Source organism: Gorilla gorilla, chromosome 4 (genome assembly GCF_029281585.2).
Source record: "Gorilla gorilla gorilla isolate KB3781 chromosome 4, NHGRI_mGorGor1-v2.1_pri, whole genome shotgun sequence".
Taxonomy (NCBI): Eukaryota; Metazoa; Chordata; class Mammalia; order Primates; family Hominidae; genus Gorilla; species Gorilla gorilla.
The window spans coordinates 170351596-170423684 of NC_073228.2; positions in this window are offsets into that span (position 1 = coordinate 170351596).

Consider the following 72089-nt stretch of genomic DNA (forward strand, 5'->3'; position numbering starts at 1 on the left):
GGGCAGAGGCGCCCCTCACCTCCTGGACGGGGTGGCTGGCCGGGCGGGGGGCTGACCCCCCCACCTCCCTCCCGGATTGGGTGGCTGGCCGGGCGGGGGGCTGACCCCCCCACTTCCCTCCTGGACGGGGCGACTGGCCGGGCAGAGGGGCTCCTCACTTCCCAGTAGGGGCGGCCGGGCAGAGGAGCCCCTCATCTCCCGGACGGGGCGGCTGGCCGGGCAGGGGGCTGGCCCCCCTCCCCCCTCCCGGACGGGGCGGCTGGCCGGACGGGGGGCTGACACCCCCACCTCCCTCCCGGACGGGGCAACTGGCCGGGCAGAGGGGCTCCTCACTTCCCAGTAGGGGCGGCCGGGCAGAGGAGCCCCTCACCTCCCGGACGGGGCGGCTGGCCGGGCGGGGGGCTGACCCCCCCACCCCCCTCCCGGACGGGGCGGCTCGCGGGGCGGGGGGCTGACCCCCCCACCTCCCTCCCGGACGGGGTGGCTGCTGAGCGGAGACGTTCCTCACTTCCCAGACGGGGTGGTTGCCGGAGGGAGGGGCTCCTCACTTCTCAGATGGGGCGGTTGCCAGGCACAGGGTCTCCTCACTTCTCAGACGGGGCGGCCGGGCAGAGACGCTCCTCACCTCCCAGACGGGGTTGCGGCCCAGCAGAGACACTCCTCACATCCCAGACAGGGCGGCAGGGCAGAGGTGCTCCCCACATCTCAGACGATGGGCGGCCGGGCAGAGATGCTCCTCACTTCCTAGATGGGATGGCGGCCGGGCAGAGGCTGTAATCTCGGCTCTTTGGGAGGCCAAGGCAGGCGGCTGGGAGGTGGTTGTAGCGAGCCGAGATCACGCCCCTGCACTCCAGCCTGGGCACCATTGAGCACTGAGTGAACGAGACTCCGTCTGCAATCCCGGCACCTCGGGAGGCGGAGGCTGGCGGATCACTCGCGGTTAGGAGCTGGAGACCAGCCCGGCCAACACAGCGAAACCCTGTCTCCACCAAAAAAATACGAAAACCAGTCAGGCGTGGCGGCGCGCGCCTGCAATGGCAGGCACTCGGCACTCGCAGGCTGAGGCAGGAGAATCAGGCAGGGAGGTTGCAGTGAGCCGAGATGGCAGCAGTACAGTCCAGCTTCGGCTCGGCATCAGAGGGAGACCGTGGAAGGGAGAGGGAGGGGGAGGGGGAGGGGGAGGGGGAGAGATGTGTTTCTTAATTGATCTAGGTTAATATTAATTATAGTTTGCTTCCTTGAATTCACCGAGTAACTCTGACTGGCAAGAAAGAAAACAAGCCTGGTACCCTGATCTGAGTGTATGGGAAGATAACATGTGATTGATTTTTGGCCAACTCTCCAGGTCTCAGCAAGTAAATAGATATAATTCTGAGAAAATCGCCAGGAAAAGATTCTCTGGTACATTCAGGGGAGTAGTCACCGTGTATTACACATGCTATATATCTTGCACTCACAAAGAACACTTAGCACATAGAAGACTTACAGTGAATGTAAAGCTTTGCATTATTAATACAATTTTACAGTGTTTTAATCTGAAGCAATCCTTTCTAATCCATTAGAATCTATCAGCACGTATCACATGATGTTAGAAGTATAAACACAAACATTACCATCAGGCACTAGAGAAAGGCACAGGCTCACACAGAGGCAGCCTGTTGCAACATAAGGATTTTAGAAATGCTGAGGAAAGACTTCTATTGTCAAAGTGTGCCCTGTGTCCCTTTGCCACAGTGCATGGATTGTCCACATCAAAGGTTCATTTATTTGCTTAAAGTCAGCTTTTCCAGAAGAGTGACCTATATTTAAATTACCTGCGACAGAATCACGTTTACTGTTTATAAATCTGCAGATTCTTAGAACTCATTCCAAACACATTATTTACACTAACGTTTGAGAAAATTGGGTAATGGTATTATTCGTAAATCTAGATTCTCAAATAGAATTTCAGCAGAATTTCAAAATATGGACTTAGTGACCTAACCTCACCACCCACACCCTCCTACCCCTGCACCTCACTAAATTTCTGGTCTGAGTAGGTTTTCATGTGTGACAGAGTATTTTTTCTCTTCAGTGGAAGAGTAAGCTGGAACAATTGAGATGAACCTGGAATACATTTTTAAAATTAGACAAGTGTATTGGTTGATCAGCATAATTACATGGGATTTTTATTCTGTCTTAAGCTTCTTATTGAAGCTTAACATACATACAGAGAAGCACACAAATCATATGTGTAGAGATAACCTTGGTAGATTTTGTGAAAATTCTTGGGTGCTGGGATAATCTGGTTCTGGAATGTATTAATCATTACACCTATTCCAGCATCCAAGAAGCCCCCATGTACCCCTTCCTGTATTATCCCCACCTTCTCCCAGAGTCACCACTACCCTGACTTCTAACATCATAGACTATTGTTGTATTATTTTTGAACTTCATATAGTTTTAATGAAACAGAATGAACTTTTTTGTGATTGATGTATTTCACTCAACATTATGTTTAATTCATCTACATTGTTGATGTAGTAGTAGCTGTTTTATTCTCATGGAAGCATTTTTTTTTTTTTTTTTTTTTGAGACGGAGTCTCGCTCTGTCACCCAGGCTGGAGTGCAGTGGTGCAATTCCAGCTCACTGCAACCTCAGCCCCCTGGGTTCAAGTGATTCTCGTGCCTCAGCCTCCCAAGTAGCTGGGATTACAGGTGCATGCCACCACACCAGGCTAATTTTTGCATTTTTAGTAGAGACGGAGTTTCGCCGTGTTGGCCCAGCTGGTCTTGAACTCCTGACCACAGGTGATCTGCCTGCCTCAGCCTCCTAAAGTGTTGGGATTACAGGAGTGAGCCACGGTGCCCAGCCCTGGAAACATGTTTTTTTTTTGTTTTGTTTTGCTACATATGCCACAGTTTATTTGTTCACAAAATATGGATGAATATTTTCATAGTTTCCTATTTTAGACTATTTCAGATAATGCCACTGTGAACATTCTAGTGCATGTGTTTTAGTAAACATATGCACACATTTTGGCTGAATATGTACTCAGCAGTAGAATGTATGCAGAAGTAGAATTCCTGGGTCATGGGATACGTGTAGGATCAGCTTTTGCAGACAGTGGAATAGTTTTCCAAAGCTGTTGTACCAAATTTCCCTCTAGCAGTGTATGTGTGTGTGTGTGTGTGTGTGTGTGTGTGTGTGTGTGTGTGTTTATGTGTGTTCTATTTGCTCCACCTCTTTGCAAACACTTGCCATTTTTCTTAATCTTTTAAATTTTTTTTAAATTTTTATGGGTACCTAGTAGGTGTTTATATTTGTGGTGTAGCTGAGACGTTTTGATACAGGCATATAATGTGAAATTGCTTGGGGTATCCATTGCCACAAGCATTTATCCTTTGTGCTACAAATAATCCAATTATACTCTTATTTATTTTAAAATGTACAATTAAGTTATTATTAACTATAGTCACCCTATTTTGTGATCAAATTGTATGTCTCGTTCATTCTCTCTAATTTATCTTTTTCATTTTAGCCATCTTGGTGGGTATGTAAGTAATATATAACAGTTTTAATTTGTATTTCTCATGGGAAGTTGCTGCAGTTGTTGTTTGTTTGTTCATCTTAAATAGCTATTTCCTGTACTTTACCCTCAGAGATGCTGATTTAATATCAGAAAGGGTCTTGGAATTTAATATATTTTAAAGCTGTCTAAAGTGATACTGATACTCATTTGGGTATTTGAACCACTGGCCTAAGATACTGAATTTCAAGGACAGAGAAAGGAATGGGTTATTTAATTGATTCACTCAAAACCTTCCCATTGGGATATGAAGATAAGAAACTGACCTTAATGAGGAAAGATTGTTTTTAAACTTGTGTCTAGTATTTTAATGGTCAGATATCTTAAGATATTCTACTAACTTATCCATCAAAGCAGGTTTGTGCCCAAAATACAAATTTTAGTATTTCCAAAATAATTTAAAATGTAGCTTATGGGATGTGAGTATAATACCAAATTTCACAATTATAAATCTGAGGACATAATCATATAAATTATTATAGGTACCTTACATCTACAAGTTCCTGTCATATTTTATTGGATCCACCAAGATTAAGTTGACAAAGGAAGAGAAATAACCACACCTACAAGCTTTTTATAGTCAGCCTAATATTTGTATATTAATAACAAATAAATTGGTTAATGTTAAGTTATCAAACTCTAAGCTTAGCTGTCAGAAACTGCTGCTAAAACTCTGAACGGACAACAGATAATTTTATCTTTTTGGTTGTAGAGCTGAAGAGAGCAATACTAGTGATATCAAATTATGTATGTCATCAGATCACAGTGCTTTATCTGACAAAGAATCAATTTTAAATCTCATCCAGAGAGTGAATGAGAGAGGATTGAAGTTACTTTAAGTTTTCCCTTTGTATCAGTCTTTGATACACACTGAGTGACATCACTGAGCTTTATTGGGGATATTTACTTTAGCCTTGGTTTAAGGCGTTAAACGTGTATACTTCTTCTATTAAAGCACACCATTCTTGCATGGGTGTAATAAAACAGCAGTTTGGCGCCTTCCATCTTTTGTTATGGATTGCTGAAATCATGCTGGAGACTGTATTTATAAGTAGTGCATACTAGGACTGCCAAATATTGACTTTGCTTGCTAACTCTATCACATAAAACTTCTGACAATAACCTAAGTAAAGTTCAGTTGAAGATAAAATATTGCAAAATAAATGCCAAAAATGGAAACCATTTTTCAAAACACTAAATTAGGAAGTCAAGGAATTGGGGCAATTAATCAATATTTCAAAATGATGAATATATTTTACAAAACACCAGTTAAAAGGAAAAGCTCAAAAGGGAGGTCTCTCTGTATGCATAAAACACAATGTTTATTTTAGGCTTCTGTGGCAGATTTCAGATGAGGCTTTTGAAACACACTACTTAAAATTTTTGCTACAAAGTATAGTCTTCATCAAAATGATCTAAAAAATCATATAAATCAACTAGTATTTGATGCTATTTGTTACAAGTATAGTGTTCATCAGAATGATCTAAAACATCACATAAATCAGCAGTGTTTGATGTTTGTCATTTATTGAAAACCTATATTCCAGGTGCTTTACCTACATTTATTCAATTATCTTCCCAAGCCTATATTTTCAGTATCCTGATTTTAAAAAATACACAAATGTTAAAGAACATTCATTCAGTCATTCCACAAGCTTTTGTTTTGTGCTGGGTACTTCCAGAATTTAACAGACAAGTCAGAGTCCCCCAAGCTCATGGGTTTATATTCCTGCAGAGTTGGTGAGGTGGAGAGAAGGCAATAAACAAATAAGGAAATAAATAAAGAAGAAAATGTGTTATGATGAAGAAAGAGGTGGGAGACAAAAAAGGAAGGAGGTAAGGGAAGGTACTATTGTTTGTGTGCAGAGATTCACATTGAGGCAAACTTGTCATATCTAAAATACTAAAGGAAAACAAATAAGGCAATGTGGTCAGAGCTGAATAGAAAATTAAGGAGGTAGATTAATTCAAAATATTTCAAACTAGGCAAGAGGTCAATAGTGGTTTTAATAACCAACTCAGTGCTGATGTGTCCTGTGTTCCTCTCCTTAGCCTAGTCTGATTGATAGATTTGTACATGTAAGTGCCTATTGTTTCAACATAGTTGCCACCTAGCATTCTAAACCCTTAACATAGCTACTTGTACATTTGTGTCATGTAATGTTAGTTAATATGAATAGTTTTTCCATGATTCTTTTTGTTGTTGTTGTTGAGATGGAGTCTTGTTCTGTCGCTCAGGCTGGAGTGCAGTGGCGCAATCTCAGCTCTCTGCAACCTCCACCTCCTGGGTTCAAGCAATTCTTCTGCCTCAGCCTCCAGAGTAGCTGAGATTTACAGGCACCCACCACCATGCCTGATTAATTTTTTGTTGTCGAGACGGAGTCTTGCTCTGTTGCCCAGGCTGGAGTGCATCTGGCGTGATCTTGGCTCACTGCAACCTTCACCTCCCAGGTTCAAGCAATTCTCCTGCCTCAGCCTCCCAAGTAGCTGGGATTACAGGTGTGCGCCACCGTGCCCAGCTAATTTTTTGTATTTTTAGTAGAGATGGGGTTTCACCATGTTGGCCAGACTGGTCTTGAACTCCTGACCTCAAGTGATCCACACACTTCTGCCTCCCAAAATGCTAGGATTACAGGTATGAGCCACCACACCCAGCCAATTTTTCCTTGATTCCGATTGATTATGGCCCCATTGAGAAGATCAAATTTATGGATTTGCCAAAGAACAAGGACTGATCTTATAATGGCAATAAAAATAGCTACTAGTAACTGGGAAATTTTTAGGAAATGCCTTGACTTCCTCACTTAAGTCATTAAGCACCATCTAGGACCACACTGTAGTTGGGGAAAGAAACCAAATTCCTGTCTTCAATGAGCTTAATTTCTATTGTGGAGGATAGTGGAGCAAAGACAATGAACGAAAAACCACACAAGCATTTCTAACATGATGCCAGGTAGTGGCGAGTGCTATAAAGAATAAAAAAAGAGCAAGATACATAAAGCATGTACTTATTCCAGCACAGAGAAAGGTCACTGGGAGTTGTGATAGTCAGGAATGACTTCATGAAGAAGGATGCTTGAAGCAAATAAGAAAAGAAAAAATAATAACTTTATTGATCCGATAGGGAGCTAAATTACATTTTTTTGAAAAAAAACATCAAAACATCACAAAGTTTACCATGAGCCACTGGTGCAGACAGGGGACAGGGAAATACTAGGTAGAAGAGGACAGTTCCCCGGTAAAGGCCCCATCCTCAAGCCTGGAGACCCACAGCCCTAAATAGGGACAGGCATTCCTGTTTTCATGCCCCAAAAATTGCTGTTTGGGTCGCCACGCGTCCTATCCTGTACCCATATAAACTCTAAACCCCAGGCTCCAGAAGCAGATGAGCAGATGAGCAAATGAAGGGACAATGAGACAAGGAGATGAATGGCAGAACGACATGGCAGAGAAAGAGAGAAGGGAAGGAACGTCTGAACACCGAGGGGAGTTCAGCAGGGGACGGTCAGAGGGGACCTCAGCCGCTGGTTGGCCAACCTCCAGGGGAAGATCATCTGCCCACTCCATCCCCCTTCCAATTCCCCATCCATCCCACTGAGAGCCATCTCAACCACTCAATAAAACCCCGCATTCATCCTTCAAGCCCGTGTGTGACCCGATGCTTCCGGGAGTCTGAGCAAGAGCTTGGGATACAGAAAGCTGTTACGCTGGCCCTCTGCCCTTGTAAAAAGGTAGATGGTCCATTGAGCTGGTTAGCTCTTCAGCTGTCTGCAGGCGGGAAGGCTAAAAGAGCGTTGTAACACTGGGGCTGCAGGCACCAACCCCTAGACACTACTGTGGGGCCAGAGCCCAAAGCACTCGCCCCAGATCCCTGTGCCTTCCTATCTGCATGCTCCCCATCCTGTCAGGGGTTTGAGCAGTGGCAGCAACCACACCTCTGTTGCACATCCTGCGATGGGGATCAGGGAACTCTCCCATTTAATAGTTACAAATTGCTATCTTTCATGCTTGGTGCGGTAGCAATCTATTTTTGCCTCTTCCACCCCTGCCACATGGAATTTTGTGTTGCAGACTAAGGTATAGCAAAGTACCAACACATTTGCTTTAAAATTTCATTTATTGCCTTAATTGGCCAGCAATAAAAGTAGATAAGATGACCACTAATTTAGATATTAAACCCATCGGTGTCATCTCATTCTTTCCTTCCCAGCAATCATCCATGCACTTTTTAATCATAATTAGCCAACTTTTACTATTTAGTATGATGTAACTACAAAATACCTTGTATCGCTATTTAGTTATTTCAAACAGCATTCCATTAAATTATTATAAATTACGCCTTACATGCTATCTGAGAAAATATTAAATTTCTTCCATTCTATTTTTTCATTTTCAACTGTAATTTCTTTAACTTCAATTGCTTTATACCAAATATCTCCCTCTTTAACTGTGCAGATTTTCTTGCTGCAAAAATAGCAGTCTGTAACTTAATCTCTGATTAGAGAAATATAATTTTTTTATATTAAAAGATTTTATTTTGGTGGCATTCAACATTTAAATACTAGTATAATTATACATGCTTATTTTATGACATAAGATTTTGGATAAATATATAGAAGTTTCCTATTGCTTAATTTTTGTTTTCATTTTTAGTTATACCATTTCCTAATACATGATTTATCATGATTTAATCGAAATCAAGAAACTGGGCTATGAAGTGAAATCAACTGATGTACTTCAAGTTCAGGGGAAATAATTCTAATTAAAAATTGGACTAAGAATAATTTTAAAATTAATGGAATTGTTAGACTTATTTCGTGTTACCTTGGAAACGTGTGATTAAGTTCTTGTGATTTGGAATCAGCTTGTTTGAATCTCACATTTACCAGGTTCCAGCTGACTCTGTGGCTCTGGCCTCTCTAAGCCTCAGTGCTGTGATCTGCACAGTGGGATTAAATAGAATAGTTAATGCTAAGGATCGCCGTGGCTGTTCCTGCCTGCTCAATGATGTACCTTCTATTCATTCAGGAGTAAAATTCTCCAGGAACAAGGGAGACCTTTTCCGTAAGAGTAGATTACATATGCACCATCTATTTTAGTAATATATACTCATGATGAGCCTGTTACTGAGAGAAATAAGCAGATAATACATGGACAATATGAGATTAGCAGCCTGAGAAAGCCGCTGTTGCACACTTAAACAAGTCACAAAATTTCCAATTCAGTAACCTTAAAGGCCAACACACACTTCTGTGTGACTATTACTGCAGAAGAAGAAGATTTTATAGCAGAATCCACTAGTTCATTGGATCAGTTAAGTCTTTATTGTATCCTTAGATCCTTAAAGCTTTCTTTCTAATCAGCCACTTCTATCATTTAACAACCTTGTTTTGTGTTTTGGCAGCCGATCCCAAATGAATGGGCCTATCTGGGGATGGGAAGAAAAGAAGCCACCCAAAGGCCCTTTTTTGCCTTTGCAAACTGATGGTTTCCAAGCAGTTTTCTGGTGTTTGGAAACACTGTGTAGTAACTGGGGGAAGAGGCAGCTGTGCTTTGGCCCACATGAGGTAATTTGCAGACACATTTTAATTGCCTTTTAGGGAGCATGAAGGAGTTCCAAATAGTCTAATGAGTTCCAGCAAACACCTGTGAAATGCTTTTAGACGGCCATGTAATACCGAAATTAAGAATGTAATGCAGCAATTGGAGGCATCGTTGTTTTTGTGGGGTTTTTTTTCCCTCCACTGAAAAGAATAGACAGAGATGTTCTAAAGACCCCTTGACTGTAGTAGGTTTTCCACTCACCAAATGAGACTTTATCTTTGACCTCTTGGACTAATATAATGAATTTGAAAATGTTTGATAGAATCTTCATGTCAAACTTGATATTTTTAAAAAATGGGGACTCTTAATCAGACAGTAATACTAAAATGAGAGGGTATCAGACAGGTAGTTATAAGTTTAAAGCTGTACCCTTGTTAGCCAATAAGCAGAATTAAATGAATAGCTCTGAAACACAAACATAATCATAATAATATCGTAATAAATGGAGATTGTGGAAGGTATATTATACTTTCTCTCCCTCCTACCTATTCCTACTTTGTTTCCTTCTTTCCCTCCCTACTTCCTCCTTCCTTTCCTCCTTCCCTCCCTCCATCTCTCCCTTCCTTCCTCTTTCCTTCCTTCCTTTTATGATGGTTCCTTGTCAATTTAAATGAAGATATGTTTGAGAATATCCTAATGAATGACGTTTAAGTCTTCCTGGTATGCCCTTGGGAACAAATGACCTGAAATATAGAGAGAATTACTATAATTTGGAGATTAAAAACACAAGAATAAAACACAAAGATAAAAATCAGGAATTATATCCTCATTCCAAATTCAGACCCATATTATTATTTTGTATGTATATTTGTGTGTTTACCATTATCCAAGATCATTCCTCTCTCTTCTCCTGTGAATTAGCAACTACCCTTGAAATGCATGTTCATCATTCCAAAAAATCTCTTTATATTTTAGTACATACAATATATAATATTACATATACATATACACACATTCCTCAACAAAATTAAATGTTCTAAAATGAAGTACGGGATATTTCTTTGCCAGGCTCTTTTTTTCTTAGCATAGACTACTGACTAATAATATATGGATCTATAATTAATTTCTTTTTATGGCTTTATAGTGTGCCACTGAAAGAAGAGTCCCACTTTATTCTTCTATTGTAGACTTTCAGGCTGTTTTCACTTTTTTCACTATTAGAAGCAATGCTTATTCATCTATAACTGCAGACATGTATCTTAAAACTACTTAGGAATGGAATTGTTAGGTGACAAATTATATGGACTCTCACCTTGACTAGATTTTGCTGTATTCTTCTCCAAAGTGGTTATATCAACTTTTGTTGCTACCAGTAGTGCTTAAGAATTTCTATTGATCTATATCCCTACCAATTCCTGGGATTGTCAGTCATTACCAAGTTCACCCATTTGATGGGTAGGAAATCTCAACTTGGTTTATTTTGTGTTACCTGAAAACTAGTGAGATTCTGCACCTTTTTATATGCATATTAACATTTTATGTAGACTTTTCTGTGAATCACCTGTCAATATCCTTTTTCTATTTTGTTGTTTCTTTAATTTTTTTAAACAGATTTTTAGGAGTCTTTACTTGGGACACAAATCTTTCATCATTAGCTGCATGACAAATACCATCACCCTGTCCATATTATATATTTTTCATTTTTCTCATGGTTACTTTTGACACACAAGATTTAAAATTTAGTTTTTCATGGTTTGTCATTTTATGTCTTATTTTGGAAAATCTTTCCTAACCTGGAGAAATAATAAAGTTAGTCTCAAAATTTCTTCTAAATACAATAAAGCTCTATTTTTCCCTTTTTTTTTTTTAAGTGTAATCCATGTTGAGTTTGGGGTGTGTATTTTGTGAGGTAGGGATTCATATCTTTCCCACATGGCTAACCAATACTGTTACCATCTATCCTGTTCATCTGCAGTTACCTCTATTATATATGTTTCCATATACACATGCTTCTAGGGCTGAACTTGCCAGATGTGAGAGTCCAATAGTCACAATAACTATCTATATTTATATTTAACTAGAATTAAGCAAAATAAAACATTTAGTTTCTCAGTCACACTAGTGACATTTCAACTATTCAACTAGCCGTATGTCACTACTCCTTTATTGGATAGTACACGTAGAGAACATTTGTGTAATCACAAAAAGATCTGTGGGACAGTCCTTTTGGAGAATTAGGCTCTCTCTTACCCCCATTAATTCACCTCTTTATTCACTTTCATCCCGGTTGCTGCTCCAGTGCCACAGTGTCTGAATTAGTATGGTGTTTCTATAATGTTAATATCTCATAGGACAAGTCATTCTTCCTTATTCTTATTTTTTAGAAGTCGCTTCTCTTTTCTTGACTTTTTGCTCCTTTTATTATTCAATATGACTTGTAGGGAATGTGATTGGGATTTCATTGAGTTTATACAGCAATTTGGGAATAATTTATATCTTTAAATTACTGCATTTGCAATCCTTGGACAGTGTACCCCCTTTCCATTAATTTAGAGTTTATTTTTTTAAACCTAGTTTTCTCCATAAATATCATGTATATCTGAATAGCATTAATCACAAGCAACTTGAAGTTTTTTTTACTGTTATAAATTATATTTTGTATCACCTGTTTATTGCTAGTTTATAGTAATGAGTTTTTTATATTCATCTTATCCAGCAACCTCATGGAATTCTTATAAAATTTCATTTTTTTTCTGTAAAATCTCTTAGGTTTTTAAGGTAGACAATCTTAGTATTTGTGAATAAGGTCAGTTTTGTATCTTAAAGTTGCAATTTTTATAAACTTTTTTCTTTTTTGTTTACTTTAGCAGGGATTTCTGGTATCAAGTGGACTAGATGGTATGGAAAATTATGATTCTAAATTTTGATTTTTTTGTAGTATGTAACATTTTATCAGGTTCAGAATTTTTTTTCTATTCCCAGTTTTCCTGAGTTTTTATTTAAATTATAAATTGTAGCTGGGCATGGTGCCTCATGCCTGTAATTCCAGAACATTGGCAGGAGGATTGCTTGAGGCTAGGAGTTCAAGACTAGCCTGGGCAGTGTAGAAAAAACATTAAAAAAAAAATAGCCAGTTTTGGTGGCATGTGTCTGTAGTTCTAGTTACTCAGAAAACTGAGGCTGGAGGATTGTTGCTCAAGCCCAGCAGTTTGAGATTACAGTGAGCTACGATTGCACCACTGTACTCCAACCTGGGCAACAGAGTGGGACTCAGTAAAAAAAATAAAAAATTATGAATTGCAATCAAATTTTATCAAATTACTTTTATTAACATTTATACTAGAATAATATTTTTCTCATTTTATCAATTAATATGGTAAATTAAACTATTAATAAACATTCTGATAGTTTTTTTGTTTGTTTGCTTGAGACAGAGTTTCGCTCTTGTTGCCCAGGCTTAGAGTGCAGTGGCACCATCTCGGCTCACTGCAACCTTCACCTCCCGGGTTCAAGTGATTCTCCTGCCTCAGCCTCCTGAGTAGCTGGGATTACAGGTGCACAGCACCGGGCCTGGCTAATTTTTTGTATTCTTTGAAATAGTGACAGGGTTTCACCATGTCGGCCAGGCTGGTCTCGAACTCCTGACCTCAGGTGATCCACCCACATTAGCCTCCCAAAGTGTCAAGATTACAGGCGTGAGCCACTGTGCCCAGCCTGATATTAGTTTTTCTATACATGGAAAATACACACTCTGATCACAAATTATGGTTATTATGATTATTATTATATTGATGGATTTAGTTTTCCATCATTTTTTTGGAATTTTTTTCTAAATCTGAAAATATGATTGGCCTGTATTTATATTTTAACAAACTACCTTTCTTTATCTTGCCTTTAAAACTGATGCTAAGTTATATACACTTACTTGATATACGGCAGGCCTTGAAAACATCGTGCCTTTGCTGTTCCTTGGAAGTATTTGTGCTCCAGTTATTAGCTGTTCCTTAAGTATTTGTTAAGAAGTATTATCTGGGTCTTGAGTGTTTTTTCTGGGTGTATTTTTAATTTACTAATTAAGTCTCTTAAGTAGTTAAAGGTCTTATGATACTTTCTATTTCTACTTAGTCACTTTTGGTAAGTTAAATTTTTATAGGAAAATTTTCCTATTTGTTTCCTAAAATATTATTTTCTTCTATTATTTTTTAACTTCTGCTGTGCTGTCATTCCTAATATTATTTATTTTGCCTTTTTTTTCCTTGTTGATTTAACCAGCCCTTTCGGAAAGGTGTCTATGTTATTAGTCTTTACAAAAAATAATTTTTGGTTTGGTCAATTATTTCTAGTCTTTTATCTTTTATTACTATTTTATTCACAATTGCCTTTATTTTTCTTTGGATTCATTCTGTCATTTCTTTTCTAATTGCTAGAGCTGCATAAATATGTAGACCATCATTTTTCAGCCTTTTTACTTTCTTAATGTAAGCATTAAGGCAATTTTTTTTTCTGATTGATACTTGCCCTCATCCCACAGTAATTTACATTGTTGTTCATTTCTAAATATTTTATAATTCTCAGTTTTGATTTCCCACTTTACTCATGGTATACTTAGAATAATACGTTGAAATTTTCCATTGTTTTTGAAGACTTCATCCTTTTTTTTCTACCTTGATTTAATCTGGCTATAGGAGGTTGTCAGTGTGAATCTGAGGCTTCTAAATGAACTGTGTTTTATGGCTTAGAATTTATTTTCTAAATACAGTATTATGTGTATGTTTGAGCAGAATATCTGTTGTTCAATTGTTGAGGATGATATTCTATCACATATGTCCACTTGATTCAGCTGGGTAAATAGGCTGTTGAAATCTTACTAGTCTTTATTAGATATCATTGTTTTTTTTATTTTTTTGTCCTGTTTGATAATGAATTAATTATAGAAATGTATTAAAACCTCCCAGTATGATTGTGGATTCATCAAATTCTACATATTTTGTTTATATTTTGAGGCTAATTTATAAGATTTATAAAATTTGGAATTCTTTTACTTTCCTGGCAAATTGAATCTTTTGTCATTAGATAGTGACACTCTTTATTTCTAAAAATATTTTTAACCTATAGTTGATTGGTCTGATGTTAAAATAGTTACAAGGCTTCTTTTGGCTAGTATTTATATATTAAATCTTTACTCATTTTTCCATAATCAATCCTTTTATTTACCTTATATACTACATTGGATACTACAGAGAGGAAGAGAGAGAGAGGGGAAGAGAATATGTATTTATTTTAGTTCATTTTGAAAATCTCAGTATTAGCTGTTGATTTAAATTTCATTTAATAGTGATGATTTATAAAGGTTATTTTTTGCCTTCACATTTTATGTCAATTTTCTCCTTTTTAATTATTTTTCTATTTATAATTAAATTCATTCATTTATTCAAAACTACTTAAGTGCTAAGTGCATGGTAAACACTATTTTAGTTGTTGGGAAAATAACAGCAAACAAACAAAAAAGCTCCTGCTTCAGAGGTCTTACAGGGTAGTGGTGATGAGAGACAATAATTACAAGATTTTGTTTGTCAAAGGTTACAAGCCTAAAGGAGAAAAATAAATAAAACGATTGTTGATCGCCTAATTCAAGACTTAAGAGCAAAAAGGCAACGGTTCATTTCAGTGAATGGCAAAGTTTTAGGCTAGTACAGATATAGACTTGACAATTTGCTCTAGTATGATAAAAAGACCTTTTGTTCTTATCCACATTTTCCCTAATCTTCTTCATATAAATAACAACATGAAGTCCATCCATTCAATCCTTCTATTGTTTTGAGCATTTCCTATGGGTTGATGATGGCTGCAACCTCTGTCTGTCTTCTTTAAGAATTACCCTGAATGCAGCCTGGGTATCATTATCCATCCTTTATGCATCCTTTATAACCTCAGAAATTACAAATTCTATTTCATAAAATATGCCCTCGATCTATAGAATAAGAATACTATGAGTGTTAATGAGATTATACTGATAATTGTGATAAATTCTTTGAAATGCTGGTATTCAGTCATTATGACTTTAAAACATAAACATTTCATATGGCTCAACCTTATTCAAGGTCTTATAATATACTTTTTTTTCTTGATTTTTCCATCAGCACAGAGTATTTTTATTCATAGGAATCAGAAAGTCTCTTCATTTTAAAAACAAATATTGGAAAGGCCTAAACTTTACATTTGGAATAGAATTATAAATAACAGCAATGGAAATTTGGAAGGAAGTTTAAAACAGTAATCAATTTGTCCTCGACTACCCCAAGTTGAGGAAACAGGTGAAAAGAATTGGAAGGACCTCTAGTGAAGTTTTTAAAACCTTTCCCAGTACTACATTCTTTGGTGAAGAGAATTTAATTTTTTTTTTTTTTTTTTTTTTTTTTTTTTTTTTTTTACATTTTGAGATGCCTTTATTTTCAGTGGTTTAACATTATTTTCTAGTAAAATATCTTCTTTTTTTATTTATTATTATACTTTAAGTTTTAGGGTACATGTGCACAATGTGCAGGTTAGTTACATATGTATACATGTGCCATGCTGGTGTGCTGCACCCGTTAACTCGTCATTTAGCATTAGGTATATATCCTAAAGCTATCCCTCCCCCCTCCCCCCACCCCACAACAGTCCCCAGAGTGTGATGTTCCCCTTCCTGTGTCCATGTGATCTCATTGTTCAATTCCCACCTATGAGTGAGAAGATGTGGTGTTTGATTTTTTGTTCTTGTGATAGTTTACTGAGAATGATGATTTCCAATTTCATTCATGTCCCTACAAAGGACATGAACTCATCATTTTTTATGGCTGCATAGTATTCCATGGTGTATATGTGCCACATTTTCTTAATCCAGTCTATCATTGTTGGACATTTGGGTTGGTTCCAAGTCTTTGCTATTGTGAATAGTGCTGCAATAAACATACATGTGCATGTGTCTTTATAGCAGCATGATTTATAGTCCTTTGGGTATATACCCAGTAATGGGATGGTTGGGTCAAGTGGTATTTCTAGTTCTAGATCTCTGAGGAATCGCCACACTGACTTCCACAAGGGTTGAACTAGTTTACAGTCCCACCAACAGTGTAAAAGTGTTCCTATTTCTCCACATCCTCTCCAGCACCTGTTGTTTCCATTGTTTCCTGACTTTTTAATGATCGCCATTCTAACTGGTGTGAGGTGGTATCTCATTGTGGTTTTGATTTGCATTTCTCTGATGGCCAGTGATGGTGAGCATTTTTTCATGTGTTTTTTGGCTGCATAAATATCTTCTTTTGAGAAGTGTCTGTTCATGTCCTTTGCCCACTTTTTGATGGGGTTGTTTGTTTTTTTCTTGTAAATTTGTTTGAGTTCATTGTAGATTCTGGATATTAGCCCTTTGTCAGATAAGTAGGTTGTGAAAATTTTCTCCCATTCTGTAGGTTGCCTGTTCACTCTGATGGTAGTTTCTTTTGCTGTGCAGAAGCTCTTTAGTTTAATTAGATCCCATTTGTCGGTTTTGGCTTTTGTTGCCATTGCTTTTGGTGTTTCAGACATGAAGTCTTTGCCCATGCCTATGTCCTGAATGGTAATGCCTAGGTTTTCTTCTAGGGTTTTTATGGTTTTAGGTCTAACATTTAAGTCTTTAATCCATCTGGAATTAATTTTTGTATAAGGTGTAAGGAAGGGATCCAGTTTCAGCTTTCTACATATGGCTAGCCAGTTTTCCCAGCACCATTTATTAAATAGGGAATCCTTTCCCCATTGCTTGTTTTTCTCAGGTTTGTCAAAGATCAGACAGTTGTAGATATGCGGTGTTATTTCTGAGGGCTCTGTTCTGTTCCATTGATCTATATCTCTGTTTTGGTACCAGTACCATGCTGTTTCGGTTACTGTAGCCTTGTAGTATAGATTGAAGTCAGGTAGCATGATGCCTCCAGCTTTGTTCTTTTGGCTTAGGATTGACTTGGCGATGCGGACTCTTTTTCGGTTCCATATGAACTTTAAAGTAGTTTTTTCCAATTCTGTGAAGAAAGTCATTGGTAGCTTGATGGGGATGGCATTGAATCTGTAAATTACTTTGGGCAGTATGGCCATTTTCAAGATATTGATTCTTCTTACCCATGAGCATGGAATGTTCTTCCATTTGTTTGTATCCTGTTTTATTTCATTGAGCAGTGGTTTGTAGTTCTCCTTGAAGAGGTCCTTCACATCCCTTGTAAGCTGGATTCCTAGGTATTTTATTCTCTTTGAAGCAATTGTGAAATACTTTTAATATTTAGATCCATTTCTTACTGTGATTATTCTCTATGTTGGTATTGTTTAAAAAAACCTTTAGTTTGATTTTTTACACAAAGTGAAATATCATATGTTTAAATTTGTTTTCTGCTTTATTTATGCAATGTGACATTTTCCCCATCAAGGATCAGGCCGTGTTGCTTGTTGTCAGGGTAGAAAAAATAAATATGTGCATTAAATGTATAGTGAATACTATCATTTTAACAGAAATATAGGTTTGAGATTTCATATTTTGTCACTTGATCTTGCCAGATTGATTTATGACAGACAATAAAGTTGTCAAAGACCTTTTGTTGGTGGCAATGTTTTAGTTTTTAAATTATGAGAACATAGAGTTTCGTTGTACAGGGAGAAGAAAGTAATTCTTTGACATGAATGAAATGACAGTTCATTATGAGAATAATATTTGGTGCTATGAAACTGGGGTATCACTGCTTCCTTAGCAGTGAAAATCCCATTAAAAATCACCTCTATCACACGTTTGTACATAATATATAGTCAGCTTGGCTACCAGGGGTAAAGCTGTTTAGGAAATGGAAAAATGAGGAAAGGATTAGTTCAACACAGGTTCCACATACTATTTGCCCTTGTGAGGGGAAGATTTAAAACATCTTGTTTCTCTGGTCTTAATAATCTAGGAACCATGTTTTACTGTGTTTCAGGTGTTCTGACGTGCTCAGAAACTTAGTTATTTTATTTTCCACCCCTGAAATTTCTTTGTTTTTGAGAGAAGTAGACATTTTGTCTCTGCCACATTTGCTAATTATTTTTTAAAACTTCCCACAGATCCTTTTTTGCCAATGACCTTTCATTGGAACCAGAATATTCTAATACAAGAAGTAAAGATCTCAGTACAGATATCTAAGAAAATCAGGACATGTTTGTGCCCACAGAATGACTGCATTGTTACCAATTTATTAGATGCTGCCTGATGGCATAGGATAGGTAACATAAATGCTGAGGCATAAAAATAACATTTTGAGTATGATGAAATAGAGCCTTTGATTCTTTAGAGTGAAGAAGAGGAGGCTCAGAGGTCATCATGGTGGGGAATCTGGACACAATTCGATTTTTGTTATTATGAAAGCTAACAATACGCTAGACTTTTTCCTGTATCTTACTGTAATAAAATTATCTGCCTCCCTCCCAGGTCAGAATAATATTAGAAAATTCCTTCAACCCTATCCCCCCAAAAAGGACGAAAATTAGGGCGGTGAAGGGGGAAGGTTATTTTTGTTTTTGTATATAAGGATTACACAATGGGAGGTAGTAATGATGAAGAAAAGAAATTTTGTTATTTTACTAACTCCAGTGTAAATTGGATCTTGACAACCTTGGAACAATCCCCATGACACTCTCTGAAATAACCAAAGTTGAGAATATGAATTCTGACACACTGGCCAGTTCCTTTTCAATTACTATGTTCTGCCCTTGCAAATTTCTCCTTAGGATTTTTTTAACATATGGTGCTATTCTATCTTTAAATCGAGATTTCTCCAGTGTTTTTTTTTTTTAATCTAGAATAGACTGAATTTCAGTAAAGTCTCATATATCAATTACTTTTTTTTTCACAGTCACTATGCAAACTTACGAGTTAGGACACTGCATTAAAAGAGGTTTTAAACACAACCACTATGAGAATATTACAAAAAGTCCTATTGTCTTCCAGTAGCATAGAAATTTTCTCATTGCTGTAAGAAGTTAATATTATCCCAAACTCAGAACACAGTAGATGCAGTTGGTAAAACTTGCTCCTTACCTATTAAATGCCATGTATAACCATTGCCTACTAACAATGTAGGAAATGTAGACTTATGATGGAGGACCTGGGTCATTACCTTACTCATTCTACAAACATTTAATAGGCATATCATATACCCTAGAACAGTTAGTTACATTTTACTTTTGCTCCATTTGACACTTCAGTTTTTAACTGGTATATTTGGTTCATTTGTATTTACTATAATTATTGATATATTTAAGTTGAAATCTAATATTTTATTTCTTTATTGGTTCCAACTTTTCCTCATGTGTATTTCTCCCACCTTGCCTTCTCTTGGAATAATCAGTCATTTCAACTAATTCATTTTGTTTTAAAATCTTTTTGTGATGACGAAATAATCCCTGGAGGTGTAGAGGAGATTACAACATAAACATGCATTCTCGAATTGTTAGCATCCACTTTAAAATGGTACACTTATAACTCTCTATACTTTGAGAACCTTATGTTACTTTACTGTCTTCACATCCCCACTTCCTTTTGTGCTATTTTGTCATGAATTTTAGTTCTACACGTATTTTAAGTACACAGAAACTTATTATTGTTTTCAAATCTCAATAATAATTTATAGTTAACCATGTAATACCCTTTTCAATGCTCTTTATTTCTTGAATTGGCATGTTTCCATCTGCGATCATGTTCCTTATGGCAGTATAAATAACTTTAGTGTTTTTTTGAACATTCTTCTGTTGGTGACAAATTCTTATTTTTGTTTGTGTGAATATTTTTGCATTTTACCATAATATTGAAGAATATTTTTTGCTTGGTATAGGACACTAAGTTGGCAGATGGTTCCCCTTAACACTTGTAAGTAGTCATTCCATTGCCATCTAGCTTGATAGTTTCTCCTGAAAAGTAACCTATAAAGCTTATTTCTTCTTTGAAAACAATGGATGTTTTTTCTTATGGTTGTCCTAAATATTTTTTATTTGTGTTAGATTTCAGAATCTTTTTTAAAAAATTCTGCTTGGAAGTTTTTGAGTTTCTCCAAATGATGGCTTTATGGTTTTCAATGATATGAGTTGTCCTATGGAGAGGCCCATGTGGTTAAGAACTGAGCAAGGCCTTCAGCCAATAACCAGAAAACAACTGACTCTTTTAATACCGAAGACAATGAGGAATGGAATCCTGCCAACAACCTTGCAAGTAAATTTGGCAAGAGGTCTTTTCTCTATCAAGCTTTCTGGTAAGACTGCCGTTTTCAGTGTGACTGAAACTGAATTGGATACTTTGAAATAAAAGCATTCAGCTAATTCTTCTCCAGATTCCTGACTGGTAGGATTTGTGAGATGATTAATATTTGTTGTATTAGATACCAAGTATTGTAGTATTCTGTTACATACAATAGGTAACTAATACACTCTCTTCTCTTTTTGGGATTCCACTAATGCATAGATAGAATAGCCTTTCAAGCATGTCTCATGTGTCTCTTTTTCCATTTTTTTTTTAGTATCCTTCAACATTACTCGTGTGTTTTAATATGAATATTTTTTGCCGAGCTATCTTTCAGGTTACTGTCCTCGCTTCTGCTATATCTAATCCAATGGCAGATATTTCATTTTTTGGTTCTACAATTCCCAGTTTACTATTTTATATCTACTGACAAAGTAAAAATTGCTGTCTTTTCATCTAATTTATAGTTATATGAGTCTTAGCAACTTTAAAATCTAGTCTGATGACTCAAATATCTGGATCACTTGTGGTTCCGTTTCTCTCATCTGCTCCCCACCTCCACTTAATCAGTTGGGTCTATATATAATATGCTTGGTAATTTTTAATTGAATGCTGGTGTCTCATGAATGCTTTTTTAATACTGTCACACATGTTTAAATGTCACATAAGAATGAGCCCCTTTAACTCTGGCAATGCACACCATTTTGTAAAAGCTTATCTTCTTGTTTTAGATCACCAAAATCATAGCATGTCTAGATTGCCATATTAATCATTGCCTAGGGCAATTGAACCAAGGGCTATAGTCCTAATGCACAAGAGATGGAATGTAAATAGCATTCATGTAAACTGTAATGGGCAACATTTAGTTATTACTAGTGTTGGCAATAAAACGTAAAGCATTTTATACCCTCTTTTCCCCCACCAAATTGCCCAGTGTAGAAGCAAGAGTGCAGGGATCAAAAGATCTGCACCCTTGCCCTACCTCTAACACTGTTTGGTTTGTGTTATAAACATAACATACAACTTCTTTTTGTTTGTTGGTTTGTGTTTTTTGTTTGTTTGTTTTGAGACAGAGTTTTGCTCTTGTCACCCAGGCTGGAGTGCAGGGGTGCAATCTCAGCTCACTGCAACCTTCGCCTCCCGGGTTCAAGCGATTTTCCTGCCTCCGCCTCCCGAGTAGCTGGGATTAAAGGCACCCACCACCATGCCCTGCTAATTTTTGTATTTTTTAATAGTGACAGGGTTTCACCATGTTGGCCAGGCTGGTCTCGAACTCCTGACTTCAGGCGATCCACCAGCCCCGGCCTCCCAAAGTGCTGGGATTACAGAGGTAAGCCACCTCACCTGGCCACAACTTCTTTTTTTTTCCCCTTCTTTTTAAAATCTGTAAGATTGCATGATCTCCTGCATGTCTTTCATAAATGTCAGTGTGAGAAACTGACTTTAAAAAAGAAAATGAGATGAAACAAGGCACCAATGGACTTGAGTCAGGCTAAGAGGATAATTAAGCAGCATGATTTAAAGTATGGGTTTTGAGTTAAATAGTCATTTTGAGTGCTGATTCAGCCATTTAATACATTGTGGTCTTGGCAAGTTATTACATTAGTTCATGCTTTTGTTTTCAAATCTGTATAATGGGGATAATAATAATATTTATCTGTTCAGCCTGTTTTGAATAATTCATGTAAAGTAGAAAAAGCCTGATATTTCAAAGAACTCAATACTTTTAATAATAATACTGATATTATTGTCAACATTATCAGTTATTAATATTATGCACTTAAGTGTTTCTTGGACCTAAAAATATAGTTAATATACTTGGATACAGTTAATTATGTTCTTCATTATAGTTAATTATAAAAGAAACGGAGATTTTCTAAGTGGCCCATTGTGGAATGTGAGTATCTATATACTTCTGCATTGATTTCATTATTCATAAGAATAACAAAGGGCCTTGACCAGGTTACAATGAAAAGGTAATACAAGAGCTGTGCTACGTATGCTCATTATGACATGACCAGGCTCATGTCTACGTCTTTATCTTTCTATTCCGAGAAAGGTGCTCTGTAATGGTTAACAATAACTATAGGTTTGATCCAAGCAGAGTCTGGTCTTTCTAAACTATGTTGAATAAATGGTGCCTTGTCCATCATATACTCTTTCCATTTCCAAAACGAGATGCCCACCACAGCTCAGTACCCATCATTGATTACCTAATTACACAATCATTCCATCAGTAAATCAGTGCAACGTCTGTGACTCTATATGTCATCACTACAACCCCCTCTATCTACTCCCCTGGAGCTTCACCGAGGCGGTTCTACTGACATAATATATTCATTATCCATTAGATCTGGCACACGCTCCACAGTGCTCAATTATGATACAATCGAGCAAAGGGTCTGGTGTCGGCCAATGTAATGACTTTCTGATTATCTGTCTTTAAATGATGAATGAAATGAAAATGTACTGCTCAAACCAAATATAAGATTGTTAGGATGCCAAATGAAAATTGTACACAGCCTCCTTTATGGGAGAATGGCAGACGCCTGCTTTCATTCAGCAATAGCTCTCTAAATATACTTTTCCACACCATTCCCATCTTTCAGTTATAGGATTACAACAAATCCACTGAATTTAAGTCCTAAACTGATATTTTGGGGTCATTACATTACTCTTTGACTTAAGTTTTAATTCACAAGAACCTTCAGATACTTTTACATCTGCCTCGTCTTTTGACTCTACTTGTGTAATCTGACCTCCCAGTGATAAATTTACTGTTTCTACTTAGTCACCTGGATCAGATTATTTTTTGAGTTGCTTTGTCTCATGGAGAGCTGTAAGATAATTAAGCAGATTGATACATAGATGGAATTTGTTTAAAAAAATGCCAGGATTATAAATAAGTGGGAGGCTCAAAAACATTTTGTTGTTCAAATAATTATGAAGCAGGTGTTTGATAGTACAGTCATTTCTGTTTCTGTTTACATCTGTAGTTATTATTCTGTTCATTATAATTGAAAATCCAATAAAGCTTTGTATTGGAGCGCTCACAAATCTGAGTTAAATTACAGCTTTTCAGTTATTCCCTTAAATAGAACACATTGGACTTTTGATTGTAAAATAATCTTAAAAATCCAGTCCTTTCCCCAAATATTTTAACACTTTAGAATAATTGAGCTTTTTGAAAGGCACAGACAAAAACAATGCATGTGTTAATTTTTCATGTCACAACAAGGCTTACAGAATGATTTTGGGGTACCTGAGAAGTTCCCAAAGGGGCCTAATCCTAAAGATGGTAGCTATATAAGCTACGAACAAATCTCCCCACTCCAGTTGTGTAAAGAAGTTAGGAAAAATATGAGTTCTTCTAAATTAAAATTTCTTAAAAAAAAACTTATTTTCTTACTTCAGTTTCCCTATTTGAGAAGCTGATCTTAAATTTAATCTTGAAATAAAAATAGAGTTCCTTTGGATCTCACTTAATTGGAGTAAAGTCCTTGTGCTGCGGGAGACTGATAATCCCAGAGGTAAGGGATTGATAGCTCAACAACCATCGAGAAAAATAATTTGAGAGTTGATGTCCTTGTATTTGTTTTTTACTTGCAATTAAATTAGACGGACTCTAAGCTGAAGAAGTGTGCATGTATCTGTAATGTGTTCACATTCCTAGGATTGAAACTGCCTTCTTATCTTTTACTGTAAAGAATGACTACACCAAGTATTGGTTAAATGTCTTGAGACCTTTTAGGTAAAGTAAAAAATGAGGAAAAATTGTCTCTAAGGGAACTGTTTAAAGGAGCTCACTAATTAATTAAGTACATCTCAACATTCTTGATTTGGAAACTCTAACAAGAATCATATGAGCTTGTAGTTTGTAAAACTAGATAGGGTAGATGAGTACTTTTTTTTTTCTCTTTTGTTTCCAGCCAGAATGAAAAATATGTAAGTGGAGATATGTTGGAGTCTTTAGAGAAATGTGAATTAATTTGAAGGTCATTGACTGCTTTATTTTCACTTCATATTTGTTTATTTATTTAAAAATAAGTACTAATTTGAAGGGTGTACTGATTTTAATTTACATAACTTATGTAGTAGCAAGAAGGTTAAAATTTTCTTTTACTTCATAAAGACAAAATTTTCTTGGAATATTTTTTTAAAAAGTTCAAGTTTAAATACAGCGTCCACTTCACTGCATCTCATTAAATCTATTGTTGGCTAGGAAATCAACACAAAACATACCAAAATCAGAAACTTGAATGTTTATTTCTTTTAATCACAAGACTCAAATGCATTAAAATAAGATAATTTAATAATAGCAATGAAATACCCAAGGCCATGTGAACTCTAGCTTTCTGTATGCTAGACTAAACCCAAATTAGTCCAGAAAGTTACTTGCCTACTGTCAAGAAATGTCAATTTAGCCTTTATGTGTTCTGGTAGAAGTCGTAAGACTCCTGGATCCGAAAAAAATAATTTTCTTTCTTTTCTTTTTTTTTTTTTTTTTTGAGACGGAGTCTTGCTCTCTCACCAGGCTGGAGTGCAGTGGCGCGATCTCAGCTCACAGCAAACTCCACCTCCCAGGTTCAAGCGATTCTCCTGCCTCAGCCTCCTGAGTAGCTGGGGCCTGCCACCACGCCCGGCTAATTTTTGTATTTTTAGTAGAGACGGAGTTTCACCATGTTGACTAGGATGGTGTCTATCTCTTGACCTCGTGATCAGCCTGCCTCGGACCCCCAAAGTGCTGGGATTACAGGTGTGAGCCACCACTCCCGGCCTACTATTAGCATTTCTTATGCCCAGTTACTAGAGCTGCAGTCTCACTGAGGGTGGCCATCTCTATAATCAGGGTTTGTGTTTCAGGAGAGGAACCCCGGTCTTAGGGGGCCCAAATCTTTCATAATGAAAAGCAAGCATAGCTATTCTTTGCCCTAAATGGAGCTCCTATCTCTGTCTTCCAAAATGTTAAGGAATCCTGCGTTTTGCTCCAGAAGAAAACATTGTTTCTATATTTCAAGGCTGTTTTCTATACAAATTCCTTTGAAGGGAAAATAAAGAAAAAAGGCATGCTCCAATACATAATGAAATATAAGGAATTCATTCGTAATTATCTCTCAACATCTGTGGTTTATATTTTGTAAAAAATAATCATATTAATGCCTTATATGGGCTTAGAAACTTATGGTTTATAGATCATATTCACAAACATTTTGTATTTCTTTGACAGCACAGATCTTTGCTGGGCTTTACTAATCTCTTAATACAGATGAACATACTGTCTCTGAGAGACTAAATTTTTTTCCCAAATTCCATAGCATTAACTGGTGAAACAGGGACCTGTTTGCCCCCAAATGAGTTGTATTTTCCATAAGACCAGAGTAGCTGTGGTGGACCATAGTCCACCATACTTATTGCTAATGGTATGTAAAAGAAAGAGTTAAATACGTGATATGATTTCAGAAATGTTTTGGCAGGGCCATCACAAAAGAAACAAACAAAAAAATCTCTCTTTGTCCTGTTGCATGTGCCTGCAAATCACCTTTTGAAGATTTTTTTCATGTGGAATACTAGCCTAAGGTTCTTCAAGCTTTGAAGAGCCTTGAGATATTCTTTTTTGTTTTTGTTTTTGTTTTTTTGAGATGGAGTTGTGTTCTCATTGCCCAGGCTGGAGTGCAATGGCGCCATCTCAACTCACTGCAACCTCTGCCTCCTGGTTCAAGCAATTCTCCTGCCTCAGCCTCTCAAGTAGGTAGGATTATAGGTGCCCAGCACCACGCCCAGCTAATTTTTTTTATTTTTAGTAGAGACAGGGTTTCAACATGTTGCCCAGGCTGGTCTCAAACTCCTGACCTCAGTTGATCTGCCTTCGTCGGCCTCCTAAAGTGCTGGGATTACAGGCCTGAGTCACCATGCCTGGCCAAGAGCCTTGAATATTCTGAAGTTTGTCCATCCCTCTGAGTAAAACAAAAAACATGAGGGCAAAAGAGCTGAGAGTAAATTTTCCAACGACTCTACCCAAGAACTGATAGCAGAAAGTTTCATTCACATGAGACAAATGGGAACCCAGGGATTGAATGAAAAGCAAATCGGAGAGAGACATGAGAGTGTGCACGTACTTGGTGCAATTCATAAGTTTTCTCTGTTTAACCTGCATCAGTTTTGACCTAAGTAATCTCTGTCCGAGTTTCTCTCCTCTTATAGTCAGGAAAATCTCTCTGTAATCCTTTGTATATCGTTTCATGCTATTTAAACGTGTCCACTTGCCTCATCCTCAAAAGTTAGAGAAAAATTTGCTTTCTACTAAACTACCTCTACTGTGTAGACTTAAAGTAGTATTTCCCAGATCTTGAAATAATAATGAATAAAACATAAAAGGGATCCTTGATCAAGTAAATGTGGGGAAATGAGATTAAACAATGCTACTAATGTCTTTACATGAGGACTTCTCAGTGGGTTTAATATGATAATGTGAACTGTGAATCTCCACGGGAAGGATATAATATGCAGAATTTTCTTAATTTACCCCATACTGGAGCTTTGTTTTCATGAAGCACACTTGGGAAATGCTGCCTTAGAGAAAATCTACAGGAACAAAGCCATAAAATATAACCAAGGCATTTTTGGCACCTAAAAATACCAAAATATCAACTGTGTGCCAGCATAATAAAAAATAAAATGTTTCCCCTATCCCATATAAGAAGGGAGGAATATAATAATATCAGTAAAATATCCAGTATTCATAAGCTATACTATATATATGCTATGCTACATAAAGTAGACTTTTATGTACACCACTCAAGATTTTTTTTCCAATGTTCTTTTGAAAAAATCTAATGGTGGTGGGAGGTCCCCAAAAAGGTTTGTACTAGTCAGAAATTATAAATGTATGGCTACCTTATAATTTATTATGCCAGCTTGAAAGCAGACTTTAGAGACATTGGCACTCCATCCTTAGGTATAATTCCTGTTTCTACACTGACTTGATTTAATTATAATGCAAGCTATTCATTTAAATATTTTAATGGACTTTCCCCTCCAGTTATCATAGAGTAATAGTTATTGGAATAGCTCTCATGCCATAAGCAACTATAAAAATAGGCAAAGTGTACAGAGCAAGTGTTTCCAAATTTACACAAATGTAATACAGAACTGTAATCATTAGAGCAGGGAAATCTATGAGTTGAGTCCCACAACTATCCCAGCTTTCAGCTTGGAGTCCATTTCCATACTGCAGCATGAGCAGGCAAAGTCCATGGCAGACCTCCCTAAGCTGAGGAAGTAGAGATCTGACTTCAGGACTGTTCAGGTAACTGTAAATTATAGAACATAGTACCAGAGAGAAAAAAGCTGTGTAGAGAATGAGCCCCAAAATATCTGCATTTGCATCCCTTGGTATCTTTAGCTAACACTAAACTGTGCATGCTTGAGGAAAGATACCAAAAGTTCTGTCAGGCAAGAGCAACTGAAAAAGCTCTGAGCTGAACAACTATTCCAGAGACTGTGTAGAGTTTGAGACCTTGGAGTTCTGACCACCAGAATGGAGAGATTTTGCTGACCACTGTGATCATTCGGTTGATGTGCTCTAATGGACCTGTCTTAGTTGTAGTGCAACTCTATATCTAGAATAAAGATTATTTTAAAAGCTCCCTAACAAAACATAACATTTTTGAATATTATGTTTTGAATGAAACATGTTTGAAAAAAGTCATTTAGGTTGAAAGAAAGGATTTACATCTAAGAATGCTAGTCCTGGTTTATATACAAGCCTCAATAGAATCAAGCAGAATCATCAATAAACTAACTAACTGAATAAAACTCAAAACTATTTAAAGAAATAGCACACAAGTTAGACTCTCAACAATATTGCCTTCAGCTGTCTAGCATTTAATTAAAAAAAATACTAGATATGCAAATAGGCAGGACATTATGACCCACAAAAGAGAAAAGTAGGGGGAGCAGGGAAGAGAGCTGAGAAGCGTGGACTTGATGCAAGATTTTTTGCTCCTTATCTCATCCAGGTCTGTGTTCTTGTCTCACAACCAGGAAGAAGTAGGCATGCAGACACCCGAAAAGTGAGAATGGTGGGAAGTGTTTTATTGAGTGATGAAACAGTTTTTAGTGGGAAGGGGATGCCGGGGTGGTCCCCTACCCAAAGGCAGGAGAGTTATCAATATAGCTGAGCCCAGGGCTTTTTATGGACTCAGATTGGGAGTGTGTGCTGATTTGTTTGTGAATATGTGAAAAAGGTTAAAGCGAAGACACCACTCAAAGGTGGGCATGATGGTATAGAAAACCAATTAGGAAAGGCTAGGTATATGTAAAATAGGTAAAGGATGGGGATCAATAAGAGGAAAGCATGCCAACTGGGAAGGTGGGTTCTCAATCTGGTCCAAGGATTTACCCAGGACTGTTTCTGGCTTGAAGGTTGTATTTCACCAGGGACCCACCCCTATCTGCCTAGGCGTTTGTCTGCCTCGTGCCTCTATCAGAAAGATGAACAGAAATAGACCTGGTGATAACAGATGTTGGAAATACTAGACAAGAATTTTAAAATGATCTTACAAATAGGTTCAAGAATCTAAAGAACAAAAAATAAGTATAATGGGATATACCAAGTGGATGGATAAGGAAACTCAGTAGTAACAAAAAAATAAAAGAATGAAAAAGAGGAATAAAAATAAAATATCTGAAATTAAAAATGCACTGGGTGTGCTTTTCAGGAGTTTAAATACGGCAGAGGAGAACATTAATAACTTAAAAACAGGGCAACAGAATTCTACACAGTATGAAGGACAAAAAGGGAAAAGGCTGGGGGGAAAACAAAATGAACAAAACTTCAATGCATCTACGAGAAAACATAAAGTGATATAACACCTATATAATTGGAGACCCGAAAGGAGTGTGAAACTGATGCACCCCCCATAAAGAATGAAAGAGAAAAAGGAAAAAAGAACAAATAAATGTTGTCCCAAATGTGATGAAAAATAGCAACTCAAGATTCCAGAAATACAACAAATCTCAGGCAGGATAAATGGAAGGAAAACCTCCTATGTAAACCATAGCCAAATTGCTGAAAACCGGTGATAAAGAAAATATTAATAGTTTATCCAGATGGGGGAAATAAGCACAGGAAGAAGTACTAGCCAGAAGACAATAAATGACATGTTTAAAGTGCTGTTAACCATGATTTTTATGTCTAATAAAAATATCTTTCAAAAATGGAGGCAAAATAAATAAACTTTCAAATAAAAACTAAGATTATTTATTACCACTGGATTTATTCTATAATAAACATTTTTGAAAAATGTCATTTAGGCTCATGGAAAGGATTTACATCTGAGAATTGAGAATAAAGAGCTGAAATAATAGTAAATATGTGAGTAAATATAAGATTTTTATTCCTCATTTTGAAATGTATCTAAAAGATAACATTGTTTTTAGAGCAAAAATAATAGCAATGCATTTTGTGGTTTAAGATATATGTACATATTAAATGTAATACAATATTTAAAAGATGGGAGGGTATCAGTGGAATTATACAATTATAACGTTCTTAATCATACATGAAGTGGTATAATATTAATATATGGTAAACTGTGATAAGTTAGGAGTGCATATTATAATCCCTAGAGCAAACACTAAAAGTAAAACACAAGAGGATAGCTGAGAAAACAATAGAGGAGATAAAAATGGATTGCTAAATTTCCTCAATGAGGCTTCCCGTTTCTTCTCTAGGGGAATAATAAATAACAAACAAGAATAGCAATGTAGACATCTTAAAGTGCTAGTCCTGGTTTTTGTATAAATTTGCTATTGTGTCTTTTTCATTTTTGAGGCAGGAAGTGGTTGGAGTTTATGGGCATTATGTTTGTTTTTTTCATCTAAAATTATTCTCTGTTGCTTTTCAAATGCATTTTTATAGAACTAATGTAACCATAATCCTGGAAACTATACTTAGTGATGAATGAACCAATCAGGTTGGGTAAAAAGGGAAAGCTTTAGGACAAATCGGCAGAATTTACCATATAAATCTCTACTTCAAATCTTGATCATACATTCCAATATTCAATGGCCCATTATGCTAAATATGACTTAAATTTTATTTTAAATGTTTGTTCAGTCAAATAACTACCATATTTACATATTTCATTCCTTTGGATGATTAATGTGATCAGATATCTCAAACATTTTTTTGTCCAGTCAAAGGACTGGAACCATTGTTGTTTTGTTTTGGCATTTTTACTGTTGCATCACACACACAAAAATTGCATAAGCCACCCCTGGGTAATATTTACTTGGCTGTAATTCCCCAGAAGTGGAAATTGGCTACCTTTACCGATTTGTCTGCTGATTCATATTTTCATCACATGCTTTCTCTTTTTCTCTACCATTTTCTTCTTTGTAAATTAAGTTTATTTACCTTACTAGCACCAATGTACAGTGTCAGGTAATAGTCCTGAAATAATAAGAGCAGGAACAATGCGAAGACCATTCCGGGGAGAAGAAAGTGACCAAGAAACTTATCTCCAGGGAAAACTTGTATTGAACATGATTAAGCCCACCTCATATTGTAATAATGGTTTGTTAATATTCTCAGTCCAAAGAAACAGCATCCGAAAAAGATTTCAGAGGTGATGGACTGGAGAAAAGGATGTCCATGAGATGCTGTCCAGTTCTGAAAAGAGAGCTTTTTGCAGAGTTGTACAGCCAGGGCCATCCAAGAAAGATTAAGGAACAAGCAGCTAAAACCTTAGGGTTTTCCTAATTGCATAATCACCCGAATCCTGTAGAGGTTGAATTACATAATTGCACAGTGAGACTTGACATTTCAAGACAGAGCATGCCATTCAAAAAGGGAAGAAGAGAGGGGGTTGGAGATAGAGTTCACAGGGAAACATCACTGCCTGGCCAAACACTGTATATATACCAGGGAAAGCAGGAAATTAAGCTCTTGCTGCTGAATACTAGCAGAGCTTTAATCACAGCTCCTGACTTCCTTTTTGCCAAGTGAACAGATCACCACAGCAGGATGTTTCTCTACTTAGTGAACTTCAGAAAGTTAACTGAACTTTGGGTTTCTAGGGAGTTCTGGCAGTTACAGAAAGAAATATATAGATTACATAGATATAATCTATATAGGTCTCCTTGCCACTATTAAGCCTCCCAATTGTGTTGAATATAATTGATGAGGTACTTAACATTTTGTACACTTTAGAAAATAAACTCGTTTGTGTTCTCTCCTTCCTTTCCACATAATTTCTCTCTCTTTACCTTTTCTCTGTCTTGCAAATGGCCCTCTCTTCCGACCATATCACACTGCCAGTAAGTTGAAATAAGCCACAGTATGCAAATGTTTGAGATTTTAGGGTCAAATTTCTTCTTTTCAGGGTCTTTGATTTTTTTTTAATGTTTTATTTTCACCGGTTTATTCCATGGGAACTTTTTTTTTTTAAAAAAAGCACACATTGTATGAAATGTGTTTAAATTATTTGACTTTCTTCCAACAAATTACTGTGTATCTTAAGGGTATAGGTAAATTATTAGTTCCCAAAAGAGAATTCAATTAAAAAACCCCTACTTTTCCTTTTTAATTAATACTGAAATACAACTTCTCTCAATTTCTTCTCACTCCCAGTAGAAGAACCTTGAACAAAAATGAGCATCTGTTATTGTTGAATAATACCTGTAAACCATATTTTTCTCATTTGCTTCTTTTTTTATGAGATTTAGCTTTTTAGATTTTTTCATAACCATGTTTTATACCCAATAAATAATTAGTTGAGCAAAGACTATATTTTTTCTTAACAGGAGCTCATAATTATTGGTCTTTAAAGTAGGAATTATTGGAGTCAACTTTAAGTTGCTAATTTGAGAATCTCAACTGCTTTCAGCTAAATTTTCGGAGCCAGACACCCTCAAACACACGTACAGATACACCTAAAGCATCATAGGCATATCAGTTAAGATGCTTTTGCCTAACAGGCATATGAAAAGGTGCTCAACATTATTGATCATCGGAGGAATGCAAACCAAAACTACAATGAGATATCATCTCACTCCAGTTAAAATGGCTGTTATCCAAAAGACAGGCAATCACAAATGCTAGCAAGGATATGGAGTAAAGGGGACCCTCATACACTCTTGTCAGGAATGTAAATTAGTACAACCACTATGGAGAACAATTTGGAGGTGTCTCAAAAATAAAAATACAACTACCACATGATTCGGCAATCCCATGGCTAGGCATATACCCAAAAGAAAATAAATGAATATATCAAAGATATATCTTCATTCCCATGTTTACTACAGCACTATTCACAATAGCCAAGGCTTGGAAGCAACCCAGTGTCCATCAACAAACAAATGGATAAAGAAAACATGCTACATATACAAAATGGAATACTATTCAGCCATAGAAAGTGTGAGATCTTGTCATTGGCAACAACATGGATGGATCTGGAGTTATGTTAAGCGACATAATCCAGGCACAGAAAGACAGATTTCACATGTTCTCACTTATTTATGGGAACCAAAAATTAAAATAATTGAACTCACGGAGATAGAGAGTAGAATTTCAGTTACCAGAGGCTGGGAAGGGTAATGGGGTAGGGGTCGAGCGGGAGGGGAAATAGTTAATGAGTACAAAAAATAGTCAGAAAAAATGAATAAGATCTAGTATTTGGTAGCACAAAAGGGTGACTATAGTCAATCATAATTTAATTGTACATTACAATAACTAAAAGAGCATACTTGGATTGTTTGTAGCATAAAGGATAAATGCTTGAGGTGATGGATACCTTATTTACCCTAGTGAAGTTATTACATATTATATTCCTGTATCAAAAGATTCCATACATCCCATAAATATATACCCACAAAAAAAAATTAAAATAATGTTGTTGTTTTTTTTTTAAAAAAAGTTGCTTTTGCCTGGGAAAGAAAATCCCAACACAAACTGAGTTAAACAATAGAGGTGTTTATAGCAGAATATATGGAAGGAGCGAGTAAGTGCTGACTCTAGGCATAATTCCTCAGGCTTTAATCTCTGCTTCATTGTGATTTTCTTGACTTTGTTCCCCTCCTGGTAATGACATCATGCTGAAGTCATCAGTTAGATGACTTTCTCGGTACTATTATCATATTCAGGCCTGACAATGTCCAGAAGGGGGAAAAAGTGAGCATTTCTTATTGCTTCCCTTTCTTAGTAGCGTTAAGCCTATTTTCACTTGTACTTGATTAAGCTTCTTGTCTCATTGGCGAGAGATACTTCACATGCCATTCCCACTACCTTCAATACCAGAAGGGATGGACTTATAAAATTTGGCCTAACATGTCAGGATTTATTATTGGTCAGGACCAATAATAAGATCAATGTCTCCTGAATCATATAGAGAAAGGATGAATATTTTAAGAAATTCAGGGTTCACCTAGAGTTGGGCAGAGGAAGAGAGTAAATTTTGGGTAGATAACAAACAATGTTCTACAAATAAGACACGAAAAATCAATCTGTGAATGTTATTCCATTCCATTCCACACATCAGTAATGGTGATCCAAATGAGAGGCAATCTTAGGGGGGTTTTTTTGGAGGGAAATATTGGGTTATGGAAGTTCTTTGCCTAACCCCATTATGAATTAAGCAAAACAGAAAATGCAGAGAGATGAGAGAAAGAGGAGAGTCATGTTGATACCATTTGAGTTCTGAATGCAACCAGGCCAAAAGTTAGCTTTAAATCTAGATTTTCAGATGAGTTAAACAACAAATAATCTTTTTTATTTGACTCTGTTTGAATCAGATTTCTGCCATTTGTAACCCGCTCCGACCCAATTATTTCTAACGGACACAAGGTTTAAAAACAAATTATATTGTCCTTTAGAATGGGTCCCAGTACCTTGACTTTAGAGCCAGTCTTAATGGGAATCGTATTATGGCAAAGTTCCAGTTTTTGCTCTAATATTGAGAGCCTTGTCATAATTTTCTAGAACTAAAATAGAAATAAGGCCTCTGTATTATTTTTGTATGTTTTTTTGTGGGGGTAGGTAAAAGGGAAAATTTACCACAAGTTTAGAAACAGGAGTTGAATTTTCAGACTCAAATGGGGAAAACTGATCCAAGACAAATAACTAACTAAAGGTGAGGCTTAGCAAGACTAACGCTTATATTTTATTGCTACATGAGCAAAGGACACAATTGAGAATGAACCAAAAGAAGACATACCTGGAAGGATTCTAAGCTGGAATTCTGATGCTGAACTTGTTATGAATTTGGATGGTGACAGTTTCGAATGTGGACATGCTATTAATAAAACCATTTAAAGCATTCTAGACTAATGGAGCAATGGAGAATTACCAATATAATCCAGATTTGGTTTAAGAAAACTCATTCCATAAAATTGTTTAAGATTAATTACAGTAGGAAGAGCCTACAGGTAAGAAAGCCAGTTAGGAGATTTTCATTATGCCAGCAAGGCATGATAAAGGCTGACACACATATTTAATTGATATACCTATGATGCTTTAGGGCTTTGTGTGCGTGTGTTTGAAGGTGTATAGCTCAGAAAATTTAGCTGGAAGCAGTTGAGATTCTCAAGTTAGCAACTTGACTAAAAGTTGACTCCAATATTTTTTTAAAAAGGAGAAAATATCATAAGGGTAAAATTTATACAATTTATTGTAAGGAGAAAAACATTCAAATTATTGCCAGATGATCTGGATTTTACTTCTGTTTCTAGTGATAACTATTGTGATCAAATGCATATGGACAAGAAATAGTTTGTAAATATCCATCAAGCTACCAAATTTTAAAATTCTTAAATTTTATTTTTCCCTGCTTATTATGGGCTTCTAAATGGAGAGTAATTGTTATACTTCCTGCACAGAAAATATAACAAGGAACTCAAATATTATGGCCCAACTGATTTCCATCTAGAGTGGAACAGCAGAGCAATTAGAGCCACTTAATGTTACAGTGGCAACTACAACTATTCAAAAACTTTCAGTGTACTAAGAATAAATGCTGCTAAAATAAAAATACTTGAAAGAAAAGTATGTCATTAAATGAGTTCATTGCTACTACCGTATTAATTTACATCTGTCAAATCTACAATCAGATGTATTCCACAGAAGCCAAATGTAATGTGACTCCATGGAGACTGTTATTTTTAAAAATATTTATTGTTTTTCTTTTTGTTCACATGTGAAATGAATAAGCTAGCAAAAAGCAACCCTGCCAAAATTAATCGAATAAAAACATGAGGAATGTGCCTTTTCCTGGCTTCTCATAAATTAAAAGCTGCCATCTGATCTTTAGAAACTTAGATATAATCAAATATGTGATAGGAAGTAGAAAGAGTTCGCCAGCATAAACTGGAAAGCCTTAATGACAGTAAAGAAATAGAGCTTAATGAAAAGTTATGAAGAAAGCAGAAGCAAAAATATAAGCCAAGGGTCAAAGCACTCCATCAATATCTTGTGCATTAAATGGAGGATACTTGTGTAATCTGTTCCATTTAAATTAATTTATTAAAATATTACTATTGTCTTCATAATAGTCATGCTTATCCTAATGAAGTTTTTACTGCTCACACAAATAAAAATTATCTTTAAAACTGCTTCCAATGCCTTCACCACATCCTTTTGAATGTCTTCAGAAAAGGTCAATAATCTAAATATCTCATTCAAAGGGAAGGATGATCAGAATAGTCAAAAGGCAGAAGTCAAATATATACTATCTATAACACATACAATATAAATATAAAGACATAGAGTGAAAGTAAAATGATGGAAAAATTATACTATGCAGCCATAGCATAATAAAGCTGGTACAGTTAAATTAGTACACAGCAAAATAAATTTCCAGACAAAGAATATTACAGAAGACAAATGGGAACTTCACATAATGATAAAAGTAACATTTCACAAGAAAGACATGGCAATTCTCAATATATAAGCATCTAATAAATAGGTGTTAAAGCTCAAGAAGCAAAACTGATATAGCCAACAGGGAAAATAGACACATTTGTAGAATCAGAGATTAAACATCCATTTCTTGGTATTGATAAAACAAGCAGAAAAAAAGTGGTGAGGATGTTGTAGATGTAACATCACTATCGATCAACTGGACCTAATTGGCATTTATAGAGCATTAAACCTTCAACTATTGAATACACTTGATTTTCAAAAGAAAGACTTTATATAGCTACTTCACCAAGACAGACCACATGCCAGGTCATAAAAAAGTCTCAATAAATTTCAAAAATAAATAACATTTTACAAAGTACATTTTCTGACCACAACACAATTAAATCAATACCAATAAGATACTAATCCAAAAATCCCTATATATTTAAAAATTAACTCATTTATTTTAAAATAACCTGTGGATCTAGAAAACTATATCAAATTAGAAAACATGTTAAGTGAATGACAACAAAAAGCAAACAAATCAAAATATGGTGGGTAAAGTAAAGCAATACTTAGAGGAAAATATATAACTAGAAAGGTCTGTATCAGAAGAAAAGAAAGGTATAAAATCAGTGATCTAAGTTTTCATCATATGAAGTTAGAAAAAGAATAAGCTACATCCAAAATAAGTAGAATTCAGGAAATAATAAAAGATAAAAGCATGTATCAATGAAATAAAGAACAAACAGTAGATAAAATTAACAAAGCCAAATGTTGACTCTTGGAAAATATTTATAATACAGGTAAGCCCCTAGAAAAGTTATTTTACAAAAATCATGAATGACCAATATGAGGCATGAAAGGAAGGACCTCACTACAGACATGAAAGGTTAATAAGGGAGTTTTATAAACAACTCTATGCCAGTAAGTGTGACAAAGCAGATGAAATAAATATATTTCTTGAAAAACATAGTTTACTGAAACATTCAAGATTTCCCTCAATATTAACTCAGGGTAATATTCATCTTTAATGTAAGATTTGATTGTTACCCAAAGCACATCAGAGGAATCAGGATAATTATTATTAATACTAATATTTTATCTCAAAATAGTATGATGCTTATTAAATGAAAATACTGAATTTCTTATGAAACTCATTATGTAATTTCTAATTGAAACAAATTGTTTTGGTAATATTTAAACAATAGTATTATCAATGAAAAAAGCACAGAATTTCAATGTGATTAGTTTAAGGACCATGACTTTTTTAATATGTTATGTTTTAATCATAATTATTCATAATTTTGTAGTCATGAAACATGCACCATTTATTTCTATTTTTGCACTGAAAGTTCAGCTTTAACGTACAAACATTCTCTGCAGAATTCTTAAAATAAATTCTTTCCTTTTGTCCTGAAACCTCCTTAAACTTCTGCTCTTCCCTTGTATCATCAGGCTTGGGGAATTAGTGATAACACACTCATTCACTGATACAAAAGATGCACATTCATGGATGGCAGATGTGTTTTTCTTTGCCATCCATCCCAATAATTTAAACAAATAGAATGCACTTATGGAGTGTGCAGTCTTTAGCTTGTCACAGTTTTTGTCATTTGTCAATGGTAAATACAATCCGATATTCCACATCCTTTAGTTAACTGCCTGGTATGTGTAGGTATTTCAGTTTGAAATAAGTTTCTTTCCATACCACTGCACTGAAACTGATCACTCAAGTATCACTAATCAGCACCTATCAAAAAAAAATAGAATTTACTTAGTCTTTATACTCAAGCATGTCTCTACAACACTGAGCACTCGTTGACCATTCCCATCCTTTTGAAATAGTCTGGTGTGTGTGTGTGTGTGTACGTGCACGTGTGTGTGTGTGTATACATGTGTGTTATCCAATAAAAATCTCTTGGTTTGCCTTTACTCTTGCTCTGTTGCTCAGGCTGGAGTGCAGTGGCGTGATCTTGGCTCACTGCAACCTCCACCTCCTGGGTTCAGGCGATCTTCATGTCTCAGCCTCCCAAGTAGGTGGTACTACAGGCACACACCACCATGATAAGCTAATTGTTGTGTTTTTAGTAGAGGCGGGGTTTCACCATGTTAGCCAGGATGGTCTTGAACTCCTGGCCTCAAGTGGTCTAGCCACCTGGGCCTCCCAAAATGCTGGGATTACAGGCATGAACCACTCCGCGCCCAGCCAGCCTTTTGTATTAATTTTCTAGGGATGCTGTAGCAAAATACAAAAACTGGGTGGCTTGAAACAATAGAAATTTGTCTACGGTTCTGAAGGCTAGAGGTACAAAGGCAAGGTGTTGGCAGAGCCGTGCTCTCTCTGATGGCTCCAGGGGCGAATTCTTCCTTGACCCTGTAGCTTCTGGTATTTGCTGGCAATCCTTAGAATTCTTTAGTTTGTAGATGTCTCATGTCCAGTCAAATGGTCATCTTAAATTGTCTCCCTCTCTGTGTGTCTGTGTTTAAATTTCCCCTTTGATGAGGACATCAGTCATATTGGATCAAAACCTACCCTAATAACCTCATCTAAACCTAGTTTGATCTGCAAAAACCATATTTCCAAAAAAGGTCACACTCTTAGCTACTAGGGGTTAGGACTTTAACCTATCTTTTTATGGGACACAATTCAATCCATAATATCATCTGTCTTTTTGCTACTGCTTTGTTCTGTTCCTTTTTTCTTCTTCGAATCCACGTAGGAATTCTCAAAGGGTTGGTCCTTGGCCCTCTGTGCTGATTTTCTATACTCTTTGTCGTGACAATAGCATGATTTCAAATATTTCCTCTGTGCTAACACTTCCTAAATCTCCACTTCTTTTGAGCTTCAGTCTTACATTTCAAGTTGCTTGCTAGAACTTTCCACCTGGATACCCCAGGAATCACAAACCTAATATATCCTCAGTCTAAACACAAACTGTTCCTTCTGTTACTATTATAAATTTGAAATCATATAGGTAAAATAGGAAGAAACTCTCTTCCTTTATACTCCACATCTGGAGAGTTACTCAGGACTTCAGATTTAACTTTTGTATAACTAAGAATTGCTATGAGCTTGGGTTCAGGAGTAACATTATCTGGGTTAAAATCCTGGCTCAGACAATTGCTAAGTGTGATCTGGTGCCCTGTGATTCTTAAGTGCAAAACAGGGAAAATATTATATACCTAATAGGGTTGTTTTGTGGAAACAGTAAAATAATACATTAGTGCCCCTACAGAAGTGCCTGCAACAGTAAATAATTATTGTGCCTGTAATAATTGTTAACAGTAAGAAAAAGTACTATATGTCACTTTATCTCTGTTCCCACTTCTTTTATTCTGTTTTCAGACTTCATCGTTATTCACCGACAATTTATAGCTAACTTGTCTCCTTACCTCCAATCTCTCCACATTCTAATCCAGTCTGCAGACATCTTCCAGATTAATCACCCTGTACCATGGCTCTGTTCATTCCCCAGGGCACAATCCTTCACTGACTCCCCATTGTCTACGAAATAAAAGGCCCTCTGGTCCCAAACCTGCTTTCCAACCTCATTTTCTACCACTCCCTTCATATATCAAATACTTCAACCAAACGGAGCTGTTTGACATTCTCCATACATGCTGCAAATTTTGACACCTGTGTGCTCCTATTTATGTAGCTCCCCTGCCTCAAACCCAATCTTGCTCAAATCCCAACCAGCCTTGCTGGCCCAGTTGAAATGCTGTCTGCTAGAAAAAGCTTTCCTCAATCATCTCAGCTAGAAGTAATCTTGCTCTATTTTAAAACTGAGTAGTGTCTCTCATTTACACATTCACCTTCCAAATACTTACTGAATGCAAATTATGTATCAAAATTATATATCAAGCACTAAAGTAGGGACTGGGAAACAGTAGTAAAGACAATGGACATGGCTCTTGTCTTCATGGAGCTTGTGATCAGAGAGACATATATTAAATGAGTTAATTTAGAAGTGAGAATATAATTTTAATCTGTGATATCTACCATGAAGTACCAATTTTATTATAGTAATTCACTTATGTATCTTATTTCTCTATACATGACAGCTGAATATTAGAACTATCTTTTGATCCTTTCTACTTAACAAAATATTTTGTTTGTCAGAATTTAAATAGCTGTTATTATTGGTATGCTAATTTTTGGTGCATTTTAATGACTGTAAATAAAGGTACAAAAGGGAGTCAAGTTGGAATCCTCTAGTCAATAAGAGAATAATGTAGACAATTCCCCTATGAGTCATTTTTATTCTATAAAAATATTTTCTAGAATAAAAGAGAAGAAAATTGCCAAATCAGCATATTGAAAAAGTTCTGGCAACATTTATGTAACTTGGCTCATATTATTTAAATTGTTTGTGTCATAATTTGCTCATTTGTAGAATGAGGGTCATCACATGGTGAAGTGGTCTTTCAAAAGTATGCCTAAATGAAGTGGTCCATCTAACAGTACTATGAAATCTCTAAATCTTTAAATGTTATTTTTGAAATTTTTACATTGGTTTTAGAAATAATAAGTTGAGGAGAAGCCTCTGGAATGTATGTCATGAGCTAACTTGATAGTATAATGGAGTGATCGATCTAAATATTTTATTACAGATAAAGAAAAAAGGTGTAGGAATAGTCAGATCTCGAGATTACAAGTGGCAGCACCCAGCTCAAAGTAGTTTAAGTCTTTCAAAACAAGGGGTGGGGTGGGGCCAGCATTCAGTTTATCCCCTCTTCTCTGTTTTCTACTGGACACATAGGGAGATTTGGCTTTTCTTCTCTTTTTTCTCTTAGGGGTATGTAATTTCCAGGGAAATGCATTAACAATACTGGCATGGGTCTCATAATTGCACCTTTAACTGAGAGATGGGGCACTGTGATTATCTAGGCTGAGTTTCCATGCCTATCTCTGTGCTAACAACTCTGTTGAAATAAAATAATTGGATTGGTGAGGAACAGCTCTCCAAATAGAAGCAGAGGATCTATTCTAGAATGAGGGGTGGAAAACTGTACTGTCAAAGCCAATAGACATCTATAACATTGACTCATTTTCCATTTCATCATCATACATCAAATACTTCAACCTAAGTAGACTATTTGACATTCTTCATATGCACTGCATGTTTCAGCATCTGTGAGCTTTTATTTGTGTTATTACCCTTCAAACATAGTTAAGTTCTGCCCTCAAGCATGGTTGAATTTCTTACCTAACAATTAATAAGGAGTGAGTGCCACTTTTAGTTAGAATGTAGAAAGTTTGAAGATACGATCAAACTTACACTAACAATGATAATTATCCAGATGTGCTAATAAGTCATAGCATTTTAGAAGCCCATCTCAGAGCAGAGAATACAAAGAAGTATAAATGAACTAAAATGCAAACAACAACAAATTATTCTTAAAAGGCAAAGATTCACAACTGAAAGAGATACCCCATGAAGAGAGCTGGCCTTCTTGAAGTGTGAGACGGTGACTGATGAAAGCTCAGGCAAGGCATGAGAGCTAAGAGGAAGCCTCTTAAGACCACCAGGTTCTCACTGAATGTGAGGCAGTGGCTTCCAAAGACTGGGGATGGGCAAGCGAACTGAGAGACTTCCCACTGAGGTACTCTAGGTTTTCATCAAGGGTAATCCCAAGGTCTTCCTTGGCAGCAAGAACCAGGGTAAACAGTAGTCTTTCCAGGCACAGAATGCTGAGTGTGGGCCTGGAAGAAAAGGGTATTAACTTTCCAGTGAGCCTCAAAACATTTCAAACTAATAGTGGACTGAAATGTATTTATAGCTGCAACAAAGCCTACACCCATTTCCATTAAAGTTTAGATTGATTCAGCCCCCCACCCCCAACACTATGGCCTGACAGAGGAGACATGCCGTCTTGCCGTCTTCTAAGGGTAAATATTAATGAAGCTTTACTTCAATCTCTACTGCATATATTATATATATATATATATATATATATATATATATATATATACATAGAGAGAGCACATAGCATATAAATCAAAAATTATGAGGCAAGTGAAGAAACAAGAAAATGTGACTGATGGTGAAAAGAGGAAACCGTCGATAGAAGCAGACCCAGAAGTGGCCCAGCTATTGGGCTTATCACACAACAATTTTACAGTAACTATGATAAATATATTGAAGGATCTAGTGATGATAAATATGTTAAAGGATTTAGTGGAAAAGATGAACAGTGTGTACCAGCAAATGGAAATTTCAGCAGAGAGACCAAAAATGTATTAAAGAATAAAATGGAAATATTAGAAATGTGAAATGAAATGTGGAAAATGAAAAAATTTTTGATAGACTTACACAGCAGACTGGACTGAGAATAAAAACAGATTTAGTGAACTAGTAGACAGATTAATGTAAACTTCCAAACTGAAAGTACATATAAACACCGTATTAATTTGCTAGGTCTACTGTAACAAAATACCACAGATGTGGTGATTTGAAAATCAGAAATTAATTTATTCCAATTCTGGAAACTAGAAGCCTGAGAACAAGGTGGTTAGCAGGGTTGGCCTACTTTGAAGACTCTCTCCTTGGCTTGTAGACGGCTGTCTTCTCTCTGACTCTTCACATGGTCTTCCTCCTGTACTTGTCTACATCCAAATTTCCTCTTATGAGGACACCAATCATATCAGATAAGGGCCCTCCCCAATGACCTAGTTTAAACTTAATTACCTCTTTAAAGACACCGTCTCCAAATATGGTCACCTCAGAAGGTACTGGAAGTTAGGAGTTCAACATATAAATTTTTGTTGAACACAATTCAGCTTAGACACATGGGAAAAATATTAATAGTCTAATATGCGTGTAACTGGAATCTTAGAAGTAGAGACAGACAGTGGTATATAAGAAATATTTAAGGAAATTATGGGAGAAAATTTTCCAAGATTCATGAAAGACATCTGTGTTAGGCCATTCTTGTATTGCTGTAAAGGAATAAATGAGACTGGGTAATTTATAAAGAAAAGAGGTTTAATTGGCTCATGGTTCTGCAGACTGTACAAGCATGACACCAGCATCTGCTTGGCTTCTGCTGAGGGCCTCAGGAACCTTACAGTCATGGTAGGAGGCAAAGGGGGAGCAGGTGCATCACATGGGGTGAGGACAGGAGTGGAGGTTGGGTGGGGGTGTCACATACTGCTGAACAAACAGATCTCAATGAGAACTCACTCACTCTTGGGAGGACAGCACCACACAGATTGCACTAAACTGTTTATGAGAAATCTTCCCTCACGATCCAAACACCTCCCACCAGGTCTCACTTCCAACACTGTAGATTACATCTCAACATGAGATTTGGAGGGGTATCTAAATTACATCAACATCAACATCAACATCCGAATTCAGAGAATTCCCCAAGCTGGATAAGTCCACCCAGACATGTCACTGTCAAACGGCCAAAAACTAAAGACAAAGAAGTGATTTCCCAAGAAGCATCTATAAAGCGGAGGTGGGGGTGGGTGATGCGTTTCACCAGGGAGAACACTTGGAAAAGTGACACATGATGCCTACCTTCTTATCACAAACAATGAAGACAGTGAATCAGTATCATTAAAAAGCTGAATGGGGAGGGGGGGAACTGTCAATTTAGAATCCCCAATTCGGCAAAATTATCCTTCAGAAATGAAGCAGGAATAAAACATTTCAGACAAAAGATGGGAGAATTTGTCTCAAGAAAGCTGCACCACAAGAATTGTTAAAATAAATTCTTCAGGCCGAAATGAATTAATGGCAAATGGGACCCAGGTCTGCAGAAGTCAATGAAGAACACCAGGAATAGTAAATATGGGGTAGGCTTAAAAGATTTCTAATTATTTAATGTAACAATGATAATGTGTTGTGGGTTTATACTACATGTAGAAATAAGCAAACAAAAAGCAAAGTCATCTAACATCAAGGTTCATGCTTTCAATACTAACCATCCTAGTTTCTATAAGGAAGATTTTATTGTAAACTACTGAGCATATATCTAGAGAAGATTTAGCCTTCAAAATTAGTCAAAAAGAAAAAAGGCATTCATCGACCATGTCTTTATTTCGTTCTTTTAAAATGTCTCTCCCATTTTCTACTCTCTTATTTTTCTTAACCTGCACATATTGTACATAATATATAACCATATAGAATATTAGATTGCATATGTAAATAGACACATATAGTCTATGAGCAGATATCAACCAATACTTTAGAAAATTCCCTGTTCAATAAGAATTTAGGGGGAAAAAAGTATGAAAGCAACATCAACACCAGCTTGAGAGCAGAATTTGTGCACACACAATTTGCTATAGAAGTCTTCTGTGGAAGCACTAAATTTCTTTGAATCAATTATCTCTCCCTGAGCCATGGGCTTTGCCTTGCTTTGGTGCAACAGAGGCCTCATCATCCTTCCTCTTACACTGGGCACTGATTATCAAACATCCTCTGTTGTGCTGCTTGAACTACCATCCAATTCCCCTGCAGTCAATCTCAAGTAAAACTGAAAGGCTATGTTAAAAGAGCACCAACCTTCAAAGTTGCATGTGGAAAATATTCATTTTCGCACTCTGTGATTGAAGTCAGAGATGTCTTACTGTCAGAATTCTCAAATGTCACTCCTTCTATGAGAGCATAGAGGCCATAGGAAGTGTGTGAAACTTTCCTTTTAAAAGAACTCCAAGTGAATACTTAGTGGCAACGGAAGGTGCCAGGTTGAAAAATGAAAGCAACAGGGCCTTGTGAAAAAACTGAGCTCTAGGATCTCAGCTGGGATGGTGCTAATAATGATGACATCACTGCATAATGTGGCATTAATTTCCTGATTCCCATTTCTAAATTGGAGGGTAAAATGATGACCTGGCTCAGGGGTCAAATGTTGAAAGACTTGATCAGTTAAGCGCTATGAATTAGAGATAACTGGCGCTGGTACCCAGGAGATTTGGCTTCCTGTCTCAGTTCTTTCATAATCTGTCTCTATGCCAGTAGGTATTCTACATCTCTGAGGTGCCATTCCCTTGTTGCAAAATGAGGGGTTGGAATTGATGAGGTCTGAGATTCTTTTCAAGGCTGAAATTTTATGAGTGAATGTTCTGAAGTCTCTTCGAGTAGAGTTAGTTTTCCATAGGAAGTTTTAAACAAAGCAAAAAAAAAAAAAAAAAAAAAAAAAGACGGTCAAAATTAACCTTGAAAATTCCAGGCTGTACACTAATTTACCATCTATTATTTTTATTTAATTTCAACACAGCCAGGTTTTTCTTCAGTGTCTATGGGAATACAAGTTAGGACAGTTGACTTGTGTTTAAGGACCTTATTGTGTGGAAAATGCTAATCTTTATGTATTTAGTCCCGAGATACATTTTTTGTGTCTAATTTGTGACTTTGGAGTATAACAGTAATTATTCAGGGGTTTACTTCATTTAAGTTAATATGCAATGCACTAATAACAAATTTGTAAGCCTAGTTATACCTTAAGCTTTTCAATTCAGCATATAAAAGTTATTATTCTATTTATAAGTACAACAAATTTTAGTAATTATCTTTAAGGAAGCGTTTGATTACTGTTTGATCCCACTTACAAATTTAGTTAATTAAACAACTTCAAACTTTTAAATTGCATGTATAAATTTAATATACTGTATTTGATTTCCTTTTAATTACTTCAATTGTTGGATGAAACTTAACAAGCAATTAAGTAATGCTTATATGTTTTATAAATACAACTTTGTATAAATCAAATAAAAATTTGATTGTTTTTGAGTTCTGCTCTACGTTCCAATACTTCATGGTAAGATATCAATTTTAAACACACATCCAAATTTATTCCTCAATTTTACATTTTAAAGTGGAACTGAAAGACTCTCTAGTTATTAGGTCAAAATCTTGCATGTGTTATAAATATAAGAAAAAACACTGTTATCTTAATACAGAACTATTCCTATTATAGTTTTTTCTTTTAACTATTTTCTATATTTTATTGTAAATGAATATGCCTGAGGTTAAAAATCATACCCATTAAGAAGTTAATTATGTTACCTAATGCAATTTAGGGGTATGTCTCCTCAGCCAGTTGAAATCAAATGAGTAAAAATATACTAGGCAATAGAGATATGTTGATGTGCAGACATACATCCAGATGAGCAAATATCCGTGTATTTGTGCAGATATCTAGATGTGCATTCCATCCTTGATCCCAATTGCTGAGCTGAGCCCCTTCCCACAGTCATCTGTCTTCAACTCTACAACTTAGAAGAAAAGATACTCACTGACTCCACTTCCTTCAGTTTGAGACAATGCTACCTAATTAATCTAATCACCTCAAAAATCAGCTATTCTACCCAGGCTACTACATTATTTGATTAAATTTGCACCCTTACGACTCTTAAGATGTTTAAATATTTTTCTCAATAGTTCCAAAAATACCTCTGGAATGATGAAATCTTGGAATTTTTTTTTTTTTTTTTTTTTTTTTTGAGACGGAGTCTCGCTCTGTCGCCCAGGCTGGAGTGCAGTGGCGCGATCTCGGCTCACTGCAAGCTTCACCTCCCGGGTTCACGCCATTCTCCTGCCTCAGCCTCCCGCGCAGCTGGGACTACAGGCGCCCGCCACCACGCCCGGCTAATTTTTTGTATTTTTAGGAGAGACGGGGTTTAACCGTGTTAGCCAGGATGGTCTCGATCTCCTGACCTCATGATCCGCCTGCCTCGGCCTCCCAGAGTGCTGGGATTACAGGCGTGAGCCACCATGCCCGGCTGGAATCTTGGATTTTTAAGAAATATTTTTCCTCACTGTTGGGACCATATAACTTGGAAAGATACTTCAGTAATTCCTGACTGATTCTGTGGGTCACACATTTTGGCAGTCTTGCCAAACACAGAGAGGACATTCTCACTATGAGAGCCCTGTTTTAGACCGACCAAGGGAACATCCAATTCATATCATGATTACCCTGGGGACTGGGATGTACACCTACTGAAGGGATGGAAAACGTAGTCACCTGTTTTAGTGATTCTTTATTATTCTCTATTTCTCTCCCCACCTTCCTTATCTAAAAGCACGTGAAGTTGAATCCTCATAAGATAAATGCACTTGTGATGCAGTTCCTTGATATTTTCTTATACATGATGCTGTAATTCCTAATGCTGTTCTAAGAACTGTAGGACTTTAGGGAAAGACGTGTTCCCAGGCTTTTTCTCCAGAGGTTCAGCTTTACAGTATCTCAGTTTGACCAAATAATCTATGTTTGTTTGTTTGTTTGTTTGTTTGTTTTTTAATGATGTAAGAGCAATTCAAATAGAAGTTTAGAGTCACTAGCCAGGAGCCAGAAATTCTTATACTGGTGTTTTGCAACTGTCTAACTATATGACACTGTGCAATTTGCTTGGCCTCTCTGGGCATTACATAGTCATAGCAGACTTGAGGAAACTGAGAAGAAGGTGTCGTTATGATCTGAGCTCAGTATCTTCTCCCAGTGTCTAAACTCCAAGCTGATTGTAAGCAAGTGAATTAGGAAGATATATATCTCAGAGAGGAAATAAAAGCAGAGGATTGAATTGAAAAGGTATGAAAAGTTTAGGAAGAGTAAAAGAAGTTTAATGAGAGGAAACAGCAGAGGGAGGTTGTGAGGAAGTTGATGTGACTCCAGGGCCAAAGATGACACCTCCCTCCAGGAGTCAAGAGGACCAGAGGAGGACTCCGTGGTCATCTAGTATGTCTATTCCAACATGAACCCAAGAACTGGGGAAACAATGCCAGGGCGGTCTGTGTCCCCACTAGGTTCACTGCAAGATGGAAACAGGCCAAGACTCCATTAATCTTCTAGCCTCCCTTCTGATTGGTGACCACAGTATTTAGGGTCCTCACAGATTAACATCAACTCAGCACCCATATCTAGTAATTCCCTGAAGATCTGAGTTCCCCCTTCCCCAGTACAGAGTTATCTGGTCAAGTAGACATAGGCTTCTTTACAGAAGGTCTATGTGAATATTTTCAGGGTATACTATGGCTGAGTCACTTTTTACTAAAACCTAGGCTCTCTTTATCCTTAGAGATTCCCAGTTCGGCTGATTGATTCAGATCTAGGAATTAGGGAAGCGGCCATTATTCTCCATTATAGTTATTCCAGTAAGGTCTCTGTCTTCCAGACCTAGATTTTTGTCATACATCCCTCAGTGTCTGTGGGGCGTTGGTTCCAGGATTCCCCACAGATACCAAAATCCTCAGATACTCAAGCCCGTTATCCAAAATGGTGTAGTATTTGCATATAGCCTTTGCACATCCTCCCACATATGTTAAACCATCTCTAGATTACTTATGAGACTTAATATTATGTAAATGATATATAAATAGTTGTTATACTGTATTCTTAAAAATTGTATTATATTTTATTGTTTTTTTCAAGTATTTTTGATCTGCAGCTGGTTGAATCTATGGATATAGAACTTACAATTATAGAGAGCCACCTGTACAGATATCAATACAATCGTTGGTTAACCGACTAATTCAGGGTTAGCAAATGCTTTTCTGTAGTAGGCTAGACAGTAATTATCTTAGACATTTCAGACTATATGATCTCAGTTGCAAGTGTAGTGTTAAAACAGTCATAGAAAACACACATATGAAAGGGCAAGACAGTATTCCAGTAAAACTTGATTTATAAAATAGCATGTTGGATTTGGTCCTTGGGCCATAGATTTCCAACCTCTTGCCTAATTTTATCTGAAGGACCTTTGATAAATTAGCCAATACCAAGAATGCCCTCCTGACAAAACATTCTAACAAACACTCCAGGCCTGATGCCCATTACTGTAACTGCATCCTCCTTGTCATTGAACCTCTGCCTCTTCCTTCTTACCACGGAAATCAGGCAGCCCCTTTCGATGATGTCCTTTTCCATAATAGTCTCCTGCACAGGAGAGCCACCATGAAGCTACTCAAGGATCCTAGTTTTCCTGTCATTCAGGCTTTCCCAGTGCCATGGGGAATGAAGAATTGTCTAGACACTACCAGGGAACATGGAAGCGAGTGAGTAGCACATGATAAATATACTGCAGTATTCTTATCTTCTACATCCTTGGATTTCTTTTTAAAAATTATTCCAGGGAAGTTCTGTCATCACAAACTCATTAAATACCTATCACTATTGAGTCAATGTTTTAATCAACCAAAGAAGCTGTGAGAGCCACTTCTGATCCATTATTTTGTACCCTTTGGCATAAAAGATTATGTAACAGAGCCAGCCACATTGGCTCACATCTGTAATCCCAGGTCCTTGGGAGGCTGAGGCCAGAGAATTGCTTGAGCTTTGGAGTTCGAGACCAGCCTGGGTAACATAATAAGAACCCTCAATCCCTAAAAACAAAACCAAACAGATTATATAATTAGTTCCAGATTTCTTTGTTTATAACAACCTTGTCATCCTTTCCTACGTATAATATCCAGGGTTTTGCTAATATAAATTATCTGAGTCTTCGGTATAATTCCTTCACTATGTAGGCTATCTTCTTCTAGGTCAAACTTTGCTTTTACGTTCCTGGACCTACGGGGATCTAACTCTGGCTTTGGGCATCAAGGCAATGAGTTGGAATGAGCATATCTCTTGAAAATAATTGACATCTTCTTGCAAAGTAACTGCTTCAGTTGAGCTCGTTATAGTTTCTCAAAGCAAAGGAAGACTAGTTTCCTCTTTCTTTAGAAACAAGGGCTAGTTCCTTTGGAAAAGAAGGCTCAGAGGGATTAGGATTTTCAAAGCTTTTAGATTAATCTGTACCCACTCGCAAACCTTCATTCCAATTTTCAGATTTCTAGTCCATATTAACCAACGCCCTGGTGCTTACATAAGAGACATGCTGAAGCTATGAAGGCAACTTACGTTGCAACAACTCATGGGATCAAATCTGGGGTCTGACTTTCAGTGGCACAGTTCTATAACCTCATGAGATACTCTCTCGGGGCCATCACAGAACCTCTCCATCCATATTTTATGGTGAGAATGTAAAGACCAGAGACTGTCCCTTTCTGTCAGTAAGTTCTCTGTTGTAGTCAGAAGCTACTTATCACCCCTCAGTCCTTGTAAACATGTTCACCATGAAACAATCACTTGGCAACCTCAAGCTTAGCCATTAATAGGTACATCATCTCAGGCAATGTCAGGGAATAATTTTAGTTACTCTCTTGCCACTGCATGACATGTACTAGTTTTCCATTTTCTGTTGACAGTGGGATTACGACTGTATTTAGGCCCGAGCAGATTACATAACCAATTCCAGATGTATTTGTTTCTGGGGACACTCACTGATAATGCTGAATCAGTGAGTTTCCAACAAGGAAAACAGAAGCCTTTCAAGATATTTCAAGAAGAAAGAGGTTTAACACAAGGAACTGTACATGAGGAATTGCAGAAGCAACAGAGAGAAGAAAAAGGGCTGGAGGAACAAAGGGACAGATTGGTAATACATGAAGTTCAAAGAGCTGCCCCACGTCTGGCTGGAGCCTAGCAGCCTGCTGCTGACATGCTGGAGCAGCTGCTGCTAGAGCTATACCTTTGCTGCTAAGGGAGCCTGCACTCCATGACATTGCTGAACTTGCCACCTATGTTGCTGCCTATGGTCACAATCCTCTGCTTTCTGCTCCTGCTGTTGCTTCCAGAGATACTAAAACAAGAAGTAAAAAGGCCTCTCTTTTGCTTTGGTTTTTTAATCTCCAAGTGATACCTCCCATTGGCAGACCCTAACAGGAAACCAGTAGGTAGGGAGCTGGAAAAGAGTTTTCAGGCTTCTAGCCCCAAAGATAAAAAGGATACCACCAAAGGGTAGGTGACAAGCCAAGAGCAGACAATATCTAGGATTAAAAGTAGTCTTCAGAAGTTGTATGGACTATAGCCAGCTGCCTAAGATGCTACGACAGCCTGTACTGTTTTATATGAGTAACTATTGCTGGATTCTGTTGTCCCAACATTTTTGCTTTCCACATGATATTACCAGTGATTTTTGTTTTGTGTGTGGAAACTAAACCTTTGGCATTTCTTTTTTATGGTAACTGAAGCAATGAACTCATTATACATACTCTAGTTGATTTTGTGGAATTCATTTTCCTGTTGTAACCAATCACTACAAATCTTCAAATGACAGATTTCTTTACCATTTCAATCCCCTGAGTCATTTATTATAGCTGCAAATGAATAAATTGCTTGGGGCCCAATTCTGCTGGTGATATGTGAAAGAGTTAGACTACTGAATGTAAATCCCTTGCATACTGACTTAAAAAAAATGGATCCTGTTTCTCTTTAGCTCTTTGCACTGTTAATCAAAGCTAATTAAAATGCAGTAGATTTTTAAAAAACATAGCACCAAATTGGTCTTTTGTAATGGAGAAAATGTAGCTGTCTATACAGGAATTAAGTGTGTGTGGTCCAAAAATATAATCTTACACTGTTCAGATATTCTCACTTTAGCCTGAATTTATTAGCTACCTAATACATACAAATAAATTTTCTATTTTCTAGAGGAGTTTAAGAATTGCAGAGCATATTTTCTGACCCCAGAAGCTTATAATTAATTTGGGAAGGCAAAAATGTACCAAAAGTGGTCATAATAAAATATAAAAATAGCTAGTATTTCCTGATACCAGAGAGGAGGTCCTCAAACACCAGTGGGACCTTGACAATGGCCAGTGTCTGGGCTCTTGAAAACATCTCAAGAAGGAATTCAAGGATGAGTCAGAAAATTGTGAAAGTATGGAGATTTACTGCAAAGAGAAAAGTATACAAGAAAAGCGAATGCGGTTATACTCAAAAGAATGAATCACGTGATGGAGTTCGGAGCTGCTACCTTTATGGGTTTCTTTAATCAAGGGGTGGAATATTCATGAATACAGGAGAAAGGTGATGATTTCTCAGAACTGTGGTACTACCCATTTTTACACCAAATATGGATGTTTCCAGAAGTGTTATGGTGGGTGTGTGATTTAGTATGTTAATGAGCCTATAATGAGGTCCTAAGTGACACTTAGGTGAAATCCAGTGCCATGTTGGGTCCAGTGGGTCTTAGCCAGCTTGGCCCACGTCCTGGTTTTCTGGGTCTTAACAGCCCCTACCCTCTGCAACTATTTCAATAGTTTCTTTTTGTTAGGCATGTGAAACTGCTGCCTGGCGTTATAATAACTTCATGAGAACTTAATGTATTACCACCATTCAACATTCAACACTTGCTCCTCCACCAAACCCCACTTCAGTAGCTCTGACCCCTTGAATCCCTGAGATTATATCGCACAGAGAAACCCATGTGACGCATAAAATCGTAGGATATTTCATTGGATACATGTTGTGCTTCCTCTGGTCCTACTAAAAAATATAATCTTTCTCTTAAATTTATATGTAAATTATTTTTCTAAAATTATTGTGTTTTCTCTGAACCCTTGCTTCAATTCAGGCTCTTCCAGAAAGCACCTTCATAACCCACTGTTTTAGTTTGTTAGGACTGCCATAGCAAAGTGCCAAATACTGGGTGGCTTAACACAGACATTTGTTGTTTTACAGTCTTGGAGGCTAGAAGTCTGAGACCAAGGTGTTAGAAATTACTGCGGGTTAGGATTTCACATATCACCTTGGGAAAGACAAGTTCAACCCATAGCATTACCTTCCAAAATAAGCATTCAAAACTATAATATTCTCATGGTCTGTGTCATGTTGATATACTGCACCACCAAAAGAGAAGTCTAGAACACAAAGGAAGAAGATTCGAGGCAGATTAAAATTTTTTTTCTACCCCTCAAGCTGGATATTCAGCAAAGTTTACCTGATTCTAATCATTCCCTTTGTAATCACCCTCATTCACAAAGTGATTGTTATTGATATTAAGCATCAGGAAAGTGAGAAGAGATGGAAGTGAGCCCTCTCTCCCCTCTAGCCTACCCATTATAGCTGTCTCAATTATGAGCAGTCAACTCTTACTTAACAAAAGCACCTACGAAAAGGAGCTCCACCTACTTCTAGTCCCACAGTCTCTTCCATAAAGCAATGACAACAAGTAGGAAAGGTGAAGTAAAACAGATTTATAGATGTGAATGTTATTGGTTCATTGAACAAACGTGATTGGTAGGATATAACCATATAGCAACTTTAAGTCTCACTTTTGATTTAAATTTGCTCAATGGATTTACTTCTTCTCTTGCCCTTCTCTGAAAATGTAGTTAGCCACCACAACTTCTCTGCTTATTCTTGGTTAATGAAAAACCCTATGGTCACTTATGTTAGTAAACACAGACTTCATTCAGAAATTGGAATGAACATCCTCTTACGGTAACACACATGCTAGATGTGACTAAAGTTAAAACTTCCCTTCCCTTTTCCAGAATGAGTATTTTATGGAAGGAAAAAATTATTATCTTACTGATAAATTTAAGAAGTAGTTTTGCTTTCCCTGGTTATCCAGAAATTTAAATCTGTATTTTTCTCTTTTAAGGTGTTATTGTGAACTCTTTACAGAAACCCTTCAGAAACCCTCCTCTGCCCTACCACTGACCTCTCTTACCAGCAGATTCCTTGAAACTGGAAGTCCAGCCTGTCTTTTATAGTGCCTTCCTCAACCACTGGAATGAGTGTGTGATTCTTACAGCTTTTATTGATGAGCAACACTTCCCATTCTAAATGCCCCTTGTACAATCCTTTCGGACACCCATGCTGGTTCTCATACACATGGATCCCCTCTGATCTGTAGGACAAATCACATATTCTTTACTTCAATACACCAAGAGGGCAGGCTCTTCTACGATTAGTTAGCAACAGCCATTCCCATTTGTCAACCTTTAGATAACTCATGTGTAAGTCCAACCCCAATTCTCATAGTCCCTAAGCATAAGAGGCACATATCAAGATCCCTAAAATGGTCTCACTGAAGCATCTCTTCATTAAGCTCAAAATGAGAGTCACTTCACCCCATCCCTCTCACTGGTGTGGGTGGGACTCATCAAAGACCAATCGCTCTCCAAAAACCCAAGTCACAAATACACCTGGCATTTTCTGATCTTTTGAATGGATAAAGGCATTAAGTCTGGTCTCATAGATTCAGAAAAGTTTATTTTGGAAAATAAGCATCTTTATTTAGCACCTCACTTGGGAATCTGCTATTGATTTATAAGCTTTTTGGCTGAAATTTCCTTCTTCATATCCTGCTACACTCCTATACTATATACTGTAGAGACTATACTAAAGGGACTGTATACTATTGAGACTACATCACTGGGAGAAGGAGAGGCAAGAATAGTAGCCAAGCAATTCTTGAACTTGTAGGCTCAGCATTTTCTTTATCATCCACAACTTTCCCTTGTTATTTCATGCTTTGTTGCTGACTCAAACGCCTTTCAAAGTCTACCCCGTCCCTTCCATAAAATACAGGTCTCAAGATCCCCCATGAGATGCAGGTCACAAGAGCCCATGACTGTCTGCAACTAGTTACTGCCAATATTTATTTGAACATTAATATGTCTTTTAGTATCAACAGCACAATGAGGGAGTCATTTCATAAAGGGCAATGAGGGGATTTCTTCTTTTTTAGTTGAGACTTTTTTCACTCTGTCTTTGGCTGACTCTATTTTCATGATCACAAGAGGTTGGATTCTTTACACCTCTGCCTCATATATTTTCTGTCTTAATATGTCTTTTGATCAAGTCAAACAGTATCATCCGTTGGCAGTTGGCGTAATCTTCTCCACTTGCTACAGTAAAGGAGTGATTTTTCTATAGAGAATTTTAGAACCAACTAAAAGTTAATCAATTTGCGATGTATTATTACCATATGTCAACAATTCTAGACAATGCCGTGTGGATTGAATTGTGTCCCTGAAGAAGATACGTTGAGATTCTAATTCCCGGTACCTCGGAATGTGACATTTGGAAATAGGATTATTGCAGATGTAGTTAGTTAAGATGAAGTCATACAGAAGAAGGTTGGGCCCCTCATCCAATGTATGTGTTGTTCTTAAATAAAACAGCTATGTGAAGACACAGAGACACAGGGAGAATACCATGTGAAGATGGAGGCAGAGATTGGAGCAATACATCTACAAGTCAACAGACTCTAAGTACTGCTGGCTGTTGCTAGAAGCTAGGAGAGAGGCATGAAACAGATTCTTCTTCAGAGCCCTCAGAAAGAATCAGCCCTGCCAATAACACCTTAATTTCAGGTTTCTAGCCTCCAGAACTGTAAGACAATAAATAACTGTTGTTTTAAGCCACGCAGTTTGCCATACTTTGTTACAGCAGTCCTAGAAAACGAATACAAATGACAATGATAAAATACTCCTCCTTGTCACTTAAAAATCGCAAATTTAGTTGCTACCATAACAAAAAAGTTAGTAAATATTTATAAATTGTGCAGCTAAATATATTTTATTTCTGAACCTAATAAAGTTCCCTAATGCTTTCCCTTCTGAATGAAACTTCACATTGGGTTTGGATAGGAAGGCTAAAGATGGAAGAGAAATTTGACAAGCAGGAAACAGCAAGTAGACCATTGGAAAGTCATGCCTGTCATGTGCTAGTGATGTTTTAAAGAAGTAAATGAGCTGACGATACACAGCCTGGCATTTATATTATGATGTCCTGTCCCCACCAAACATAAGCATGGTAAGAATATCTTTAGCTTGTCTTCTCCAGTTTTTGCTCTGCCTTGTCATGCACTTCCGCATGTTAATTTCCATCCCCAGTTCCCCACTTCATAAACTCCTGGATAAAATCAGGTTCTGCTTTAACTTACTACCTTCATGTCTAAGAATCTATGAACAGTCAGTCTGGACCACCATAGAGTGATGCCAGCGGGACTCAAAATGTCACATGAAGTTTTCTGATGCCAGAGAGAATAATTTCCCACATGAGTTACTGCAATTTATAAATGACCAGTTTGCAAAATAAAACAGAACAATTTTAACAATAAAAAAGAACAAAATGTAAATTAAATTTTTTATTTTTCTGGGTTTTCTCTTTTATTCCAGTGGCCACTTTTGACCAGCGAACACCATTTGCCCCATAGTTTTCCCCATGTTCAAAAATACCTAGAATGGATATTATGCATTCCCAACCTGTCAGCTTTGGCTGAATTACAGAGTGCTCAATTATGCTCTAATCAAATAGCTGCCCAATGCAGGCCACGTAATGACTTCCTGATTATCTGCCTTTAAATGATGAATGAAATGAATATGTAACATTCTGTTCAAATATAGCATACTTAGCATGCCAAATGAAAACTGATTTTGTGCTCCTCTCTGTGAAAAACGTATATTTTATTGTAATTCAGTTCAATGGTTGCTCGGTTGCTTGTTTTCTAGTCATCAAGATAAACATTGAATGAGCTATCTAGGAGAATATTAGTCTTCATATTTGCTTTCCAACAGATGCTAAAGGTGTTAAATATTGTTTAGATTATTAGCGTTCCTCTCTTTACATTGTTTCATTGGAAAAAAATAACAAGGTCATATTTTTATGAACAATTCTTATTGGCAATGTTCCACTACATTGGTGAAAAAAAACCCTAAAATCCAAAAAAAAGAAAAAAAAAAGAAGTACACAAATTGCCATGATAATGTATTGCAAAGACAACATTAAAATATAAATAATTTATTGTCAAGAGTGCTTTTTATAAAGCAGCAATATATGATATTAACACTAAAAAAGGGTACATACTTCAAAACTTGATTGTATGTCTTGTCTATAATAAGAATAGTATGCATGACTATAATAGTTCATTCTATGAGCTTTTCTTCCAAATTTTACTCTCAATATACTAATTTTCAAAAACCAACTCAAGAACTTGTATGGGGGAATTCATTGCATGTAATATTTACTTTTAAGAAACAAATTTTCCCTCTTGAAAGAGAGACAGGACAGGCAAACAAGTAAGAAGAGGGAAGGAAAAAAGAACTGTGGAAGGAAAGGAAAAAGGAAGGGAAGCAGAGAGGAAGGGAGGAATTAAAGGAAGGAAGGAAGAAAAGTAAGGGAGGAATTTTTTTATCCTTTCTAGCTAATATATTTTTAATATTGCAAAATTACATTAATTGGTGCATAAGCAGTGGTCTTAGAAAAGGTTTTCAGGCCGGGTGCAGTGGCTCAAGCCTGTAATTCCAGCACTTTGGGAGGCGGAGGTGGGCAGATCAGCTGAGCACAGGAGTTCAAGACCAGCCTGGCCAACATGGTGAAACCCCGTCTTTAGTCTCTACTAAAAATACAGAGAAAATTACCCAGGCGTGGTGGCACATGCCTGTAATCCCAGCTACTAGGGAGGCTGAGGCAGGAGAATCGCTTGAACCCAGGAGGTGGAGGCTGCAGTGAGTCAAGGTTATGCCACTGCACTCCAGCCTGGGTGATGGAATGAGACTCTGTCTCAAAAAAAAAAAAAAAGAGTTTTCAATAATACGTATCCTGGATCAGCTTTCAATGAAAGGATGTCTGAGATGAACAAGAGCGCCTCATCTAACATCTTTTGAAATTTTTCCTTAATTGTCCCTTTATGGGAAAAATTCTTAATTAAAACAGAAAAATATTAAGAATTTTTACATATATTTATTTCAAGATATTAATTGATTTAGCACTCTCCTCAGAATGTATTTATTTCCCCTTTCTCTTTATCCTCCCTTTTCCTTATTCCTCCCCTTTCTCTCTCCTCCTTCCCTTTTTCTCTATCCTTCTTCCCCCCCCCCCTTTTCTTCTTCTTTCTTTTTTTTTCTTTTTATTTATTTATTTTTTTTTTTTTGAGACAGAGTGTTGCTCTGTCACCCAGGCTGGAGTGTAGTGGTGCAATCTCAGCCCACTGCAACCTTCGCCTCCCAGGTTCCAGCGATTCTCCTGCCTCAGCCTCTCAAGTAATTGAGATTACAGGCGCCCACCACCATGCTTGGCTAATTTTTGTATTTTTAGTAGAGACTAGAATGTCTCTACTAAACATGGGGTTTCGCCATGTTGGACAGGCTGGTCTCGAACTCCTGACATCAGCCTCGGCCTCCCAAGTGGGAGGTTTTATAATGTTTAAAATATATTGAACATTAGTAAACGCATATAATGCATAAATAAATATTTATAGAAAGAATGTGTATCACAAAAAGTTTTATGGATAGGACCATAGCTCCAGCCACTATACCCCATTGTTTAATACTATTTCCCTTGCACAAATCTAGTTAATCAAGAGAAAGCAAGGAAAGGAAAATACCTGGAGATAGGAATCTATGTCCTTTGTGTGGGCTGGGCCTAATTTTGTGGAAGACATCTTTTAAGATAACAGCAATGGTCTCTTCTTAAGATGGTTGTAGACACATGGGTTTTTATTTTATTATTATTCAAATTATATGTATATATTTTATATACTTTTTATGTGCAATATATTAAAATACTTACCAATATGTACATATTTAACAATATATTCTCAAAAACTCTTTCTTAAATATGGCATAACATTTAAGGCACAATTATTTTGATATTTTTCTCTGTTTTGCTTATTGTTAATGGTGCCAAGCACAGTTCTATGGTGCCAGAGATAAAAGAGTGGAAAACCCCGAACTCTCTTGTCTAAGAGCTTACATTCTATTGCAAGAGGCAAACAATGAAGAAGTAAACAAGTTATTTCTATAATTGATAAAGGCTATGAAGAAAATAGAATCAGGGTAATGCGATAGAGTTGGCTGGGGTTTGGGTTTCCATATAGTTAGGGTGATTGTAGAAGGCCTAAGGCTACAGTGATTTCTAAAGTGACACTGATTGGTTCTCCAAAATATATCCCAAATCTGTCCTCTCCTGTTCCTCTCCCAAGTAAGATAATGTTGTGTCTGAGAGCGCAAAGGCAGCCTGTTGACTGACATCCCTGCTACCAAAATACCTACACCAACAGTCCCTCTTTCTCCACCCAGATCCTTTGAGTCAGGAGACGTCAGGTTTCATGGGACTTCCTCCCTTATTTTCCTCATATCCATCTGCCTTCTCAGCTGTGGTTGGTGAAGTTTAGGTGTAACATGTGCTACTAACCCAAGTGCATTCTGATTACATAGAACAACAAAAAATTACATCTTCTACTCAAGGAGCTGGGAGCTTCAATTCTGAGATCCACTGCCTTCAAAGGCAAATCTCCATGACCCTTTAAAAAGAGGCTGCTGGGTTATTGAATTTAGACTTCAGCTTTTGAATGTTCTGATACAATAATTACCTATGTTCTAAGAATGGGAATGGGGTAATCTTACATTTGCTCTGACATTTTGGCTTTAGATATGTTCGTTGTTTTCTGAAGTGATTGCTAATGAAAAATATAGACATCTAATTTTTAATCAACAAGCTTCCCTTGACATCCTGCTTCCTGATGTGAGGCACCGCAGTAAATGGTGATGGGTTTCCTCCAACCTATTAATGGAAGGATACGGCAAGTTGAAATTGCTCAGCAATAATAATTCCTATTTCAAACCATGTCCTTTTTATTCTTTCATAAATTTCTCAGTGTTCCAGGCCTCTATGTATAATCTGTTTAGACTTTGTGTCTATAAGGTTTTCTTTTGAGTAGACAAATTATCATATTTTGTTTAACAAAGCTAAATGGAAGGCAAAAAAAAAAATGAAGGAAAAGCATTTGTAAGCAGTATCTAGCTGTGCACTTACAGCTGAAATCTGAAGCTCCTCTAATACAAAAGTATTACCTGCAGGCTAAGATATCTATGTTGTACAACTGCGAACAGCAGTTGGGATCTTTGTTTCTATTTGTTGACTCACAAACTCCTGTTGGTTCCAACAAAGACAGTTGTCTAGCTCAGGTATCTTAACTCCTAGGTCTGTTTCCCAGCTGTGTCCCTGAAACCCAGACTGCCCACGGGCAGGAGTGGGCAGTTTGGCTTTACGAGTGTGACAGCTCCTCCTGCCACACTAAGCTTCTTATCATTTCATTTGTATTATTATGAAAATCCATGGCCTCCAATTTCCTCTCCCCTGGCCCTTTGTACCTAACACCCTGATGATGTACCCTGTTTTTTGGCGATGGAGTCTTGCTCTGTCACTCATGCTGGAGTGCAGTGGTGTGATCTGGGCTCACTGCAACCTCCACCTCCCAGGTTCAAGCAATTCTCCTGCCTCAGCCTCCTGAGTAGCTGGGACTACAAGTGCACGCCACCACCCCGGGCTAATTTTTTGTATTTTAGTAGAGACGGGATTTCACTGTGTTGCTCAGGCTGGTCCCGAACTCCTGAGCTCAGGCAATCCACCCACCTCGGCCTTCCAAAGTGCTGGAATTATAGGCTTGAGCCACCGTGCCCAGCAATGTGCCCTTTTCCTAAGTATTAATGGATTCACTCGGACTTTCAAAGCCCAAAATCTAGTTATGCCTTTTCAGGGAGATTGGCGACGATGCTTATGGACTCCTATTTTACTGCTTCTTTCCACATAGATGGAATAGTGAAAAAGATAACTAATAAATTAATCCAAAGAAAATATTTAAAAAATTTTTATTTATATTAAAATAACATTCAGTAAATAAATTTATAATTTACCATAGTAATGGCCACTCTTCCTTGAGCTTCCTCAACTTTCTGCCTTGCAAGGTGCTTTATACATTCAATTTAATGCACTGTTATGATTATGCTATGTATGAATGTATGTGTGTGTGTGTGTGTATTATTCTGATGACATAGTACATTATGATTTAAAGCATTATATTATGTTGATGAAAATATATAGACAGTAATGTATACATAAAATAATTTAATGCATCTTGTTATCATCCGCATTTTCTTTTTGGTAAAATAGGAAAAACTGCTATCTCCCAGAGCTGTAATCATAATACTGAGATATTACTTGTTCAAAGTGCCTGGCATATAGGTACAGTTCTACCTCAATAGAGCTATTATTGCTATGATTTTGCTCTTGTGGTTCTATCATTCTTAATTCATAGTTGAGGAAACTAAGTTTCATAGAAATTAACTTGCTTCAAAAGTTCACATATAGGACAGGGTTCAGATTTGATTTCAGAACTGAAATCCTAGTTTACATGTCCTTTTCCTTTCCACTTTATATCTCGGCATTTTGATTGTTTTGTTTCACTGAGGCATGTGCCTTGCTGATTGCATTCCTTGCCTTAAAAATGCTGTGTTTTTATTTATTTTTCTTTCATTTATTTCTTTCCTTGTTTCCTTGTTTCACTTGTTTCTTTCCTAGCACAATATTTGATATTTCCCAATGACTGCACCACTCACCAGGGCACCTCCTGGGTGTGTGAAGTGGGGATGAGGTTAGGAAATAACCTAGGAAGCTTCTCCTTTACCTCACCTTACCTGATTTCTTACCTCCTATCCCTATCTGAGGATTTTGCATTTATTTTCTCTTATATTTACCAAAATGCATGTTCATATTTAAGTTGCAACTGTAGAAAACGTACAGTCTTATAATTCTATCAAACATGGGGAAAAAATTTTAAATTTTTGTTGGTTTCATGGTTATCAATAAAACTGCAATGAGATATGATTACCACAAATGCCAGAGGACTCAGGGCTAGGACTAGAATGAAGTAAATGAGGTGCCTATGGGGCAAAAGGTAAGGAGGCCCTTTCTCTCAGCTTCATGAACATGGAGGGTCCACACCTCTGAGTGAGTGTCTCCTTAAATTTGGAACCATTGGAGCTTCACTTGCCTCTGGTCCAGGCACTGAAAGAATTCTCCAGGTTTTTTGTTTTTTTTTTTACTAGAATCAAAGGTTTGTTCCACTACTCCTGGATTCAGAAGAAGGACACTTCATTATTTTGGCTTTTCATAATTATGGGATTAACTGGTGGCCTTCCTGGAATTTGCTATGGTGTGAGAACAGGTTTAAAATCAGGCAACGCTCTAGTAAAGGCCAGGTGTTCAAAGTATCATAAACAGCTCTCTAAAGATTGGAAAATGAATATTTAACTAGATGACTACATTTGATTTCCTTCATTCCTTTTTTATTATTTCACTGAAAACCTTCATGATGGAAATCACATGGACATGATTTTAATATCTTCTGGTAAATGAAACCTGCTATTCTAATGGGTTTAGTATTTCTTTACAGCGCCATTTGGTAAACTCTGATGACCAGTAATTTTCTCCATAGTTACAACTTAGGGAATTCTGTGCAGATTGTACATCATGGATACCAAATTTGTCTTACAGGGTTGATAATTATGATGAAACTAGTTATATTAATTAGGTCCTGTTTACAAAGAGTCTGATGATTTTTTTTAAGAAGGAGAAAAAATAGGCTCATCTGCAGAAGCTTTAAGTGCTTAATTATTGTTATTTTCTTTTCAGAAGCAAAGGGAACTATCATGCCCATCAAAACAAAGTTCTGCAGAGGGTTTTAGCTTCCTGTTTGAAAAGCTAGGCCCAAGAAGCAAAGCTCTTTAGAGCTAATATTCATTAAAAATTAGCAGTTAGTACAATTACCTTGGAAATAGAGGCCAAAATATCTGCTTTTCCACTTCCACTATGTTTCTCTTGCGATTGTAGTTCCGGAAACTCTAATGCAGGTAGAGTGAGAAATATTTTAGATCTCCAACATCAGATTTTGCTAAATAGGTATTTTCCAATTATCACAATTGACAGTTTTCATCTGATTGCCTGTCAGAACTCAGAGGAAAGTCCCAAAGCAATTCAGGAACCTGATAAAATCATCAGGTGTCTCTACACTTGTGTATAGTCCTAAATATTTGCCTTGTCACCTTGTTTCTCAAGTTGATGCTTAGAGAAGGCCTAAATGTAATTTTCTTGTGGTTATTGTGTTTAACTTGTGCTACCAGCATTAAAAGAAATTCACAAGTGTGTTATGGTGGCATGTTGTAAATTCTCTTAAGATTCTCATGTAAGATTGAACCCAACAGAAAGACTTACTCGTGAGATAGTTGACTCAGAGTAAGGTGTCCTGTTTTGCAGCTTTCACAATGTTTGCCCTTTGCATTTCTTTTCAGTGAATTGAATTAAGTCCAAACCTAAGACAAATAATGACTTCTGATTATCTCTCTAAATGATGAAATGAAATGAATACAGCCACTCAACAGAGAGACAGACAAATAGCTTGTGTGACCTTTGGGAAGAAGGCAAAACTATTAAAAGCAGAAGTTGTTTTTTTAAAAAAAACTGTTTTCTCTTTACTTCCCTATCATGTTTCTTAATGGTTATAGTGACAGGCGTTGCATTTCAGAATTTGCTCGAATCCTCATGGAAGCAGCAACTGAAACAGAAGAAAAACTGGCTCTATTGGGTTAATCTAGGATTTCCAAACTGGGTTTAGATCAAAAAAGAAATCCAAGGTTTTCCAGTGAATGGGGATCTTGGTTTTATTCATATAAAGCCCTTCTATCACCCACTCCAGCATGATGCTTCTGAAATGCAGAAACCTGTCACTTCTGAGATAAACCCACTAATCCACCTATGTCCTTGGCATTCTCTGTGTTCGGTGGGTAGATCTTTGTGGTGTGGATATTTCCTATCACTTATTCTCAGTGCTACCTTTGTGTCATAAGCTGATAGCTTTAGCTGGTGCTCTTCCTCTCTTCTAGATTCAACAAAGACATCCAGACGGCTCTGCATGGTGTTTAGAGAGCAGCCCCCTGTTGAAGCTCTTCTGTAGGTAATCCCCAGGAATGACAGCACGTGTGTCATAAAACTAAAGAGTCACTACTGTGTTCACCCAATCAAAGTATTTGAATTCTTGTTTCTAAGTGAATATGCAAATCGTCAGTAGCTTCATTTGTTACTTTACTTGTTCTTAGTCAGAATTGTAACCTTTCTTGCTACTCACATACATGGAAAAAAAAAATGCATGTATTTATCAAAATACAAACAGCTGCTTCTCTCTCCTCCCAGGCTAAGTTAGTTACCCGGGTCCCTCGTTAGACTCTCAACTTACCACTTACCGTAATTCTCCTTACTCATCAGTTTCATCTCTAGTCCAGGAGCTTGCTGATAAGACAGTGTCTTGTTCTCGTATTCATTTTTTTAACCCCCCATTGTCTGATATACAGCTGCTTAAGGAAAGTTACTTAAATGACTGAATAAACAAATGATAACAGAAAACATTTTAAAAAATTATATCAATATCCATGAACAGACATAGATATAAAATCTACCATCTATGACTCTGTCGAGTTTCAATATTGTGTGTTCACAATTTTTACTAGTGTGATCTTTTTCTTTGATTTTCAATCTAAGCCATCATCATGACTTGGCTACGCTGTCAGATGAGCCCATGTCGAGGTCCCCTTTTGCTTCGTTGCATCTATTGCCCTGGATCAGGAAGGGCCATCGTGGAGGGAGCCCTGATGTGTTCTAATGAGGCTCTGTTTCAGAGCTGGTAGCTTTCACCCTGAGAGTTCTTCCTGTCACCCAGCGTGTTTCAGCCTAAGTGTTAGCCAGTTGGTGAATGAGATTTTGGAAAACTTCCAAGCCATAGTTAATTATGTGCTTTCCTGAAACTTGACTGTCCTTGCCATCTTCATGGGTGCCTTCTCTCTATTTAGTAAGCAGTTTATTTTGCTTTTTTTTTTTTGGACATCTAACCTTATTTACAGTTTTCTTTTATAAAATAGAAACGTGCCATGGTACCGAGGGAAATTACACATTGCATTAGATTTGTTCAAGCTCCAAAAAGGCAGAAAGATAACATATGTAACAGCACTCTGAAACTCTAAAAACTCCTACAACTAATGTATTATTTTTTATTAGTATTTTCTTTTTAATAAATGTTTGAGAATGTCTAGCTTTTAAACCTGTAACATTAGACATTTCTGTGTTTTTTTTGGTGAGGATTTAATGAGATTTTCTATTTTTTTTAACACAAAATAGGTTGCTTGTATGTATGTATGCTTTCTACAGATTTATAGCTGTGTGTGTGTGTGTTTTCTTGGTGTTTCAGTTCTTTCCTTTCATTCTGGTTTTGCTTGTTCGTGCCTACAGAGGATAAACTTTGTGATAAAGCTGATACTTCAACTTAAAAAATGACAAGTCTGTGGGATTTTAGGGGGGCAAGGTGGATGGGCAGGAAAAAGAACAAGCCGAGGAAAAATTAAATAGCTCCCAAAGAGCATTTTACTTTCTGAAATATAATCCCAAAGGAAACTGCTATAATGTAAAAGAGTTAGGGTAAGAACTCTTGATGTTAGATACATATAAGCTATGGTCAGAGGAGGTAAGAAATTGATGAGTTGCAGATAATATCAGCTGCTGTGTTGGAAAAAATTTCAGGAGTGAATTCTGAAATGGAGTCCTCTGTTGGACATATACTTTAGCAGCCTCAATATTATTGATCTATTGAAGACAAAGAGGAAAACGTTCTGATCGGTATGCTAAGAAGAGTGTGTTTCCTGGGGAAGGCAGTCTCATGCTCCTGACTTTTCATTGCAATTGTGAAGCCCACCTAGGAAGACAGGTTTGAATTATTAAATAAACTGAGTTTTCTAGCCTTGAAGCAAAATTTTCAATATTCTGCAAATTTTACAACATCTTGTTTGTTAATACACATTTTCCCCTCCTGTTTAGAGACAGAAAGAAAAATAATTCATGTAGGAGTGAGAAAAGTCATCCATGATACTAACATTCAGTTGAATATATTAAGGTATAATGTGGGTTTTAGACAAGTCTTAAGAATTGGTTGCAGAATTTGAATGGCTGGCCTGCTATTTTATATTATGTCAATCCCAAAATAATCCACAGAGAAAATTAATGTTGTTGTTAATATTTTAAATCTTTTTGGCTAGATATGCCGGTATAATGATAAATAAGTTTTCAACTCATACATGGAGACTTTTCACTTAAAACATCCTGTTTTCTTGTTATGACATGAATTTAATCTATTTTAAATCCAGGAATAAAGTACAAAATATAGCATAGAGGAATAAGTGTTTTACTTTCTTGGAAGATACTCCAGCTATTAATAGTAGCTAAAGGTGAGAGTTGTGGAATAACACAGGCCTGAGATAAATCCTGACTTTTCTAACCATATAATCTTGGCAAGCTATTTAACATCTTCAAATTATGGTCTCCCAACCTTTAAAATTGGAATAAAAATTGAATCCATCTGATGAGTTCGTTATAAAAATTGAACCAGAAAACGTGGCAGTGTCTGAAATACTCTAAATATGTTGGATATTTACATTGTTCCAGGAGCTCTATGTAGGACAGAGTAAAAAAGATAAAAATTTGTTTGACTCAAATACTATGAAGCCTTGCTCAGTCAGTAAGACAGGTCTAAAATAGAAACTTCTTTCTTTTTATGATGATAAGTCTGTAAACATATTTTGATCCCACTTTTCTTTGGGTTGGAAGTCAGGCTTGGCATCACATAAGTTCCAGGAGAGATAGAGGTGTGACGAGGTCTCCTTTCTGCTTTCACTGGAGTGCTCATTAGTGCCTGCTAATGAGAAAAGCTTAGGTCAGAAGCCAAAGAGAATATACCCTCAGTGTGGGAAATGGGAGGGGTCAAAAAGCCAAGGTGGGAAACCAGGGACCCAGGTCAAATCATGATGGTGGAAAACCCAGTGTCAAGAATTAGGTGGCCACAAGCAGAAGGTGCACCTTCACAGTGAAGAGAAATGAGCACAAATTGTCACAGCTGGAATGAATTAAAGCAGTGTGTTCCTTGACACCAATCAGAATATCATTAGAAGGGTTTCCTCTGGAGTTCAGGCAAAAAATTAATCTGAGGCATAAAAATGTTTTGATGCTAGATAATAGAAAAATATTGTTTTCAAAGCAGTATGCCTATATTACATGAAAATATTTGCCAAATGGAATGCAAACTAGAGGTAGGATCATGTTACAAATTGTAGCTGAAATTAAAAGATCCTGGTTTAAGATAGATAGGTATTCTTTGGTGTACTCATGAATGCTTATAGGCCTTGCACAAACAAATCCCTCAGTTCATGTCTGGGTTTAATTCAGTCACTCATTCTTCACTCATTTGTTCATTCATTATTTTATTCTGTTAGATAACATGGCCATGCTATGATCTTTTCCTGTGAACTGTTTTTATTTTCACCTTCATAGGTTGACATATTTGTTCTGCTTTGTTTCTGTTTTTCCTTGTAGCCAAGACAGAGAAATAAGTTCCCTATTCACAAACCATTTGATCACTGGTGTTGGGTATATCTTTGTGCTATCATGCTTGCCCTCTGAAATCCATTTCTTCTCCACCCAACAATCAGAAAGATAACTGTAAAACATGCACCCTGAGGTGCTGCCTGCTCTGCAGCCTAACACCTGCCATTCACTTTCCCATGGTCTCAGAAGAAAATCTAGACTATCTTCCTTGCCCTAGACATACCTGCATGATTCTACTCATGCCTGGTTCTTGATCCCCATAGCCTACCCCTCTCCTGCTTGCTAACCACTCTCCGCACAGCATGAATGAGTCTCTGTCTCTGTCTCTTCCTGGAATATTCCAGCTCTTCCTCAACCTGACATGTCTGTGTCTGTCTGCTCTTCACCTGTGCTTCCCAAAGTGGACTTGTTTTCATCCTTCATTCATATCTCAGCTCAGACATCTCATAATTAGGGAAGACTTTTTTGAGTAGTGTATGTTATTCTGTCATCACCCCATTTATTGCCTTTATAATAGCATCTATCACAACATATTATTTTTGTTTATTGATTTAATTACTTTATTATGGCCTCTTTTGATACCATTAGCAAGTAAACTCCATGAGATTAAAGATTTTTTTCTGTTTGCATTGTGACTCTATCCCTACGAATCAGAAAAGAAAATGGTTGGGAGTTGGTAGGTGATCAATAATATTTTTTAACAAATGAGTGAATAAACCAGCAGTCTCGTTGCCTCATTACTGTCCTTGCTCATGATCTTCCTTCATGCTTTGTGTTATTCCGTGTTTATTGAGGACCTGTCACATGAAAGGAAGTTGGATGCTGGGGACATACAGATTAATACTCACTTGGATTCCTACCCTTTATGATGGGATTAACACATGGGTAGCTGCTTGCCTTGGTCAATCTCTGGAATGCTAAGTAAACAAAGATTCTGGGGCTGTGTCTCAACTCATGAAAGGATGCCAGCAGCATAAAGAGGGAAGAGAAAATACTCATGTCAGATGTACCACACCTGCTTAACAATGAAACACATTTGCAACATTTTTCTTGTAGAAAAAAGTGGCTTTTTGTTAGTTCCTCTTATGTGCCATGCCACCTTTAGCCATAGAACTTTCTTGCACACGTGAAACTGACTCTGTTCCCTCATCCCCTCATGCCATTTTCCCCTCACACTCCTCCAGAGGGTCCCTTCACCTAGTGGTCATCATTCTTGTCCCAAAGAGCTCTTCTTCAGGGATTCATCCTCTGACCACCTCCACACCCTCCTAAGACTAGCTAATTCTGTCCTACACTTTTCACGGCCCTCTGGACTTCGTCTTTAAAGCACTTAGTGATTGCGCATGTATCTGTGTTGTAAATCGATGAATGCCTGTCTCTCTAGGTGGACTGTAAACTCCATGAGGGCAAGTCTGTTTTTATTTTGCTCACTATGTTTAATACCAACGACATGGGATCACACCATGTGTTTCCCTTGAAGACTCCTTATTAACAGAATATTATAGTCATCCTGAATCACCAAATCTAATACATTTTTTAACATTGCCCTTAATGATTTTGATACATTCTTTCTGCTGTGGTTTTGTGCTTATAGCTAGATATTTTAATTTCATCAAGTAAACAATTTTTTAAATCTGTAATAATAAATGGTTATGAAACAGTGAGAAAAACACAGTGATAAATATATATTTGTACCACACAGCAACAGGTGTAATTGGTTTCGGCCCAGAAAGTTCCTACCTGTTGCTAAAAAGTGTTGGAAGTATCATTCAACTACTTTTGCTTATATTATTCACTATTCAATTTCTTTCACATCTTATATCATGGATATTAGCAATTAAAATTTTCCTTTCCAGAGAGAAAACACTGTATAAACAGATTTTTCCCCCTCATGCCAACTTATGTCTTCTCTCCCTCAAAATGTTTTAAGCATAAAAATTGCTTTTGTATCAATTGAGTGATTTGGTTCACTTATCAGCTGATTTTTCCCAGCTTTTTTTTTCCTAAAGTAGAATCGGAAAGCCCCTTCCCATTTTTTTTAATGTGAATACGTGAATATGAACAAGCTACTTACACTTTCAGAGTGAGCTACTTACATTTATAACCTTGAGGTTGCCTTTGATCCTAAATCAGCTTTTAATTACCATTGTAGTTATACTGGGTGAAAAAAATGATTCTGTTATTTCCAGAACACAGCAAGGATGTGACCAATACTATCTCATGAGTACAGTTATTTTAAGGCTTTTATTACTAATTATACTTGGTTTATTATAATTCATTGTTCACTGGCCTTTCTAGCTATTTACTTAAGGTTCTACTCAGCATTACAGCTGCAGAAGCAGCTGCTATTCCTCTGAGATTGTACAATTTCATGAAAGTAACAGGGCTCCTATTTGGAAGAGGGTGTAATTGGACTCAAGGGAGATGCTTCATTTGGTGTCCCCTGGAATGGGCTACAAGAGGGTGCATTATTCCCGACTCCAAGGAGAGGTTAAGCATGTAAAGAGGATGGTAGATGAACCCTTTAACCGTTATAAACAGATATGGAAGCAATGAAATAGTTCATTTATCTATCTATTATTCATTTGGCTAGCTATCCATATCCAGTTTTCCCTGTGTATTAGATTCTTACATATAAATAAATTTTCCTGATTGATCAAGTTCTAGTCAGCACTCATTTCTTCTTTTGCAAGTGAGAAATAGAAGGTCTTTTAGGTTCCTATGCAATTTATTTATTCTGCAGACATTATTGAGCCACCTACTAATTGCCTGGAACAAATTTTGCACTCATGTAAACATTTTTTAGCAAGCAGACACAAAAATGGAGCATTCAATCTTTTTCTATAAACTCGGGTAATTTGTACTCTCTGGCTATTAGGTGCTTTGACAACTGGCCACAGGAAAGTTTTCAACAATGTTCTGATAGCATGATCGACTAATTTTCTAATTGAATCAGATAACAGAATCCTTCAGACTGTGGGGTGAGGTGGGCAAGAGAGAGTGTAGAATGCCATAGACTAAATGTATTTCTCTAAATGTATTAGGTTGCAAGAGTGGACAGATTCACTATGGTTCACCCTGTTTATACAAGGGCAGGCTTTTTATCCCCCCCATATTTTAAGCTCCACACTTCACTCTTCACATACACCTGATTCTAGTTAGTAAGTCCTCTAGTAAAGATTTAGACAGGGATATTTAAAATGCATGTCTTAGCTATCTGTAGATACCTGATTGAAATCTTCAAATGCTAGCTATCTTTCAAGGGACTATGCATTTCTGATTAGACTAGATTAAACGTGGACTAACTTTTCCAAGAGAATGAACTCAATGCACAGGTCATTATATCCCATGGTCTCTACTGATGTATTTTAAAGTAAATCATAGGTAGTAAATTAATGTAAAGGGAAGCTGGCATCTCACTCCCTGCCTGGATACTTGCTGAGTTACAGAATCAGCAGCCTTGCCACAGGGTTTCAAAGGGAGCAGAGCCAAGTAAGAGGCGGAGATCCTGGGAGAGCATCCCACACATGGAAACCACATACCAGCTGAGGCTACAGCAGCAGTCAGACTATACCAAGCCAGAACATGACAGAAAGTATATCTTCACCAGAATCAGTGGAATTGTTTTGTTAAATAAGCCCTAATATGTCTCTAATCTCTTCCTCTAGACTTTAACTCTAGAAAGCTAGAACTAGAAGAAGGTAGGAGGAGAGCCAAAATAAAAACAATCAACAACAGATACAACCTGCCTTCTTCATCCCACCTACCTCCAATTTAGGACCCTAAGTTGGAGGTTTACTTAGTGTCAGACTGAGGATCAGTGCTCAGTTGGATGGTTCAAAAGAGTAAAATGGTCTGAAATAAATTTGCTTGCTTGTGAGGTTTTTATTTGTCTGTTTTATTGTGATGAAACATGCATAAAATTTACCGTTTAACCATTTTTATGTGTACAGTTAAATGGCATAAGTGCAGTCACTCATCATTGTGCAACCATCACCACAACCTAGCTCCAGAACTTTTTTATCTTCCCAAACTGAAACTTAATACCCAATAAACACTAACTTCCCATTACCCCAGTGTCTGTCAACCATGCTTGTGCTCTCTGTCTCTATGAATGTGACTACTCTAAGTACTTTATATAGTTGGAATCATATAGTATTTGTTCTTTCATGGCTGATTTATTTTACTTAGCATAATGTCTTCAAGGTTCACCTATGTTGTAATATGTGTCAGGATTTCCTTCCTTTTTAAGGTGAAATAATGTTCCATTGCATGTATATTTCACATTTGTTTATCCACTTGATGAATACTTGGATTGTTTTTATGTTTTGGTTATCATGAATAATACTGCTAGAAACATGAGTGTACCAAAATCCGTTTGAGTCCCCAGTTTCAATTCTTTTGGTAGCATACCCGAAAGTGGAATTGCTGGATTATATAGTAATTCCAGGTTTATTTTATTTTATTTTTTTGAAGAGCCACCATTCCACTTTCACGTAGGGCTGTACCATTTTACATACCCGCCAGAAATACACAAGGATTCCATTTTCTCCACTTCCTCATCAACACCTGTTGTTTTCTATTGTTGTTTTGTTTGTTTTTATAATGACTGTTCCAATGGGTGTAAAGTGGTATCTCATTGTGGTTTTGATTTGCATTTTTCTAATGATTAGGGAAATTACGTTGAGCATCTTTTCATGTGTTTATTTATATTTTGTTTTTTGTTTTTTTGAAATATGTCCATTCAAGTCTTTTGTCCATTTTT